General features: G+C 35.4%; 1 protein-coding gene across 1 annotated transcript; it reads left to right on the forward strand.

The window, feature by feature from the left end:
• Positions 1–43,389: 43,389 nt before the first annotated feature.
• Positions 43,390–47,064, forward strand: LOC131048599 (protein HOTHEAD). Its single transcript, XM_057982619.2, has 4 exons — positions 43,390–43,562; positions 43,994–44,644; positions 45,846–46,671; positions 46,755–47,064. The coding sequence occupies exons 1-4, from the start codon at positions 43,472–43,474 to the stop codon at positions 46,804–46,806; spliced, it is 1,620 nt and encodes a 539-aa protein (XP_057838602.2). The 5' UTR covers positions 43,390–43,471; the 3' UTR covers positions 46,807–47,064.
• Positions 47,065–72,089: the final 25,025 nt, after the last annotated feature.

Here is a 72,089-nt window from a genome sequence, read left to right on the forward strand (position 1 = left end):
TCCTTGCAAGATATTCATTTAAAACTTCAGTCAGGGAAACCTATGAAATACTTTCTTTTTTTTCTTTATTTGCTTTTGTTGTGTGTTCATTTTTCTCATAGTAATCATGATATTGAAAATTTGGGCTTGCTGAAGCAATTGAATGTTTGAAAGGTGACATAGGAATACCAGAGGCTCTAGTGGTTTTAACTAATGCTTGACTAGGATTACCAACAACAATTCCTGATACTGTTCCATTCCCACTAACACTTTCATTTGTAGTTTTCATAATCTTTTTAGGTGTGTGATCTAAAGCTGCAAATGATTGTTTTGTAGTGTCGGTGACACTTGATATAGGATTCTGAATAGTATTAGTATCTACCACTAGTGGCCTCTTGCGAGAGATATTTTGTTGTAGCCCTTGTCCAACAACTAGACAACTAGTATAAGTAGTACTAGTAGTACCCATGCCAACCGCACCAATCAGCACAACACTTGGCTGAACAATAATGGGAATACTATCCCCAGATTCCCCACCTATGGCAATGGCACTTGATTCACCGCCAATGGGAATACCATGATGTGGTGCTGGTTGTGGATTTGAACCTAAAACAAATGTAGGTGGACCGTGAGGGTAATGAGTATTACCTATCTATGATGAATCTGAAGAATCAAGTCCAATGACTTGTTTAACAGGAGCTTTTGATTTTGACCCTGATGGAAGTTATACCTAAAGTGGATACCAAATGCCCTCTTCTCTGGAACCTAGACCACCACCTTCAAAACCCATTTTTTCCACAATGCTTGCCCCTTTTCTATATCTTTCTTTCAAGGACTCATTGACTGCACCTAATATTTTAGGGACTATAGTAGTTGTTGGAGTGGGCTCAACCTCATACTCATCATCATCTTCACTCATGTCATGTTATGTTGTGGGATGCTCCATATTCTACAATTTAGTAAACTCTCCATCCTCGTCGATCGTCTCAAATTCTGCACTGGTCTTTGGTTCACCGAGATTCTTCCTCATAGTCCAAAAATCATTTATTTTGGTTTGAGTCCTAAAACTCTCTTTACATTCTTGTAGAATTGATTTGGGAATAGATTTCTTAGATGGATTAGCATATTTTAGGTAGAAATTGTAGGACCTCCTATTTTGGATGCTCTTTCCCTCCTTTGTTGTCCTTTTTGTGTGCAATGCTATAATTTGTAATGAAATTTCTTTTGTTGAAATGTTAGTGTCAGCTGCAATTTTCTCCATCTCTTTTTTAACCTCATCGTAGGAGTCCATGTTTCTAAGATTTTACTTTCATGTTGACATAACACTGAAGAGTTCCCATTTTTCTTAAGCCTTGCTTGAACTACACTGAGTGGATCATACTACCGGAGACCCTCATCAACAAAGTTAAAACCTGTCAAAAAATCATGTACCACATTGAATGATTTTCTCTCAAACGTGAACCCTCCATATGAGAAAGGCAAGGAAGGAAATATGCTCTTCTTTTGCTGACCATGAAAGTGCCTATTTGTGCTCTCCAATTGTCTTACATACTCCAATGCAAATACCCTCTTTGTCACATGTATTGGAAGTTTGTATGGTTTTACTGCCAATCCATAAAACCTTAACACGGTGAATTCTTCCATGAAGACCCAGTCAGCCAATTCTATTTAACTTCCGAGTTGAATGCAATCTCGACAAGACATAGACAACCTAGACATTGGAGTGCTTGTAATTTCATTATACATTGGTGCCAAAAAGAAGTCTACAAAATGTTTGTAGTTCTTTCTATTATCATGCATCCTTATCTTTGGTGTCCATTCATATATTGGACACTCGGTTCTCTTCCCAGTCTTCTCATCAATCTTATAGTTCACAACACAATACTGATACCACTCTATATTAGAGATTTGATAAATGAATCTCTGCGACTTGGATTGAGACTCTCATAATTTTGTGCCAGCTTTCCAAGGTCAATTTGGACGTTTGAGTTTTGGGCTTCAAATCCTAGGTTCAACAAATGAGCAAATTCTCCCTCATTTATAGATAGAATTTCCTCTTTTGTATTTTGATTGACAATTTTTTTTTAGTTTCCTCATAATTTTTGGTGTAGACCATGACAAAATCAGGGCAAGGGAATACTTCAGGTAACACCATGCTTCCCAAACCAGCATCCCACGATGCGATTTTATATGTTCTTTGTTGTAACATTGGGTTGAAAATAGTAAATTTTGCCGTGCATGCATCTTCCACCTTACTAGACAATGCATATCTAATATCTATGATACACTTTTCACCATGGATAGCAGGGTCATACATATCATGGTATTCATTAGTGTATCCTAGTGTTTTAACCAATTCAGTTAGGTAAATTTTGTTTTTCTCTTGGCTTCCTATTGAACTACTGCTTCCCATTTTCCCCATTGTTGTTATTGTTAATAATTCAAAATAATGCTAGATAAAACCCTGAAAATGCTAACCCTCAAATTGGACCATGAGATTAAAAAAAGAAAAAAGGCGGGATGTAGGTGTTGTAGATTTTACCCGGAATTTATATTTCACTAGATTGGCGCAAAGAGTCTCTGTTGCAACTTGCATTCCTTAATCTAGTAGTTGTTTCTGAATCTCCCTTGATTTACAGGTTTGTCCATGAAATAAAATACGATAATGATTTACGAGTCTCTTATTTTGAAAGCTCTGAAAAGTACAAAAGTAATACCTAAAGGGCAAAATATCGAGAATCATGTTGTAATTATATTAATTATTATTAAAAACTATTCCATGCCGAAGGACAAAAAATTCATTACGTCAGTATAAATTCCGAGGACATTAAATGTAAAACATTCAATTCCGGGTGAAGTTCTCACAAATGTGTTCACTTCCCACATTCGGACTGAAACCCACCCTAAGTCATTGATCTTAACTCATCCAATAGACGATGGCAAAATATCTAGAATCATGTTGTAATTTTTTTAATTATTATTAATAAATATTCCATGCTAAAGGATAAAACATTCATTACTTCAGTATAAATTTTGAGGACATTAGACTTAATTATATTTAATTAAATTTAAAACGTTTCAATTCCGGGCGAAGTTCTCACAAATGTGTTCACTTCCCACATTCGAGCTGAAATCCACCCTAAGCCGTTGATCTTTGCTCATCCAATGGATGATAGTGCCTGTTGTCAGATGTCATGGGTCCCATGACTTCTGCCATTTTTCTGGCACGCCACCATACTCGTGTCTCTTTTCGGGTCTGTTTTTTAAGTCTATTTAATCATTTTAAAATTCCGCCCGAAAAAGAGCTTTAAAGACTTAATTATATTTAATTAAATTTAAAATGTTCAATTCTAGGCGAAGTTCTCACAAATGTGTTCACTCCCCACATTTGGGCCGAAATCCACCCTAAGCCATTGATCTTTGCTCATCCAACGGACGATTGTACCTGTTGTTAGACATCGTGGGTCCCATGACTTCTGCCATTTTTCTGGCACGTCACCATACTCGTGTCACTTTTCGAGTCTATTTTTTAAGTCTATTTAATCATTTTAAAATTCTACCTGAAAAAGAGCTTTATAGACTTAATTATATTTAATTAAATTTAAAATGTTAAATTCCAGATTAAGTTCTCACAAATGTGTTCACTTCCCACATTTGGGCCGAAATCCACCCTAAGCTATTGATCTTTGCTCATCCAACGGATGATGGTACTTGTTGTCAGATGTCATGGGTCCCATGACTTCTGCCATTTTTTTGGCACGTCACCATACTCATGTCACTTCTCGGGTCTATTTTTTAAGTCTATTTAATCATTTTAAAATTTCGCCCGAAAAAGAGCTTTATAGACTTAATTATATATAATTAAATTTCAAATGTTAAATTCTGGGCGAAGTTCTCACAAATGTGTTCACTTCCCACATTTGGGCAGAAATCCACCCTAAGTCGTTGATCTTTTCTCATCCAACGGACGATGGTACCTGTTGTCAGATGTCGTAGGTCACATGACTTCTGCCATTTTTCTGGCACGTCACCATATTCGTGTCACTTTTCGGGTCTGTTTTTTAAGTCTATTTAATCATTTTAAAATTCTGCCCAAAAAAGAGCTTTATAGACTTAATTATATTTAATTAAATTTAAAATGTTAAATTCTGAGCGAAGTTCTCACAAATGTGTTCACTTCCCACATTTGGGTTGAAATCCACCCTAAGTCATTGATCTTTTCTCATCCAACGGACGATGGTACCTATTGTCAGATGTCGTGGTTCCCATGAATTCTGCCATTTTTCTGGCAGATCACCATACTCGTGTCACTTTTCGGGTCTATTTTTTAAGTCTATTTAATCATTTTAAAATTCCACTCGAAAAAAGAGCTTTATAGACTTAATTATCTTTAATTAAATTTCAAATGTTAAATTCTGGGTAAAGTTCTCACAAATGTGTTCACTTCCCACATTTGGACCGAAATTCACCCTAAGCCGTTGATCTTTGCTCATCCAACGGACGATGGTACCTGTTGAGTGTTGTCAGATGTTGTTGGTACCATAATAAGAGACATTTAAATTTTAAAGATGTGCAATAGTTTGAGATAACTATTAAATCTAATGTTAATATTATTTGTAAAATATGAAATTGAAAAATATTATAAAACATGAAACTTAGTTTCTAGAATAAAACAAATAACTAAATAAAAATATAAATTTTGATATACAATTTGAAAGGTAAAAGTTTAATATAAAAAAAACATTCAATATTAAATCTAAAATATTAATTTAAAGTTTAACAAAATTCTTTAAAAATATGTTTACGATATATAATTTTAAAAAATAGTTTAAAAATATATATAAAAGTTCAACATAAATTTAGTGTATTAATTTAAAGTTTAAAAAAACTCATTAAAAAAATGTTTACGGTATATCATTTTAAAAAATAGTTTAAAAATATATATAAAAGTTCAACATAAATTAAGTGTAATATAAATTTTAATTTAATAAATAAATACAGACTAAAAATATATATAAAAGTTCAACATAAATTTAGTTTAATATAGATTTTAATTTAATATAATTAAAATAAGTAAGTTTAATATAATTAAAATAAATAAATTAAATATAATTAAATTTAGTTTAATATAAGTAAGTTGGAAATTTAGTTCAAATATTAACTATATATTTATAAAATTATAATCAACCATAATCAATATACAAATAATTAATGGAACGAACTAATTTTTTTTTTATATATATAAAATATAGAGGAAGAAGCATTACATAAAAAAGATCATAGTATTAAATTTATTTCCATTGTTTAACAAATAATTGAAATAACGTAGCTCATATACAAAAAGCATTTGAAAAACTTTAATTAATAAAAATGAAATAGAATTATAGAAAGCATTTTTATATCAATAAGACTCTAACAGGCAAACTGAAACAAACTGGAATTTGAAAAATTATCATTAATATTTATGCTTTGGAAATTTACAATTTTTACGTCTAAGACTTGAGTCCCTAAAAAACGTAAAATCCAAAATGAGTGAGCCACTAAGCCTGTTAGGGTTCGAGGACACAGGAAAAAAAAACTAGTAGGGGTCCAGAGGGGTGGGGCTAGGGCACAGGTAGTGGAATTGTTTACAATTTTGCCCTAAGAATCTGGCCCTCCTTCCATGTATAATTGTTCAGACAACATAAGCTGAGAGAATTCTTCAAGCCACATGTAGTTTGGAAAGTCATTCAGGAGCAACCATTTTTGAAGGAAGTCCCTACCAATCTGTGCCCATTTCCTGTGACTCGTCAACTACTCCGCATTCAGGTTTAGGAGAAATGGTTGCTTGGCCACTGGCACTGTTTGGTCAGGGAGGAGAAGCTTGGATAATTCACTCGCCCAAGGGATCCCCACCCCTACTTCTGCAAGTACGACAAGATTAATGTCATCTCCAAGGAAGTCTTCCTTAAAAACCTTCCTCAACAGCATCAACATATCCACCTTGTCTCCTCCGAGGTCCAAAAGAGACACTAAAAAATGGGATGTAATGTCTATGTTAACACGGTACCTATTTTCATTTCGCAGAAAATCTCTGCCCAACACCATCTGCATAGGCTCATTGGTGAACGATCCAACCTCCTTGAAGACTGATTGGAGGGTTGGGTCTCTAACGGAGCCTAGAAAGGCCATCTAGTCCTCTACAGAAATGCTTCTCAAGCAGATGGGAGTGTCCATCTTGAGAAAATAGATTAACAAATTAAACAATCAAAGCCTATAAACCTAAACTAGAGGAATAACTTAAATACCGTGAGCTCCGATGATTTATCTACCAAATGGAAAAGGCTAATTGAAGATGAAAGAAGCAGAGATTGTATATAAATAGTTGAAGCTCTTGATTGTAATAATTACTTCTTTAACCATATTAATTGCTATTAAAAAATTTAAATCTGTCGTATCTCTGCAAATTTTTACCATAAATGCACTATTGTGCAAAAATGGAAACAACTATAAACCAGTACCAAATTGGCAAGTATCACATTGGAAGTCGTGGGGACAAAGTGGATTGCAATTAGTGAAAAGATATATATTAAATGAATTAAATTATTGATCGTGATTCGTGATATTTGATACATGTTTAGTGAATCCAATTCCATTCTGGGCACTTTGTAGTGAGCTATGTTCTCTTCAGAAAATTGGGCTGAAATAAAACTCCAGCCATTGATCTACAATCATCGAACGGTTTAAAATCATTGATAGATTTTAGGTATGTGTCACCCTTCACATGTTAAAGAGCCGCACTTATTGATACATCATGCAGAGTCCAGACTCAATGTATTATGTGATGTGATGTGATGTATTGATGTGATGTGATGTGCCTTGTCTATTAATGGCAATGAATTCATGACATCGCTAATAAATTATATATTTTTTCATAAATAACAAAATATTCACCAAAAGAAATTAAATAATTTTCAAGCGGTGGATAAAAATCGCCAATATATTTAAATAGTTTTTCCCTTAGAGTAAAATTTTTCGCTCATACAATTATATATTTGTTCCTTTTAACAAAAATTATTCGCGTCCCACAATAAATATTTTCCCCATAGAACAAGGTATTATTTGCTAGAAATTTATTTAGTTTTTGTACCCTAGAAGAAAATCGCCAATACAAAATAATTTTTTTCCCCATTTTAAAAAAAATTTCACCATCAATATGAAAATTTCCCCTCGAAAATAATGTCTGATTCGCCAGGATTTTACATAGTTTCTCGAGGGGTGGTTTCTTAAATTTATCCTTGGTGATGACCAACCTTTTCCAATTCAATTATGGACTTCAATATGGGATTACAGATTCGTTAGGTCAAATTATGTTTATTTTGAAGAGTACTTTGGGAAGAGATCGTATAGATTTTATGATCACCTATGCAATTATGCATTCACAAATGAGATCAAAAAACTCCTTGGGCATGTAGATTTTGGAGGACTTGAGGAAATCAAACACAATTGGGGTGATTGGTATTGTTTTTTAGATGTAACAATGATTAGAGTTTGTGGTTTTGAGGAGTCTCCACTGCTGTTACCCAAAACTGTGCCGAATAGGATAGCTTATTTGGAGATCATTAGTCGGATGGGAATTTCCTGTCACACACATTTGGGCTCACATGACAAACAAGATTTCATTCTAGGGACTATATGCATTAGTGAATTCACCATCACCAAAAAAGGACATGAGATTATATGGGATAAATTAGCTCATTACAACTTGAAACTAGGTACACCGAGAAAGGGGTTTAACCCCAAAGGCTATATTAACTATGCAAGGAGAAAACAAAAGCTTGGCAAATATGTACATGTTCCACTTGTGAGGGATAATATCAAAGGAAGTTGGATGAGAAGGAGGCCGAAATGGCCATTGATAATCATAATAGAGAGATAGAACCAAAAATGAGAGAGGTACAAAGGATTAACGTAGTTCCTTTGAGCAATAAAGAATCATCAAGTGAAGATGAAGCCTCATTTGAGAAGCTCTCTAAGATGATGATTGAAGAGCTAGTGTCTCCTATTAGGGATCAAGAGGAAGAAGTGTCGACTGAACAATATCTAAGATAACTATCTTGCAGGGATTTTATGTCTGATAATAGTTTTGTGAAGTCTTTTGAATTCAATTCTTTTTTATATAAGATGAAAGGTAAAGAAGATAGAGAGAGTGTTGGAGAAGTAAATTCCATCAATGAAGATCAGTTATAGGTTACCCTAAAAGGAGAAGTTGAAAATCAGATAAGCCAAATGACCCCTGAAAGAGGGATGAAGCTACTTGTGGGTGCAAGTGTGCTCATCTTTCCTGAATGGGATCTAAATTTAGCTTTAGTATTTGATAGTTTCCTTCATTATATTGATGCCAAACCTAATTTGTCTCTGGAAGGTGTAACCCACATATATATGGGTTTTGTATATAATCTTGATGAACACTCCATTCTGATTTGGTCTCTCTAACCCCCACACAAGAAACCAATGATAATTGATAGTCAGAACACATTTGGGCATATCATGACATTAAATTCGGTGAGATAGATCCTGTAGTTACAACCGATTTGGGTGTAAATTTTGCTAAGATAAACAAAGCTTAGATTCAATTGCTTCTAAAAGAAAAGGAATCTTGTAAGATGGAAAACATCATATTGGTCAAGGAAATTGATCATGTAAAAGAGTTATTAAAGCAAAAGGAACTTGAAATTTTTTTGACACAAAGTGAAAGCTCACAACCTAAGAATAAGGCCAACAAATTCAAAGAAGGAAACCTCCAACTTTAGGCCCAATTGAAAAGTGTCAAGACTGATACATTATACGTATTTGTTCAAAAGAGATTTACTAAATGGATTGTGTGGATGTATAAGTATTGGGAGATGTATTCAAATAATTAGTCAGTCATCATGGAACATGAAAGGTTAGAAAAATGACTTCAAGATAAGCTTGAGGAGATCCAAGGCAAAGATGACCCTGATGATGTAAAAAAACTATGAAGAGCTAATCACATCCCATGAGGAGTATTTGAAAATGCTAAACTCTGAAAGTGTTGACTTCATAGGTGATGAAGCAAATGTTATCCCACCCCTGCTCAATGAGGATGGAGATCAAAAGGAAAAGTTAGAATAGATTTGAGAGTGTCAATTGGTATTTAGAGATGCTATGAAAGCGGCCAAGGCTAGAAATACTAACACAGTGGTGGATTGCATAGAGGACATGGTGTTGATGGAGGTCGAGGTGAGGGATATAGTGCATGATTCTGATACTCACTTCAGTGAGGAGTACATGGAGCACATGATAATAGCATGCACATTGCCTGATTAGTTGATAAATAGTTCCACTTTAAGTTAAATCTATAGTTAATTTCCAAAAGAATTTTTAAAATGGCATGACCCTATGCTATGTTATAAACATTTGATGTAATCATTTGAAAAGGGGGGATCATCAAGGGTTTTTATTTTCAAGCAATTTTAAAAGACTTGTTTTAAAAGAAATATTGAAACCAGTTCTCTTATTTGTAAATTGTGTTGTGGATTCTTTAATTTCCAAGTCTGTTCACTGTTATAATTATATGTGGTTGATAATTACTACTCTAAGTCACCATGTGAAGAAATTGTGTGTTGTTACATAGTTGGAGCATCAAGATACATCTGATAATCATTTTTCCTATTGTGTCTTATCTAATTGGTCTTTCACAAGGAAAGCTAAATTCATTCAAAATAATTGTGAAGAATATCATACAATTATACAACATTGAAGGTTGGGTAGTTGACAGATCCATCCAAGGGAGGGTTTAAAAATTGTCTCTCAATGTTATACGCAGGGTTTGCAAGTGAATGACTCTATTGTCCAAAAGAAACAAGGCATTGGTCATCAAAACCATTAATTCAAAAACAAACAATCAATCTCATTTTATTTCAAGTTACAGTAGGAGATATAAGTAGAACTTAGGAGTAAGAATAGTTCGAGGATCAAATTGGAAGTAAAATAGGAATCAAATAGAAGCAATCAGTTGAAGAAAATAATCAAGAGAGTAAGGGAAAATTGACAATTGAAATCAATGAGATAGTTCATCCCAAAGATATATTCCACTCTAAGCTAAACATTAGGAGTAGAAGATACAATGTGCAATCTACTATAAAAAGAACCAATTTGGATAAATTGGTTGGTGAGTAGGTACACCCACCTAGGTTTCGCAAAGCCTGAAGTGAGGGATTTAGCAACCTTTAAAGGTTCACTCTAGTAGTTTGCCAAATCAATTGGAGGATTTGAGCATTGAGTAAGGTATACTCATAGAATTTTCGAATCTACTGATTTAAGAACCAATAGATTGGAGACTCTACTAGGGAGATAAGTAAGCTATCAATGGGAATAATAAAAAAGATTTGAGTCTATTGCAAAAAGGACTCTACTGGGGAGAACTCATAAGAAAATAAAAAATTCCTCTTGAAGAGAGGTGGAAAATCTAATATAAAACAAGCACACTTATATGTACGGTAGAAGGTCTTTCAGATAAGGACATCCTATCAAACAATTTAATTTCAATCGAAAAAGAAATAAAACTAATGAAAAGAGGAATAATTCACTAAATAATCAAATGGGGCCTAGAAATGCATTCCTTGATGAATGATACAATCATTATAATATTGAAAATAAATCTACTCCAAATCCACCCTTCAACACACAAGAAAATCTGTTTTCAACTGGTAGAGGAGGGAAAGACATGGATCTAAGTGCTGTGGATAAAGCATGTAAACAAAGGCATAAAGTTTATCCACAAGGAAAATTTAATACTCTTCTTGGCTTCTCTCCTAGAACCTCTACTTCACATTCAAGAGATGCTTGAAAGAGTTCTACAAGTTTAGGAAACCAAAGTGAATTGCCAGGATGGTTGGAGGGTTTAGTAAAATATTAGAAATATGGAGGAATTGATTATGTTTTACATTGATGTTTGTCATTGATGTCAATACTAGCTTATTTGGTTGTCTATCGGGTTCGAGTAGAATGGTTGATTTGTGATGTTATTCAAGAGATCAATCTCCAGTATATTCTGATTGGTGGAATTGGTTTGGTTTTACTGACAGAGCTTCATTGAAGAGCTTTTGATGGATTCAATAAGTGTTGTTGGTGTAGTTTCTAGAAGGTTCTTGAGATGTTGATGTTTATCATGTTCGTGTTCCAGTTGATCGGTGGTGGTGCATTCATCTTATGGCGACCTATTTTAGGTCCACTCCTATTTTGTCCTAGGTTATGGACCGGTTTGTGTAAAATGTTGGTGGATTATCCCAATGTGTTACTGGTTGGATTTATTGTTTGGTTAATGTTATTACGGTCTTAGGCTGATTTGGGTTATCATTGGTTTGCGGGTTTATGTAATGGATTTATTGTATTTGTAAACACTTAAAAATAATTATTTTAATTATTTTTAATGCCTCACATAATTAATTAATTAATTATGTTAATTCAAATTCTCCTCAATATTAATTAAATATAATTAATATTGTCACTATAGCATGTGATTGATTTATTAAATCAATCCCTTTCTTTATTCTTCTAAAAAAATCAAATCCTCACAAATCTTCCTCTTAGCTAATTGATTTCAATTAATTAGTAAACCTACATGATTCCTACAAATCATCTTCTTAATTCATCATTAACCTAATAAATTCTTCTAGAAACTCCCTAAACTCACTTAACATTATTCTTCTAATTTTTAATCCCTCCACTCATTCTCTCTCCTAGTCAAATTATCCTAATCCCACCTAACATTTCCTCTAATCCCCCTCTTAATGAATCATTAATGGCTAATCGTCATGATTAGCCACAAAGTCAACTCCTTGCTTTTAAATAATCTTTTCCTAGGTGAATGTAAGATTTTCGAAATCTCACATTCCTCCAGGTATCCCCTCTCTCAAGGAATTTTTAATTCCTTTTTATTCCTCCAATCCCCATAATATCCTTTTTGGGAGAATTTTTTAATTCCTCCAATACACCTTGTGGAGTGTGGAGATACAAAATGCCTTTAAGGCACATTTCTTGGTCTCCACACCCTCTCTTGGAGCTTGTGTGAGCTCACAAGTAAATCTTAGCCCTTCATCTCAAATCCATCCTAGCCATCCATTTTTCTCTCCTCTTCCTATAAATAAAAGGGCTCCATCCCTTCATTTGAACATCTCAAAATCCAGTAAGCTTATGCTACCCTTTTGAGCTCAGGAAATCATCTTGGTAGCTTCATCATTTTCATCCTTATCATCCTCATGAAATCCATTTCATGTTGTGCACATCATTGGAGAGCCATCCACATCCAGCAATCAAAGGAGCACATCAAGTGGAGCATTATCAAGGGGCGTCTTCACTTCATCAAGCTCAATTTGAAGGAGAAGGTAAAATAGCAAGGTAAAATGGTCTTTTCATGCTATTTTAGCATTTTGTAGGTTTATTTTGTTATATTTTGATCATTTAACCTTCTAATCTATTTTCGCCTCTTCATTTTGGCACACCCGGTGGGACCCATGTCCCTAAGAACTAATATTTTTTTTTGTGAGTTGTGAGATGCAAGTTCCAGAATAGCGCGACTGCAAACAAAAAAAAAAAGAAAAATTATCTTTTTTGCAAGTTCCAGAATAGTGGCTCTGCCTTTCTGCGTGACAGCTCCTCCTTATTCTTTTACTTTTCTGTTTCTGTTTCTGTTTCAGCACGACGGCTTTGTTATCTGTTCTATTTATTTATAATCTGTGTGAAAGTAGGAGAGTATGCTCTTGTCTATATAGACAATCAGAAATCCAGACCTTTGGCACTTTTCTATTCTGTTTAGCGCGACTGTATGCTCTGACCACAAGAAAGTGTGAAAATAGGGGAGTATGCTCTTGTCTGTCTAGACAATCAGAAATCCATATTTTTGGTACTTTTCTATCTGTTTAGTGCGATGGTCTACTCTGTTAATATGTTTGAAATTTGTTAGATGCTAATAGTAGTCTGCATTTTCTTTTCATTTCGTGTTATCTGCTCTGTTTAATCATAATTTGTCTAACCACAAGAAAGTGTGAAAGTAGGAGAGTATGCTCTTGTCTATCTAGACAATCAGAAATCCAGAGCTTTGGCATTTTTTTTATTCTGTTTAGTGAGGCTGTCTGCTCTGTTAAATCTAGGGTTTCTGTTTGCTCTGTTAAATCCAGGGTTTCTGTTTGCTTTGTTAAATCTAGGGTTTTTGTTTGCTCTGTTAAATCTAATGTTTCTATTTGCTTTGTTAAATCTAGGGTTTCTGTTTGCTCTGCTAAATTTAGGGTTAAATCTAGGGTTTCTGTTTGCTCTATTATATCTTCTTTATCTTGACTCCATTTTCCTCCAAACTTCACCAGATTCTCCGCATTGCCATTTTCCACATTTTCTTCTTTGGGGGCCTTATCCCAAAAATCCACTTTTTGAAGCCTAAATCCCATATTTCTCTATTTTTAGGGTTTGTCATAACTTCTTCCCCTTTTATCCAATCACCTCCAAATTTTTCCCATATTATCCATCTCCAACTTTTGCTTCTTTGTCCCTCTTTGACAAATTTTCCCATTCCTTCATCTCTCCTCTGAAATCCCCATTTTTTGCTCGCTTTTCCTTTGGAAAGTGGCAAAAAACCTAGTCAAACCCCATTTACCCATCAAAGTCTCCTTCAAATCCACATTTGTCATTAGTAAAAAAAATTTAATTTATGTTTTTCTACTTATTCCCAAAAAATAAAAAAAATTTAATATTTTGTTGTTTTTTGCAGGACGCTTGTTGAAGACTCCATTTTTCCAACTACTAATCAAATTGTTTTGGAGGACGCTTGTTGAAGACTCCATTTTTTTCAAACTACTAATCAAGTTGTTTTGCAGGATGCTTGTTGAAGACTCCATTTTTCAAAACTACTAATCAAGTTGTTTTGCAGGTTGCCTAGTTGATTCAACCAAATCTTGTGCATTTATTTAAACTAGGCACCTAGATATTAATTAAAATGGAATGAACCATTGTCTTATGTGTCTTTAAGAAAAGTGTAAAGGTAGGAAAGTATGCTCTCATCTTACTAGACGATCAGAAATCCAGACCCTCCAAACTTTTCTTGTTTGATTGTGTGTTTACCTCTAGTGGGCCTGCCCTCCCAACTTGCTCTTTGAGAAGGTAGAGGGGAACGACCCAAGTGAGTACACCCAGACCTGGGGTTCCCAACTCAGTATAATAAATAGGCCATTTACTATGAAAGGGTTAATGGTTGGGGCTATATGAGATTTCACTCTCACATTGGGTGCTTAGTAGGATCCTAGAGATCTCAATCACATGCTTGCATGACTACTAAGTTCTTGGTGCTTCGCTGGGCTATAGGCCTCAATTGCGCTTGCGTAACTTCGAAGGGTAGCTCCTAATGAGAAGACTTACTAAACACCTTGTTCATAGTGGCCAAAAACCTTCTAGTCATTGGTGCAGGAGGTCGGATCTCTGAAGCGGCCCATATTCTTATGACCCTTAGTAGAGACACAAAGTTCGCCATGAGGAGTTTTCATGGGAATTGATGCTTGGCTACCCCGAGAAGTGAGTGCTGTGGAGGGGAGCTAGTGGGGTCAAGCATCTGAGTGTCCGCTCTAGGTAAGCATAGATGGGAAACTAATTGGGATTCAATGACTATTGTTCTTGCCAGCCCTAAGAATGTTGTATATGAGCATGAGTGTCTTTGAGATAATATGCATTTGATCATTGTGTTTTCTTTTTTTGATACATACTTGCCAAGAGAAGACTAAAAACACATCGCTATCCCCAAACACTTTGCAAAAACACTTGTCAAGACACAAACAATTGTCCAAGTCATTACCCACACCAATTCCAAAAAAATTGCGTCAAAGCTCTGTCCATCCCATATTTCATAAGCCTAAGAGAGAAGCTAAGAGTCTGTCCTCTCCATCAACATTCAAGTTTGTCCTTTGAAACACAAACTATCATCCAAATTAGGGTGGTCTCATCCCTTCATACAACTTGCCATTTGAATCGATCCTTCATGTTCATACCAAAGACAACCTAGTCATCAAGTTTCTTCTAAAACCATACCTCCTCCATCAATCATCCTTAAATTTTCTAAGTCCTTTCATCACAAATTTCTTAAGTCCTTTCAACACAAATATCATGTATGGTCGCAACTTGATCCCAAAAGAAAAAGATGGTTGAACAACAATATGGCATGCCAGACATTGATGTCCTATATGAAGATCCTATGCAAGATCATACACAAAGTGGGCAACCTAGCAATCAATATCAAAGCCAAAATCCTGACATGGTTAGCCAAGATGAACTTTGTCTGGAAGTGCAAACTTTCCTAGCAGATTCTTACAACCAAGAGATGATGGACAAGTTTATTAAACACAATCCTATTGCACTTCTGAAAGCTCTTCTTGAAAATGGAGCTCAACTTCCGCTTGAGTTTAATAGATCTGCTCTCGCCCAACAACCACAAGGAGACCTTGCTCCCACACAAAGTGTTGCACCTACTATTCAAACTCAATCAATTGTAGCCCCATCAATCATCCAAGCTCAATCAATGCCACCTGCGGTACCTCCCACTGTGGTCTCCATCCCACCTTCTTCCTCCTTACCATCTATACCACTATCAAATCCGATCTCATCTATTCTCCAACAAACTTCTATACCACCTCCTTCTATTCAATCACATATTTCTATTCCACAAACTTTCCTTCCTCCCAACAATGTCGCAAATTTTATCTGAGCTGTATTCAATCCCGTCACAACCGTTTGCAGACCACAACCAACTATCACACAAACTCCAACGACATCGGTCATCACATCCCACATTCCCACCTCCTCATCATATCAATATATTGGTGGTGGTGCACCTTCTTTGGCTCATCCAATGCTTGGGAAAAATACAATTCATCATTATCGAAGCCAACAACAAGACCTCATCAAGGAAATTCAAGACATGAAAAATATCATCAAGGATATGAAACAAAGGACTAATAAAAGAAAAACTTACTTGTTCGAAGAGTTTTTCCCTTGTCCTTACGATCTGTCTATATCAGTTGCACCATATCCCCTAGGATTTGAGATTCCTAAATTCACCAAGTATGAAGGCAAAGGAGACCCTCGCGATCATGTTCGAGAATTCCACATCTTATGCCAAGAAGTCTCCTATAGTGACCTTTATCTTCGCAGACTCTTTCCCAAGAGTCTCACGGGAGACGCCCTGGCATGGTTCTCATATCTACCATGAGGTTCCATTGTCTCTTTTCTAGACTTGGCAGAAAAAATTGTGGCCCACTATGCATACAACATGGGTAATGATGTTTCTATGATGGACCTATGTAATAAAAAACAAAGGCCCGGAGAAACCTTCACCAATTTCCTACAAAGATGGCGACATCTTATCAAGAAATTCCAATGGGACATGCAAGAACAACATCAAATTGAACTATTTCAAAAGAACTTGGTGCCTGAACTTTCAAGACCCTTAATATCCCAATGTATCAAATCCTTCCAAAAATTGACCAAAAAGGGCCTTGCCCTCAAACATGTCTTGTTGGAGGAAGGAACCTTGAAACATTACTAGAAGTCGACACAAAGTTCTTCCTCTTATCATAATGACAAGCCAAAATTTTGGTCTAAAATAAAAAATGTGGTCAATGATGGTGTAACTAATGCAAAGCGGGTCCAAACCGTGGCCACTCCCCCAAAATCCACCACCAATAATCATCAATTCAATAATTGAGACAATCCAAATCAATCCAAAAAACCTCACAACAATGTCTCAATCCAGGGACGACCACCCTGATTGAATAACAAGACTCCAAGAGATTTCACTCCTCTGGCTGAGCCTATTGAAGTGGTGTTTCAAAAACTTGTCCAAGCAGGTGTAGTGGTTTTTCCAATCACTCGCCCATTTGACCCCAATCAACCTAAACCAAGATGGTATAATGAAAATGAGTATTGTGAATACCATCGTATCAAGGGACATGATACATGAAACTGTATGAAACTGAAGATCTACATACAAGATCTCATTGATAGAGGTGAGATTGAAGTAGAAAATGCAAAACCTGGTAATAATAATGACAAACTCAAAATGTACCAGGAGCCCTTCTCGAATCATGATAAAGGAAAAGGCTCATCATCTAAAGCAATGGGTTATGACTACGCTAATCACATAACCGGTTTTGATTTTTTAGTAGGTCGCATTGAACCTGCAGACAATCATGTCAATGTCATAACCATCCAAGGAGTCAATTCTCCTTCTTACCAAAGCAAACAAAATCCTGCTAGGATAGTCATTCAAGGTGCCACGCCTTCCATCTCCCATTTATAGAATGACTGCAATGCAACTACATGCCGAGGAAGAGTCACCATCCAAGGAGTCTCTCCCCCACCAAACCCCCCAGCCATGTCTTCCAACCGCCGATATGACCTCCTTGATCAACTTGGGAAGACACCTACATAGATCTCCATTTTAGAACTTCTCAAGACTTCCCCAATCCATAAAGAACTTTTGGAACAAGCCCTTCTCCAATCACGCGTTCTGGACAACATCAACACCACCCAATTCCAAGCTCTCATTGGAAACCTTGCTGGCCAACAACACATTGTATTTAACTCCAAAGATGCTCCCATAGATGAAGACCATAACAAACCTTTGCACATCGAAGCTCTCATCCACAAGCACAAGGTCAAATGTATCCTGATAGATGGTGGATCTGAGCTTAATCTATGTACATACAAATTAATTAAACAATTGGGACTTTCTGAGGACCTAATAGACACATCAGGAAGGATCACAATAAAGGCATATGTTGATGCAAAAAGAATTTCAAAGGGCATGATCACCTTACCTCTTCAAGTGGGCCCCATTACAATTGAAACCCCTTGCCAAGTACTAGATCTTGATCTCCCCTACAACATTCTCCTTAGGAGGCCATGGATTCATTCCTTGTAGGTCGTACCCTCCACCTATCACCAATGCATCAAATTCCCCTATAATGGAAGAGTGATCACTATCATAGGTGATCCCCAACCTTTTCAATATTGCAAACTATTAGAGGGGAAGCATCTGTATCATTTCCCACTAAATAGACCCTCGCCAATGCCTCCATCTGAAACATCAAATGTTGCCTCCACATCATCCCAACCAAATAATCAAATCAAGATCTTGGACAATGGTTGTGGAGAATACAAATTGGAGGATGTCTTATTGATAGGCAACCTCCCTCTCTCTCCTAAGTCATTTGGCAAACCAAAAGAGCTCAAAAAGGACCCGAAACCAGTCATGCAATGCCAAAACACCACCTTCCAACAATGGGGCCCACTTGATAATGAGAGCCTCGAAGCATATATCTCTTCATGGTTGTACAGAGAAGAGGATGAAGATCCAGCAAGAATATCCAAAAAAATGTACCCAAAAGCATCTGCCATAGTTGAAAAAATGGGTTACAAAGGACACAGTCTGGGACCAGAGGAGAAAGGAAGAAAAACACACATAAATCCTATCTCCTACAAATACAACAGAGGCTTGGGGTACACCCTAGTGCCTAAGATTACTATCACTGGTGCCCCTTCTAGTCCTTCTTCAGATATCGAAAGCACTGACGAAGAGGAATTCCACAAAATGCCTTATGAATATGAGAAAGATATCTTCTTGGATGCTTACATCAATACCATCACCCCCGTAACCCTTCCCACTTCACATAAGCTACATCTTGTCCATCTTGAACTCATTGACTGGCTCCAATGAGACAAACCCACTCTAGATATCTGCGCCGACGATAATGCTCTCATTGCTCTCTTGATGGTGCCAAACCTGGAAGATTGTAACAGAATCGAGGGTATTACACTACATGAAAAGGGATACTTTGGTAGTCAGGTCAATTCCCTTAGCCACAAAAAAGATAATAAAAGGAAAAGACATGATTCCCTAGGTGAAAACCTCCCTAAGGCACCTTTGGATGAGCAAAAATTAAAAACAAAGGGCGTATCCGAAAGTGAAAACCTGGAAAATGCACTTAACGATGAGGGATTTGACCTCCCTACCATTGGTTATCTTCCATAGGACAAATCAAATTTGTTGATAGAAGAAACAGACATCATCAACATGGGCACCGAAGTCATTCCGAAAAATGTGCTCATTGCCAAATCCCTCACAAAAATAGAGAAATAAGACTTCATCAACTTCCTTACAGAGGTAAAAATCAATTTTACATGGTCCTATTCCGATATGCCAGGGTTGGATCCTGCCTTGGTGGTTCACAATCTCACCATCTGCCCAGATGCAAAAATTGTAAAACAAAAATTGCGCAAAATGCACCCACATATTGCACTCCTGGTCAAGGCGGAACTCCAAAAGATGTTAGATGCAGAATTTATCAAACCAATAGATTATGCTGAATGGGTCTCCAACATTATACCTGTCGAAAAACCTGCTAGGGGCAGATCCGCATCTGCACAGATTTCCGAGATCTAAATATAGCTTTTCCTAAAGATGATTTCCCACTCCCAAACATAGATATGATTGTGGACCTTACAATAGGACATGAGATGCTATCGCTTATGGATGGATTCTCTGGATACAACCAAATTAGGATTACAAACGAGGATCAACATAAAACTGCATTCACAACACCATGGGGGACTTTCTGTTATCGGGTCATGCCTTTTGGTCTCAAAAATGTTGGAGCTACATATCAATGTGCAATGACAACAATTTTTCATTACCTCTTACACAAAATTATGGAGGACTATGTCGATGATCTGCTAGGAAAATATAAGACAAGACAAGAACACATTCCCATTCTAAAGCAGATCTTTGAAAGATTATAAAAATACAAACTACGGCTGAATCCAAGAAAGTGTGTGTTTGGAGTCACATTGGGAAAAATATTAGGATTCATTGTTTCCTGTAGAGGCATCGAGGTCGATCCTGCAAAAGTAAAAGCTATCATGGAAATGCCTCCACCAAAAACTCTCAGACAACTGTGCAGTCTCTAGGGAAAACTCCAATCTGTCAAGTGTTTCATTTCACAACTACAAGATAAGTGCCATCCATTTGCACACCTCCTGCACAAGGATACAAAATTCAAATGGGTCTGCTTATGCCAAAAGGCCTTTGAGAAACTAAAAGAATATCTAGCATCACTTTTGGTATTGATGCCTCCTGCTCCTGGAAAACCCCTTATTTTGTATATATGCGCTACTACAGTGGCATTGGGGGCATTATTGGCACAAACAAATGATCAAGGGAAAGAACATGCCGTTTACTACATCAGTCATACACTGGTAGGGTATGAAATCAACTATACCCCCATTGAAAAAGCATGCTTGGCATTGGTGTTTAACACACAAAAACTCTGACATTATATGCTAAACAACAAAACAAAACTAATTGCTAAAACTGATCCACTTAAATATCTCTTGTCCAAAGCTGCTCTCACTGGCAGAATGGCTAAATGGGTCATTCTCTTAAGTGAGTTTGACATTGAATATGTGGATAGAAAAGAAATCAAGGGACAGGTCATTGCAGATCAGTTGGCTGAAGCTCCACTTCCAGGTGACCATCCTCTTCTCACAAAATTACTAGATGAGTTCATTATGACTATTACTACATCCTCCACATGGCAATTGTATTTTGATGGCTCCTACACTCAAAATGGATCGGGGGCAGGAATATTATTGGTCACACCTCAAGGAGATGGCATCCCAAAATCATACAAGATAGCCTTTGCATGTTCCAATAACATAGCAGAATACGAGGCCCTCATCACAGGTTTACACTTGGCTATCCACTGGAAAATAAAGGAATTACAAGTCTATGGCGATTCCCAACTCGTCATAAAACAAGTCAATGATGAATACCAGACAAAAGATGATAAAATTTTTCCCTACCATACCATGGTTGAAGATCTTAAGAAACATTTCATGGCAATCAAGTTTGATCAAATCCCACGAACAAACAATAGGACTGCAGATGCAATGGCCACCATTGGCTCCCTCCTTCAAATGCCAACACACAGTCAGAAGTGGGAGTTCTTGGTCGAGCAACTATTTATACTGGCATATGACCTACCAGAGTCTGAAATGATGTGTGTTCTCATTGGTCCCGAGTCCCCTTGGTACCAAGAAGCCTTCACTTTCCTCAAAGACAACACCATTCCCTCACACCTCACAAAAACCCAACAACAAACCTTCATCCGCCGATGTGCCCGTTACACCATCCTTGTAGACACCTTGTTCAGAAGGCATTTTGATGGTTCCCTCCTAAGGTGTTTAGATAAACAAGAAGCAGAATGGGCATTATGCAAAGTACATGAGGGTATCTATGGGGCACACTCAAGTGGACTCACATTGGCTAAAAAAATTTTGAGAACAGGATACTATTGGCCTAAAATGGAAGAAGATGCATACAACTATGTGAATAAATGCATCCCTTGCTAGCAGCATGGCGACAAGATTCATACACCATCACAAGAATTGCAGCCATCCATTACACCATGGCCCTTCTCATAGTGGGGGCTCGATCTCATTGGGAAAATCCACCCTTCATCTTCCAACGGACATAAATTCATTATCACCGCCACCGAATACTTCACCAAGTGGGTAGAGGCTATCCCTCTTACTCTCACCACTAGCGAACAAATATCCAAATTCATCCTAAACTACCTAATCTGTCGGTATGGCATCCCAAAAGTTATCATCATAGATAATGGTAAACAATTTAAAAACCAGGATGTCAAAGAACTCTGCCAAAAATTCAACATCCAACACCGCTTCTCCACTCCATATTACCCCCAAGGCAATGGCCAAGTTGAGGCTTCTAATAAAACCCTAATAAAAATCCTCAAAAAGACAGTCAATGAAGTAGGCCGTGATTGGCACCTCCAAATCCATCCTACATCGTGAGCCTACCACACCTCCATCTGCACCCCCATAGGTGCCACTCCTTATTCCCTAGTATTTGGTTCTGAAGCCATCCTTCCCCTTGAGATAAAGATTCCCTCTCTAAGGGTATCACTGCAAAACATCCTATCAAAGGAAGAATACAGAATTGCCCGCTTACAAGAGCTAGAATTGTTAGATGAAAGGCACCTCAAGGCCTTGAATCATCTCCGGTTATATCAAAACTGTCTGTGCATGAGTTATCATAAAAAAGTCAGAACCCAAGAATTCCAAGTTGGTGATCTTGTCCTCATGGAGAATTAGAAAAATCTACAAGAAAGTTCGAGCCTAATTAGCTTGGACCATATGTAATCACAGCGAAATATGGATCAGGAGCTTATTAGTTGGCTACTCCTGAAGGTGATCCTTTGGATGATCCAATGAATATCATGCACCTCAAAAGATTTTATGCTTAGTCCTCAGAAAGTCTTAAATTGTCAAAAAATTAAAAAATCAAGAAAAAAATTAAAAAATTAGAAAAAGAAAGAAAAGCAATTTGTCCATTAGTGAAAACCACTTGGTGGCGCTATAGATAAGTACCTTGGTGAAAACCTCTATGCAGGCACCAAGGTAAATAACCGGATCCACTATCTATCATGTCGATACTACAAAGCATCCACAATCCAGCCCACCCATGCGCAACATTCCTTCTTTTCTACCTCCTAATAAAACATGTGTATGATGATGAGTCTTCACCTGAGTCATGAACAAGGAATGTCCCATTGAAACTGAGCTTTTATGCCTTTGTGTAAGCTTTAAGAAGTCTTGAGAAACAGTCCCAAGTCCACAGTTCACTCTCCAAAACTATTAAATCGCTTGCCTAATCCAAAAGCCCACTTTTCCCTAAGGATGACTTCTTCCCTCGCCTGGCAACCTAATCCTCCATCCTAGTTCTACTCTTGGCAAGAGGTATCATTTGGTCACAAGGAAGAGACTTGTTAGATTTTGTTAGATCTTTTCATATAGACTTGCATCTTTTTCCCTACGACTACCACTATTTACGACTACCTGGATTCTTTCATAGCCAGGTATGTTATGATAGGCGCATACTGGGGCATATTTCATAGTATGGAATGTTTTGGATGCTTCTTGTATAAACCGGCAACCTAGTACTAGTGTTTACCAACACTTACCTTCTCGTGTACAAGAGGTATCGGTGTGTTTGAGGGTTTCCTTGCACGAACCCACAACTTTGTATTAGTGTTTCTTAACACTTGCATTGTTGTGTGCAAGGAATTCCCATTTGTCTATAGAGTTAGTCCACGCCCTGGGTTTCTCATGGAATCTTGATTTCTATAATCAGTGGTGCAAGTCACTTAGGGCAACATCAAACTAGGTTGGCTCTCCACATTTGTTGTGCACAACTCAATAATCCCATGGAGTCCTCAATTGCCCCCATTTTCCTTCGCGGTCTCGCATCTCTTATTCTTCTTTCCAAATACCTCATGACTACTTCATATATCTTCCTCATTTATCCCTTCCACCCTAATTTTTCTTCCTCTATTTTTCCTCACATAATCAACTCGGATTTCGATTAATGTCTTATACAGGATGTATCCTTCCTAAAACCAGATGCTCTAATCATGTCTTATATAGGATGAATCCTTCCTGAAACCAGACGTTGTGATCGATCATGTCTTATACAGGATGAATCCTTCCTGAAACCAGACGTTGGGATCGATCATGTCTTATACAGGATGTATCCTTCCTAAAACTAGATGCTTCGATCATGTTTGTCTTATACAAGATGAATCCTTCTTGAAACCAGATGTTGTGATCGATCATGTCTTATACAGGATGAATCCTTCCTAAAACTAGATGCTTTGATCATGTTTGTCTTATATAGGATGAATCCTTCATGAAACCATACGCTTTGATCATGTTTGTCTTATACAGGATGAATCCTTCCTGAAACCAGATGCTTTGATCATGTTTGTCTTATACAAGATTGTAATGCCCCTACCCTAGTCGGACTTGTAAAACCCGTTTGACCTTGGTTGACTTCCTATGTGGCATTCTTGAATGGTAGGTTAACCGTGGTGCAATGTGTAGTTTAGATAATATAAATAATCGTGCATACCTATTATTGTGCTCTTGCGTCGATTCTTGTGTAAATGTAATTGTTTCCTAACTCTTGTGATAAATCTTGAGCTAACACCCTCATTTAATATGTATATGTATATGTATGCTTGCATGGATTCATGGGTGCAGGAGATTGCAGGTACAACACCGCCTAGGGCGAGGTTCATCTCCTTTGGGATTCGCAGGGTTGAGTATACCTCCTCCATCCTCAGAATTCGGATTTGGGGGTCATAAAACTCTTGTCTTGCCTTAGCCATGGTCAGGTGAGCATCGTGTGTGGTTTGTGGGGCTTTCTTTTCGTTGGGTTGCATGTCGTGTGATTTGGTGGACTTCTTCGATTTGTGTGCCATGCGCGGGGTAAGTGGAGTTTTTAATCCTAAGTATTTTATTCAATTTAATGAGTAGATGTACGCATTTGTAATTTAGAAATTTAAAATAGGTAGTTTCTTTTATATGATTAATCGTTAATTTAAAGAGATCGCTTTAATTATAATTGTAGCAAGCTTAAAGCATTTAAATTGAAATAATGTGTTCGTTTACGCATTAAAAGTTGAGAAATTAGAATAAATAAAATTCTTTCATTAGATTAGTCATTTATTAAAAAGGTCGTGTTATTATGTTGTAGCGAGTTAATTTAATAGTTAATTTTAAAAAAAATAACGAAATTCAATTAGTTATGCGTCTTTTTTGAAAGGAAAGATTTAAAGTCATTAGGAAATAGAAATAAGTTTATCACTTTCGCATTTTGGAATAAAAAGGGTAAATTTTATTATTTATAAGAAATTATTATTTTCTTTACTTGTAAAGTTGATATAGTATAAAGGATTGATTTTTGGAAATTTAAATTAATTTAAATACCTTACCCCTGTTAAATAGTTCAAAATATAAATGTTGGCTAAAGTAATATGGAGAAATTAAAATTAGAATTAAATAAGAAATAGAGGCATTTTAATTTTAATTAGAATAAAACGAGTTAGATTTATTGAGTAGTGGAAAATAATGATTTCCATTTTCATGTTTCTTTTATTTTCAAAAAAAAAAATATAAATGCTTAAATTTCAAAATTGAAAATTAGGTCAAAAAAAGAGGTTTCTCATTTTTAACCTAGTTTTTGAAATATTTTTGGGGGGTTCCTTCCTTGGGTCATCTTTTTGGGAAAAAAAAATGGAGATGGGAAAATTTTGGAAAAATGGAGATTTTCTTTGAGTTGCAAGTGGAGCTCTTCATCAAAACTCTTCCCGGAAATGCGTTTGGAGGTAGGATCCCAATCTACCCTTTTATTTATTGTTGAATCAAAAAAAAAATTTGGTGATGGAATGTTCTCCATGAAATGCTGGAAAAAGAAATGATAATGCCCATGAATGTCTTTAAGATTTAGCTTCAGTTTTTGAATAGGTTGGTTGTTCTTGGATTCAAGGTTTGTCATGGTTTCTTGGACATTTTGAAAGGAGAAAATCTTCCCCATTCTTGGTTTAAACATTCTAGAAAAAAAAAAAAAGGACAAAAAATGGCTGTGCCTGTCATAAATGGATTAATGGAGGATTTATGCGAGTTTAGTTATTTCATTTTGTGATTTAAAAAAAAAAAAATGCTTGGGTCGAAACTGAACTGTATCAAAAAAAAATATATACAAAAAAGAATGAACAAAAAAAAAAAGGGAAAATAAAAAAATTTGGGGTTTCGGGGGGGGGGGAGCCGAAGCTCAACTCGCCCCTCCCCGCACGCCGCCGTAGTTTCCATTCAGTGCCCACACATAGTGGGGGCTGGAGGGGACTACGTCTCCCATGGAGGCCGTAGCTCCTCTCGGCACCACTGTGTGGGGAGCCGAAGGGCCTGCGACCCCCACAGCGGCCGCAGTAACCCCCGACTCCACTATGTGTGGAGGCCGAGGGGCTGCGCCCATCATGGTGGCTGCAGTTCCCTCCGGCTAGGGCACGGCTAGGGTTTGGCCGCCCTCTATTTTTTTTTAAGTGTTTTTTTTAATTATTTATTATTACTTAGTATTTTAAGTAAAGTTAAAACTTGATTTTGGGGGTGTCCATTGCGTGCAAAAAAAAAGGATATGCTTATTAATATAAGTTTATTTTAAGTAATATTTTGTAGTATAAAAATGAGTTGGGATTTTTATTTTAGTAAATAATGTTTAAAAAAAAAAGGGGATAAATGTATATATTAAAATATATGCTAATATAGATAACATCTATTTAGCATATATTATTAATTATATATATAGATTTTTTGGGCTTTAATAAAGCAATGACTTTCATTGTATTTTTAAATCGAATGATAATTAATTATATGATAATGAGTAAATCAAATGGAGGTAATGGTCTTTTAATTTTAAATGTATGCAATAAAAGCTTGATTTGCTCAGAAATGATTTTTCCATTTCTTCATTCACTCTTAATGTAATTTGTCCTTTATAGTAAAAGGGTAATTTTTGTGTTGTTGGAGAAGGGGCTAGATTATTGTTGTAAACCAACTCGTCATTAGTGTTTCTCTAAGGATTAATTAATCTGTTTAGATGCTTAAGTCAACTTGAGAAAATGTTGTAATTACCCGTTAAGGCTAGAGCACGACCTATTATTTTGGTAATCGAAGCATCTGTTATAGTAGCACGTCTTGCTAGGTTTGTTTTGGACTCTGTCATCTGTTTACTTGTGTTGGTCATAGCCGGATTACGTCCCTAGTTAGAGTGTCATCAGTCATTAGAACCTGTATTTGCTTTGAAGTGTTTAGTTGGATCCGCTTTAGAAGGGATCATTATGTAAATTCCGACCGAGGTGTCTTTTGTATATTGGTTGTGTTCGCCTAAGAGGCAAAGATGTAAAAGACATGTAAATTATGTACTCCTAACGATATAATACCAAAGGGGTCTTGTAGTTGAGCAGACCCAGAGATGTAGCCCTTTAGGGGTGAACTCCGAGATCATATCTGTGTTATGCGATGTTTTAGCTTCCTTTGTTTCATGCTTTAAGTTATCATGTATGGTTGTTATCTTGTAAAGTGTACGATGGGAAATTAATGAATTTAAATCTAAGTGCATAAAATTATTCATCTTGACAAATGTAGTAATCAGGTTCACAAAAGATTGTAATTAAGATTATGGAAAAGTATTTTGATAATGTTAATTAAAAGTAGTAATAGTGGAAAGAATCTTGCTGGGTTACATCATTGGATTAACTTGTTATTAAGCATGTAAATTGAACGAATGTGAATGGAAAACAAAGTTAGAATTAATGTTATAATTCCTAGATTGAAATCTAAAGGATGAACATCATATAGGTATTTACCCCTTTATCTTAGTAAATGAGTATTGCCATGTTAATTGAATTTCACTATATTGGATGAATTTATTTAGTTATTTATGTTGTAATCTTATCAAATAATCCCTACCAAATTAACTTGATAATTGGGTGAACTCAACTATTTATCCATCATTATAACCCTAATAAAAGAATCTCTTTATGATTGCTAAAATTGAACTAAATGGGAAGTATTTGTATAGTTGTTTATATCTTAATCTTAGTAAATGTATCTTTTCATATTAACTTCATTTAACTAAAAGGAGTGAGATGCAATAAGATAGTTATATTCTAATCCTAATGGAAGAACGTCACTATGAACTTATATTTTAATCCTGTAATGATGAATATCTTCTTGCTAACTATATCTTAATTTAAAGGATGAACTCATGTGTTCCTAATACCTTTTCACCTTAATGAAATTAGTCTATTTATTTGCATTATTAAAACTTCAATGAATGAACTCTATGGTTACTCACATTTTATCCTCCATAAAAGAACTATGACTCATTAGTTGGTTAAGCTTGAATTTCAAATGAAGGGTCCTCACTTTATTAATGGAAGTTTAATCCTTAATGAACGAATCTCAACTTATTAACCATACTTTTAATATTTAAGAAAGATATCAAATGTGGGTGATTATCTTAAAACCAAATAAATGAACTTCGTATATTAAACGCATTGAACCTTAAGGAAGGCCTCTTAAATTAATTAGGTGTTAATGTGCATTGAGTAAATAACCTCACAACGGCCTCCTAACCACCCAAAGTAAATGAATGCTTTCTAAAATTCTAAGACATCAAATAATTGAACATATATATAACCATGTCGGATGCATTATCTCGTAATTAAGTTATCCAGCTTAATTGGATTGATTGACGCAAGTTGAGTTAGGTGTAAGGTTATGTAATCGCGTTGGGAAACTCCTTAGGATCATTTAGCCTTCCGCTGTGCTATCTAAGTTTTTGTTAACTCTAGTTTATATTGAGGTTGTGACTTATCAGTAATACTCTTAACTATTATAACAAAAAAAAAATATTTACACTCTATTTGAGTGTTTTTAACTTAAACCCTTAGGGGTTTCCTGGTGGGGCATTACAAAGATGAATCTTTCTTGAAACCAGACGCTTTGATCATGTTTGTCTTATACAAGATGAATCCTTCCTGAAACCAGACTGAATCTAGATCTTATCAATCGAATCGAATCAAATCTATCGGGAAATCAATCTCACAAAACTCCAAAGATCAATTACCTCAATTGATTTCCTGAGGGGGCATCACCATACCGCAATCTATCAATCAAGAGCTGGGGCATCCTATCAAACCAATATCAACATCAAAACAAGATTATTCTTTGAATCAACGCGTCATCACACCTCGCTTCAAAGAGGGGCAAAATGTAAACACTTAAAAATAATTATTTTAATTATTTTTAATGCCTCACATAATTAATTAATTAATTATGTTAATTCAAATTCTCCTCAATATTAATTAAATATAATTAATATTGTCACTATAGCATGTGATTGATTTATTTAATAAATCAATCCCTTTCTTTATTCTTCTAAAAAAATCAAATCCTCACAAATCTTCCTCTTAGCTAATTAATTTCAATTAATTAGTTAACCTACATGATTCCTACAAATCATCTTCTTAATTCATCATTAACCTAATAAATTCTTCTCGAAACTCCCTAAACTCACTTAACATTATTCTTCTAATTTTTTAATCCCTCCACTCATTCTCTCTCCTAGTTAAATTATCTTAATGCCACCTAACATTTCCTCTAATCCCCCTCTTAATGAATCGTTAATGGCTAATCGTCATGATTAGCCACAAAGTCAACTCCTTGCTTTTAAATAATCTTTTCCTAGGTGAATGTAAGATTTTTAAAATCCCACATTCCTTTAGGTATTCCTTCTCTCAAGGAATTTTTAATTCCTTTTTATTCCTCCAATCCCCACAATATCCTTTTTGGGAGAATTTTTTAATTCCTCCAATGCACCTTGTGGAGTGTGGATAAACGAAATGCCTTTAAGGCATATTTCTTGGTCTCCACACCCTCTCTTGGAGCTTGTGTGGCTCACAAGTAAATCTTAGCCCTTCATCTCGAATCCATCCTAGGCATCCATTTTTCTCTCCTCTTCCTATAAATAAAAGGGCTCCATCCCTTCATTTGAACATCTCAAAATCCAGTAAGCTTATGCTGCCCTTTTGAGCCCAGGAAATCATCTTGGCAGCTTCATCATTTTCATCCTTATCATCCTCCTGAAATCCATTTCATGTTGTGCATATCATTGGAGAGCCATCCACATCCAACAATCAAAGGAGAACATCAAGTGGAGCATTATCAAGGGGTGCCTTCACTTCATCAAGCTCAGTATGAAGGAGAAGGTAAAATAGCAAGGTAAAATGGTCTTTTCATGCTATTTTAGCATTTTGCAGGTTTATTTTGTTATATTTTGATCATTTAACCTTCTAATCTATTTTCCCCTCTTCAGTATTATGTTTTAGGTGGCCAACCTAATTTTTTAGGTCCAGGGTTTATATAAATATGATGTAAGATCTCTTTGTAGATCATCGAATGGTCATGGTTATGGGATTATCTGTGTGCAAACAAAGTTGTAATCATAACCAGAGGTTTTGGTTGATCATAGGTCATCAAATTGGGTTTGTGTAAGAGGTTTAAGACCTTTGGCATTGAGCTTATTCAAAACTATACTCAGGCATAGGAGGTGCTATTCTTGCAGTTCAAACTTCTTTTCAAATTGTAGTTCAAAGATTTATTGTAGTCATTGAGGCTCCTTTTATGATGAGCAGTGCGCTCTAGGAAGTGTGCTTTCCTGCATGTGCAGGCTCCTTATATGTAATATTTATTCATTTGATCAGTGTATTGTGGCTCACCAATCCCACCATGGTTTTTCCTCTTTTAGGTTTTCCACATATAAATCTATGTTGTTATGGTGTTCATCTTTGTGGTTGCATTATTACTTGTTGTTATTTACTTTTATGCATATCGGTTACTAAGTTGTTGTGCTAATAAGGTTAAAATTAATCATACCATTAGAACACTGATTCACTCGCCTCTCTCAGTGTTCTTGGATTCCAACAATTTCTAACTAAGGCATTCGCTTTAGGGGAAGGTAAATTGATGACAAATCTTGCATTGCCCGTGGTAGTGGTTTGAAAGCCTATTTCAGACATTGGAGAAGTCAGTTTGAAGGATAACCAGCAAAGATTTGTTGGATCTTGGATCTGGTTTGGTTTACCGGTAAGACACCTTATGAGTTATGGTTTTGTCATACACCTACAGTTAAGTACTTCAAAATCTTTGGTAGTAAATGCTATATCAAAACATATGATCCCATTGGAAAGTTTGATCCTAGATGTGATGAAGGGATATTTCTTTGTTATTCAAATGAAAGAAAAGCATATAGATGTTATAACAAAAGATTACAAAAAATTGTGTAGTGCTAATGTCAAGGTGGATGAGTAGTGGAAATTATCATAATTGATCTAGTAGTGCCTGCACCAGAACAAAATGTTGAACTAGTTACCCCGATAGTATCAGAAAATTCAACTGTAACTAAAGATCAGAGAAGAGGAACAAAAAGTCAGAAGACTCCCACATATGAAAGGTTGAATCATTCAGAAAATCAGATCATTGGAGACAAGAGCAAAGGAGTAAAGACAAGAAAAAGGTTGGTAGCTGAAGAGGTATGCTTAATTTCTCAAATTGAACTGGCATCACTTGTTGAGGCATATAAGAATGAATGTTGGATGAAAGCTATGGAAGAGGAATTGGATCAGATAGAAAAGAACAACACACGGACTTTCATTCCTCGACCTAAAATAAGAATGTTATTGGAACTAAATGGGTTTTTAGGAATAAATTGAATGAATATGGATAAGTTGTGAGGAACAAGGCTAGATTGGTTTGTAAAGGATATTCTCAAAAGGAAGGAATTGATTATGATGAAATTTTTTGCTCTGGTAGAAAGGGTTTTCAGATATTTGCAAGGAACAACTAAGTATGGTTTATGGTATCCTAAAGATGATGACTTTACACTATGTGCATATACAGATGAATATTGGGTTGGAGATATAGATGACTCAAAAAGTACATCTAGTGGAGCTTTCTTTCTTGGAAAAAAACTTATTTCATGGATAAACAAGAAACAATCATGTACTTCTTTATCTACTGCTGAAGTTGAGTATGTTGTTGCTGCTACTAACTGTACACAAATTTTATGGATAAAGAAAATGTTGAAATACATAAGGATAGACTGTGATGAACCAATAGTTATTCACTATGATAACTCTACTGCTATTGACATATTAAAGAATCCGGTATTTCATTCAAAGACAAAGCACATATCAATCAAGTATAACTTTTTGAAGGAAAAGGTAGAAGAAAATGAAGTCAGATTGGTTTATGTGAATACTAAAGAGCAAATTGCAGACATCTTCACTAAGTCTTTTCCTAGGGAATCATTTGAGTACTTTAGTGACAGATTTGGGGTCTCTACCCCTTTAGTAGGGACTTAAGTGATGTTGATTAACATCAGTCTGATATGAATTAATAGAACTATTATTCATTCTGGATTGATGAGATGGTGCTACTACTCAGGGGGAGTAGTTAGTTGTGTGGTTTAGAGGATCTATGGTTTTTCTTTGATGTTTATGTCAGATTTGTGGCATTGATGACAAAGGGGGAGAGATATTCATGTGAGAAAGAGAGATAAATAAATATATCAGTCACAGGGGGAGTTTGGTCTATGGATGGTTAATTGGTTCAGAGCTTCACTAATATATCATTTGTGGGAGATTGTTGGATGTCTTCCATTGGGGAAGACTTGTTTGGCATTTCTTAGCACTTTGATGTTTTCACATATAGTGTTGTCATCAATGCCAAAGGGGGAGATTGTTGGCAATATGAAGGAATTGATTATGTGTTGCATTCATGTTTGTCATTGATGTCAACACTAGCTTATTTGGTTGTCTACCAGGTTCCGGTAGAATGGTTGGTTTGTGATGTTGATCAGGAGATCAATCTCCGATATGTTCTGAATGGTGGAATTGGTTTGGTTTGGTCATTTAGATGTGTGTCACATTCAATTGGCTCAAGATTTCATGCTCTAGAAGCTATCATATGTTCTAGTAAGCCTTTTGGTTACTGGTAAGGGTTTTATCGGTAGAGCTTCATTGAAAATATTTTAATAGATTCGATAAGTGGTGTTGGTGTGGCTTCTAGAAGGTTCTCAGGATGTTGATGCTTATCATGTTCGCATTCCAGTTGATTGGTGGTGTTGCATTTGACTTATGGTGACCTGTTTTAGGTTTGGTGCTATTTTGTCCTAAGTTATGGACCGGTTTGTGTAATGTGTTGGTGGATGATCCCGATGCATTACCGGTTGGATTTGTTGTTTCGGTCTTAGGCCAACTTGGGTTATCATTGGTTTGCGGGTTTATGTAATGGATTGATTGTATTATCTTTTAGGTGGCTGACCTAATTTCTTATGTCCAGGGTTTGTATAAATATAATGTAAGATCTCTTTCTAGATCATCGGATGGTCATTGTTATGGAATTATCTATGTGTGAATAAAGTTGTAATTATATGCAGAGGTTTTGATTGATCATAGGTGATCGAATTGGGTTTGTGTAAGAGGTTCTAGACCTTCGGCATTGAGCTTAACCGAAACTATACTAAAGCATAGGAGATGCTATTCTTGTAGTTCAATCTTCTTTCTAGATTGTAGTTTGATGATTTATTGTAGTCAGTGAGGCTCCTTTTGTGATGAGTAGTGAACTCTAGGCAATGTGCCTTCCTGCATGTGCAGACTCCTTTATGTAATATTTATTCATTTGATAAGTGGATAGATATTGTGGGTCACCAATCCCGCTATGGTTTTTCCTCTTTGAGGTTTTCCACGTATAAATTTATGGTGTTATGGTTTTAATCTTTGTGGTTGCATTATTACTTGTTGTTATTTGATTTTATGCATACTGATTACTAAGTTGTTGTGATAATAAGGTTAAAATTAATCATACCAGTAGAACACTGATTCACCCCCCCTCTCAGTGTTCTTGGATTCCAATAGTAAAACAGTTTATGGATACAACAGTTGAAATGAAGAATCAGAGAATGACACAAGAAGCCTTGGATGCTTGTGCCAAGTTAGGCACAATACTTGATGAAAATGATTTGACTCATGACTTACAAAGATATAACAAAGATGGTGTAAGAGCAAGTCAAACCCAAAGGCCCCCCAAGGAGGAGATTTTGTACCAAGAGCAAATGGTGGATGACAAAATTTCAAAACATATGGAAACCCGTTATATCAAGGATATAACCAAAACCATGGACCAGGTAATTCTTCCCATAACCAAAACCCTCCTCAATGTAATCCATACAATCAAACCCCTCCTCAATACAATTTGTACAATCAAACCTGCCCTAAACAACAATATAATCCATACAATCAGTTTTCCCAACATTAACAATTTCAACCATATTACAACCAAGCACCTCCTTTCACCTATCCCCATGGTAACAGAAACCAAGGCCAATATTATGGAAGTCAATTTCAAACACATCTAGGGCATAATGCTTTAGGTGGATTTATGAATAGTGACTAGTACAAGCAGTTTGATTTTTCAGGAGTCATAGCTTACCCAGACCCTATCTCAAATGACTCGAGAAGTGTTATTCCAAAATTCATAGGGAACGATGCCATAAAAGGGGAAAAGCATTGTAATGCATTTGATACTGTGGTAGAGGATTTTGGATTTCCACCTGAAGATGTTAAAATGAGATTATTTATGTAGACACTAACTGAGGATGTAAAAGATTGGCATAGAACATTACCAAATGCTTCAATCAGTAGCCTAGGAAAATTCAAAAGACTCCTTTTGGAGAAATACAAATATCAAAATAGCCCTGAATTTACCTTACATGAAATTATGATAATACAAAAGGGACATAATGAGTCAATAGTTGAATTTAACAAAAGCTTCAATAAGGTGCTAAACGAAATTCCATGGCACATGAAGCCAACGAATGAAGTAAGTGTCCTCCACTATATAAATGCATTTGGCAACAAGACTAACTATGAGATCAGATCCAAGAATCCATCTACCGTACAAGATGATCAAAAGATGGCTATTAGTATAGATAATAATAGAAAGGATGTTGGTAGGATCAGAAAAAAGGATGATGCAAGACTGTATAATCCAAAAATTCCTCAACAAAACAAGGAAGAAAACAAGTTTTATAAGGTGTTGAATGCCTTGAAAGATCTATCTTTGAAAGTAGGTAAAAATGATAGACCACAATTCTACAAACATGATAGACCAAAACTTCATGATATGCCATACAACACAAATTGGAAGGATGAGAAACTAGAATTTCCAAAACATAATTCTAATAGGGATATACCTAATCCTCTTAGTAAAGGAAATCACATGATAGAGGAGAGTCCTTAGTGCAATGTATGAAATCTACCACACTATCTACTGCAATATGTTGTGGCTCAAAGTTTGCAACATGAAGAAGCAACATATGATCAATATGACCTTGAGCAATCGCTGAACACATTATCAATTCAACCTTTTGGTGGGGTGGATGATTATGAATGTGATGTAAATAATAGAAGATATAATCAACAATGTTGCATGGAACAAGTATTTTCAAACCATGAGGAAGAGGAATTCTCAAGGCTAAGAAAGCCTCTAGAAAATTAACGGAGGGCATTGACTATTGCAGTTGTGGCTCAGGAAAGAAGCAATTACAATATAAGAAATAGAGTTGTGAATCTAGATCAGGGCAAACCTGCAAGTCTATTCGTAAGATAGAAAGATTTAAAAACTAAGTCATTAGCCACAACAGTAACCAAGACACAAGATGGAGACATGGCCAAAACAAAAGTATTTAACACTAAATTGGTCAAGTCATTAAGGAATGAAAATATTGAGAAGGAAGAATCAATAAAACCTACGTCAACTTCAAACACCTCATCTTTTGACATCACTATGCTGGTAATTTGGAGGAATTGATTATGTGTTTCATTAATGTTTTTTATTGATGTCAGTAGACACCTAAAATTGTCCTGTCTAATTAAATAAATATTTTTATTTATTTAATTATTTAAGCCTAATTCTTCTATTATTTAAATAAATCTTCATTTATTTAATTAATTCATTTATCCTTTTCTAGCCCTCTTTTCCTCATTTAAATAAATACTTTTATTTATTTAAATTATCCCTTTTCCTAAATTAAATAAATATTTTATTTATTTAATTGATCCAATTTCCTCTATTAATTAAATAAATCTTTATTTATTTAATTAGTTCATTAGCCTTTTCTACCTATGACACATGTCATTCATCTCTTAATTCCTACACTACCTACCCTCTCATTATTTTCTTATTTCTTCTACCTACCCTTTAATCCTAGCCAACTATCTATCTTTTACACCTCTTAATCTTATCCCTCCATTTATTACAATGTCTTCTATATAAGAGGATGCTTCTCTCATTATCAACCTCCCAAGCATTTTTATCAATCTTATGCAATCAAGCCTTTTTGCAATCAAGCTATCAACCACATTTTTGTTCTTTGTTGAGCTCTTTTGCACACATAAAATTTGAGAGAAAATATATCAAGCAAGATCAATGGAGATAGAAAGAATGGAGATTCAAACCCTAGTGGACATGTGATGGTATAATCTTTGTGATTTTGTTGATTTGCATTTTCTTAGGTAATCTTCATATGTTATGGTGGATCTTTCTTGTTGTTAGGCTAGGGTTTTGTGGTTGAATCTATTTTAGTCTTTCAATATTGTTATTTCCATTTTTACCATAAACAATGTCAACACTAGCAGTTTTGGTTGTCTATCGGGTTCCGGTAGAGTGGTTGGACTTTGATATTGATCTGGAAATCATCTCCGGTATGATTCAGTTTGTGATATTGGTTTGGATTGGTTATTCATGTGTTCCTGATGCATATCACACTCAGTTGGTTTTGGATATGGTGATTTGGAAGCTATCATATGTTCTAGTAAGCCTTTTGGATACCAGTAAGGACTTTACTGGTAGTGCTTCGTTGAAGATATTTTGATGAATCTAATAAGTGGTGTTGGTGTGGCTTCTAGAAGGTTGTCAGGATGCTGATGGTTATAGTCTTCATGTTCCATTTATCTGGTGGTGTTTCATTTGGCTTATAGCAACCTATTTTAGGTTTGTTCTTATTCTGCTAGGTTATGGACCAATTTATGTAACATGTTGGTGGATGCTCTCGATACGTTACCAATTGGATTTATTGATTAGATAATATTATTTTGGTCTCAAGATGACTTGGATTATCATTGGTTTATGGGTTTATGTAATGGATTTATTGTATCATCTTTTAGAGGGCCGACCTAATTGTTTAGGTCCCAGGTTGGTACAAATATGATTTAAGATCTATTTGTAGATTGTGGTATGGGATTATGGTTATGGGATTATTTGAGTGTGAATAAATTTGTAATCATATGTAGAGGATTTGGTCGATCATAGGTGATCGAATTGGGTTTGTGTAAGAGATTTTATACCTTTAGTATTGAGCTTAACTGGAACTGTACTTAGGCATAGGAGATGTTATTCTTGCAGTTCATTCTTATTTCTAGATTGTAGTCTGGATTTATTTTGTAGTCAGTGAGGCTCCTTTGTGATGAGCAGCGTGCTCTAGGTTTTTTCCTTCATGTGCACGCCCCTTATTGTAATCACATAATTACTACAGAAGTATTATCTGACTGTGGGTAGGCTTCCCATCATGGTTTTTCCCTTTACCAGATTTTCCACATACAAATCTTGGTGTTATGTGTTGTGGATGCATGGTATTTGGTTTATGGTTTATGTTTGTGCTTAATTTATATATCTTTTATTCCGATATTTGGTTTATGCATCCCGATAAAATGTTTTGTGTGCTTAAAGTTTCATAATTTATTAACAACTGATTCACCACCCCCCCTCACTCTCAGTTGTTCACTGGTTATCCTTACACACTAATGCATTATTACAAATGAAAGTTTTAGTCCCCTTGTTGGAGATAATGAAATTCCTTTAATACAGAGAGAAGACCATGAAGATGACAACTATTGTTCCCAAATATTCACATAAGGAACAGAACCGTCAAGGTCAAACAAAGAAGAAGGAAGAAGAAGTTGCACCTGTGGTTCATAAATAGACCCCTTTTATATGACTTTGATGATTAACAATATGTTAGTAAAAAAATGTATGCTAGATTCAGGAGTTACTATGAATATTATGCCTTTTGAAGCGATGAAAGAGTTAGGAATGTGGGTGGATACTACCTATGGAAAATTTTATGTTATGGACAATATGTCTATCCCAGTGGTGGGTATCATGAAAGATGTGGAGTTTAAGATTTCTTCTTTCCATGGGGCCTCATATAAGATAGATATAATAGTGATAGATGTTCCCCCTAACTATGGGATGCTATTGTCTAGACAATGGTCAAGCTTGGTAGGAGGCCATTTTCAATTAAACTTGTCATATGCTACTATATCAGTGAATGGGAAAGAAGTGAGAGTGGAGAGGGAAACAAGATCCTCCTACATTATTAACGATAAGACCCTAATCAAATAACTTGTTTCTACCATTCAAAAATGCAAAATTTCACAGTCCTATTGACAAAACTTGAGATGAAAAATATAGACTACATTAGCATTAGTTCCCATGGGAGTGTGAATCAAATATGGTAGATGTATTTGATGGAGCTTACAACAAGGAGGGAAATGGACCAGGGATTGTCTTTATTTCACCAAAGGGGAAAACATTCAAATAGTCATTTATTCTATTATTTGAATGCACCAATAATACATCAGAATATGAGGCCCTCTTGTTGAGATTAAACCTAGCATCTAGATATGGGATAAAGCTCCTAAGTGTATATGGAGATTCAGAATTAATTATTTCACAAATCAGGTCCAAGTATACCACTAAGAATGCTAGACTAAGGAGATATAGGAATGAAGTTTGGGATACTATTGAATGCTTTGATTCCTTTTTGATAGAAGGGGTTGATAGATCCCAAAATCACATGGAAGATTTTTTAGCAAATGTGGCTATCAAACAAGATGATATAACATGTGATGGTGTATCTAAAGTTGAAGTTAAGCCTAGACCTTTTTTCCCAAACAACATATGCAATGTCCAAGTTTTGTAAGATGATAACACTGTACTAAAGTTCCTACATTGTATAGACAAGTATGAATCTCAAGAGATCGACTTCAATGCTTATGTGGAGGAGACTGATGGAAAAGAGACTATATTCAAGAAGGAAGTTGTCCAGCTGAAAATGAACAAGATCCCTAAAGGTTTGGTCACCTTGGAGAGGATTTTTGACAAAGATGACATAATAGAAACAAAGGCAACACCAATTAAATATGGTGATGTTGAAAAGGTGAATCTTGGAACAGAAAATTCACCAAAAAATGTGCTCATTGGAAAGAGGCTTACACCAAAGATAAGAAAAAAATTGATAGCGCTATTGAGGAAATATAGGCATGTGTTTTCTTGGTCATATCATGATTTTTAAGCATATAGAGATGATCTATTTCAGCATGGGGCCCCACTAAAGCTTGATGAAAAACCATTCAAACAAAAACAGAGACCCATCAATCCTACCTTATTGCCTAAAATGCATGAAGAGATAATAAAAATGAAAGAAGAATGGATAATCAAGCCAATTAGATATTCAACATGGGTTTCAAATCTTGTGCCAGTACTGAAGAAGAATGGTGATATGAGACTGTGTGTTGATTTGAGAAATCTGAACATATCATCCCTACAAGATAATTACCCATTGCCAAACATGGACACTCTATTACAAAAAGTGACAGGATGTGAGTTATCCATGATGGATGACTTTTCTGGCTACAACCAAGTAAACATTAAAGAATATGAGAAATTTAAGACCGCATTTACCACACCATGGGGGAGTTACGTGTATATAAGGATGCCTTTCAGTCTAACAAATGCAGGGGCCACCTTCCAAAAAACCATGGATGTAGCATTTTCAGGGTTAATCAATGTGATCATGATAGTGTATCAGGATGATTTCACTACATACTCAAAGAGAGCTGAAGATCTTTTTGACCACCTTGAAAAAATAGTTTTAAAGGCTTTGGAGTACGGTATATCCTTGAATCCCAACAAGTGTCATTTTGGTGTCACGAAAGGGAAGCTATTGGGAGACATAGTATCCAAGGAAGGGGTGAAGATTGACAAGGAGAGAGTTGCCACCATTGATAAAATTACCATTCCTAAAACAGTTAAATCCATACAGTCATTCTTTAGACAAATAAAATTTGTGAGGAGGTTTACCTCTAATTTTGCAGAGATTGTGAAACCTATATCCAATATGTTAAAGAAGGGTGCAAAATTAGATTGGAACAACAAAGCTAGGGATGCATTTGTGGGTATTAAGAAGGAAATTAAGGAAGCTTATATGTTAAAGTCTCCTGATTTCTCCAAGCCATTCCAAATATTCTCTTTTGCTTCTTCTCACACCATGGTGTTGTCATGTTGCAAAAGAATGATGAAGGTCATGAGCGGCCTATTGCATTCTTTAGAAAAGCTTTGCAAGAAGCTGAATTGAAATATGACATCAATGAAAAAAAAGCCCATGTATTGATTAAAGTAGTGAAAACTTTTAGACCATATCTAGTAGGGGCATAAGTTGTGGCATATGTTCATAATGCAACAATTAAGGATATATTCAGACAATCAGAGGTAACTGGTAGGAGATGCAAATGGATAGATAAAGTACAAGAATTTACTATAAACATCCAGATAAAAAAACTAGTAAGGGGACAGGGATTAGCCAAGGTGATGGTTGAATCCAATTTAGAAGTTGCCCAAGTTAATAATGTTATCCTAGAAGATGTTGTCATGAGTATAGAGCATGTTTCTTGGTATTCAAATATTCTTTACTATTTGAAACATAATATGCAGTGTCCTGAAGGTTTAGATGAAAATAAAAAAAGATCACTCAAGTTACAAACAACCAAGTATGTATTAATAAGAGGGGACTTGTATTAGAGAAATATGGATGGCATGTTGTTAGTTTTCCTAGATCAACATCAATCTCAGAAGGCGTTCAAAGGTATGCATGATAGTGTATGTGGAGGATATTTTTTAGTTAAAAGTACTGCCCAAAAGATCCTCAAAGATGATTATTATTGGCCTAGTGTTTTTAGAGATGCATTTACATATGTAAGGAAATGTGAAGCATGTCAAAAATTCTCAGGGTAGTTGAAATTCAAGGAGCCCTACCATTAAGACCAATGCAGGTTAAAGAACCTATTCAACAATGAGGGATTGATTTCATAGGAGAGATCAGAGATAAGTCAAGTGGAGGCCATAGATGGATCTTAGTTGTCGTTGATTACTTTACTAAATGGGTAGAAGCTATCCCTACTAGGCATGCAACAAGTAAGGTGGTAATCAAATTATTTATGAATAATATATTAACTAGATTTAGTGTCCCCTCTAGACTTATAACAGATAATGGTATGTGTTTTAAATATGTTGAGTTTGATGAATTTTCTGAGGAGTATGGCAATACAGTATCATATGCTTCACCATATTATCGCCAAGGAAATGGTCAAGCATATTCGAGAAATTAGAACATTCTAAAAATTATAAGAAGGATACTTGATGACAACAAAAGGGCTTGGGATTGTAAATTGAGCTTAGGTCTATGGGTAGATAGGATTACAACTAAAAAATCCACAGGAAAATCCTCATTTGAGTTGGTGTATGGAAAGAGAGCTATACTTCCATTGGAGAATTTTCTACCATCCTACGAGTTTGTGAGTGAGGAGGAAATGTTGGACCCAATGGAGGAGAGGCCATTATAATTGGTAGAATTAGATAAAATAAGGTGGGAAGCACAGATGCATAATCTTAAAGTCCAAGCTCAGATGAAATATCTTCATGATAAAAAATCAAATGATAGGAAGTTCAATGAAGGAGAATGGGTTCTTATGTGGAATGCCAAGCAACAAGATAAAGGAAAACATGGGAAATTTGAGGCCTTATGGATTGGACCATATGTCATTACAGGCAAGGGAGGCCAAGATTTGTACTATTGACAAAGCATGTCAAGAGAGCAACAAGAATTGCCAGTGCATGGATAATTCTTGAAGCACTTATTTTCTTAAGAAAACGAGATATTTTCCATGCACAGTAGATTAGGATCCATTTCACCATTCCATTTGTACATACCCCAAACTAACATCTTGTTGTCCAATAAATGTGTGTGCCCCCTACTATTTGGTTTGCTTCTCCCAGAGATCATTATGAATTCTTGCAGGTATTTGTTAAATGCCTCATCCTCGAATAGAGCCACTATTGTAACCTCAAAATTTCATACACAAAATAGTTCCTAATGCCCCTGGCTTGTTAGTCATCACCAATATTTTGTATTTGAAATCGCAAAATATTGATGCTACAAAAGTTTTCTTTTACCTAGCATAAAGTCCACACACCACCTTCATTATACCTTGATCCCATATTAGAAATGCCTAGCAGACTCGAGAAAAACCATTGAAATAACCTCTGTTGAGTAACATTTCATATACCTGTCGGGATAACTAACCCCATCTAATAAATCATAATTGTACACTGATATCGGGATAACATTACCGAATAGGAGGTCAAAACTATGTATCAGTTTAGCTAACAAAGGCGAAGTAGAAATTTTGTGTGATATTGATAGAATAACTATCCCAATATTACTATCGATATAGCTCAGTTGAAAAGAAGACTGGGGATGTCTATTGGAGTAACTGTCAAAGATGAAACAACAAAAATTTATACAATCTCGATAGACTAAACTATTCTCATATATGCATTCCATCGGAATTACATACAAATTTGGGACAAGTCTAAAATGTTACCTAGATAATACAAGTTAACATGATAAAGGGAAATAAAATAAAACTTATCGGTGAGTATTATTCAAGCTTATCGCTATAACTAATGAAGTCAAAATAACGAGTTAATAGTGTTAGGGCAATGGAAGTCTCTTTGATGGCAAGTGAATGAAATGATATCGGGAGGTTATCTCGTTCCCATATTTATAACTAGAATATCAAAATCGGGATAACTTGTGGTGATAAGTGGAATTAAAGGTGAGGTTTTCATCAGAGTAACTAATGAAGTCAAAGATACAGTTTTTAGAGACACCGATGGTTAAAGTAATGCCAATAGGCATTATCCGAAAGGTGTTCGACACAGTTAACCCAAAACTAAGAATCAAACTAGGGATGGCTCATCAGCATAGCCTCTTCCAAAGTGACATGAAGAAAAACTAGTTATAACATACATCAGAACATTACTGTATTTATTTGTAGTGGCAACTATAGAAGTGGCACCGAGTTTAGAGACATTAAGTATAAACAAAACAAAGTATGAAATTCCTTTCGAAGTAAATTAAACAAAATTCTAAAAGTGGGCTAAAATTGCATTGACTGGAAACAAAGAAAGGAGTCCCTGTTAAAGAAAATTAAACATAATTTCAGACACGTGATTGACTTCTGAATTTTCCAACTATGTTTAATTTTCTTTTGACAAAAATCCCCATGCGTTGTTTATATGGAGCATGGTGTTGAAACTAATTTGTATTCAATAATCGTAGTAGACCAAATTTAATTGGCCCTGAAAAAGATTTGAATACAAAGCTCTCAAAAAGATTTGAAAACGACGCGCTCAAATATAGCATAGCTGACGTTTTATGACGAATACGGTTGGTTGTGATTTAGACAGAGATATTATTGCCAATATAATAATTTTCTTTACCATTATTTCCAAGCGTGACGACGATGTTATACCAATCGGAAATTGGCCGATAGCAATATTTCCATCACTTCCGAAGTTGTCGAATTTTCAGCCTCGTGCCCAAGAATTCAACATCTTTCGGTGATCATCTATGACTTGGGTTCCATAACATTTCAAGAAAAATTGACAGTTTGCAGCCTTGTGATTATCTAGACTTTAAGGATCAACAGATATGAAGCTATTTAAGAGTAGTTAGATTGGTTTCAATTTCAAGTCTCTCCCCGAGAAGTAAGATTGAGTAGTGAGTATGGAGATTCTATTATTTGTGATTTCATGCCTGCTAATTTTCACAAATTATCAGCAGCTCTACTGTTCAGCGGTTGAAGCACAGAATTTGGGTGACTACATTTTTTCAATCTTTCCTGCTCTTTCTTTTTTTTTTTCCAAAGGTTGAGTTTAAATGATTAAAATATTGGGTTTTCATTATGAAGATCCAAGTTCAATTTTCTATAAAAATATTAGAAATGGAATTCTATTTTCTATAAAAATATCAGAAATGGAATTCTATGTTGGCATTATTGATCAATGTGATAGTTTGTAAATAAAAGTAGATTTTAAGTAACGAATCCTATACTTCTGTAAGTGATTTCTAATATGTTTGCTCATATAGAGTTTATACGAGTCTCAATTCTTGATACAAAAGATATTTGTAATCAATATACAACTCAAAAACTCCTAAGCTTCATAATAGAAATGTAGGTTAAAAATTGAATCATTTACGTTTAGCATATAATACTGATGTGGGACGTTTTATGTTTGTTGTTTCCAGAATATCCATATCCGTTTATGACAGCAGATGCTGCAAAGGCAGCTGCAAGAACATATGATTACATTGTGGTTGGAGGAGGTACAGCGGGTTGTCCTCTGGCAGCAACACTGTCACAGCACTATTCAGTTTTGCTATTGGAGAGAGGAGACTCCCCCTATGGAAATCCCGACATTGAAGCCGTAAAAGGCCTTTTAAAGATTATTGGGGATCCCGCTAAATACCCATTTGTCGCTGAGGGATTTCTCTCAGAAGAGGGAGTGCAGTTGATAAGGGGAAGAGTTCTGGGAGGTGGAACAGCCATTAATGGTGGCTTTTACAGCAGGGCAAGCGCGGAATTCATTCGAAAGATGGAGTGGGATGAGAAACTTGTTAACGAGTCCTATGAATGGGTAGAGGAGGTTGTTGCCTTCAAACCAGACAAGCTTTCTCGTTGGAATTCTGCTTTCCGTAATGCACTTTTGGAAGCTGGAGTGCTTCCTTATCATGGGTATACTGTGGATCATTTTGAAGGCACCAAGATTAGCGCTTCAACTTTTGACAACAATGGAAGGAGACACACAGCTGCAGATCTTCTGCGATATGCGAATCCAGATAACATTGTAGTTCTTCTCAATGCCACAGCCAGCAAAATCCTATTCGATTCCTCATCAGGTACACTTAAAAATTTTCATTTTCATGTTTTGGGTGTTTCCAAATGAAATCTGTTTGTGGAAAGATATTTTTCTCCTTGCCGATAATTGGTTTTTAGTATTTAAATTTTTTAACATATTGTGGTTGACATTCCAGCTTTTAACTCTGATATTCTTTGGTTATTTTAAATTTTCCAATTAAAATAAATAAATTCTATTATCTTCTTTAAATCTATCATAGTTTTAAAAACTGTCTCTTGTAAAAGTTTTGATTCGACTTACTAAATAAAATTTTATTTGTATGTTATGCTATCTACTCGATCTATTTAAGTTGTGTCAATATATGAATATTTAATTCCAGTTAGTTCCTTATATGTTAGTACTTGCAATTGACTAAAGTTTAAGATTCATTTCAATTAGTTGCTTATAGGTTAGTATTTTTTCACTAAGAGGACTTAAATAGTCAAGGAATTTAAGTCTTTTTTTAAAATCTGGTAGACATGATATCTTGTTAAAATGAATGTTTGGGATAAGGGAGAATCTTTCAATTATACTATTTGACTTTTATGAAAGAATACAAGGATATAAAAGAGTGTGTAAGATTAAAGGTACTTACATAACTGAACAATCTAAGATTCATTATCAGACAATTTCTAGTTATTTTGATTTCTTAAATATCATGTCTTGTTAGATTGATTGCTATGGAGAAGTTAAAAATTGTTAGTTTCATATATTGCAAGAATATAAGGATGCAAATGTGCTATAATAATATTGAATACTATGACAATTTCTATCTATTTATTTATCTATCTATATGAATGTAAGATTCATTTTAGAAAGTTGGTAATTATTTTGAACTCATTAGTATTATGTTTTGTTAAGTCGATTGTTTAGAAGAAACTAAAATCCTTCTATTTAATACATTTGATTTTCATATACGACTATAGGTAAAAAATGTTCTATTATAATATTTTTATGGTAATTTATATGTGTACCATAAAAATAAAATTAATAAGAATAGTAGATTTGCTTTGATATGATATTCCGAACATGATTATTTTATTTATTTATTTTCAATTATGAAGTAAAAGATCTTAATTATTTCTATAAAAAGTATGCATGAAATGTTATGTAATTATGAGACTAACATATATTAATTGATTTGATTGTATATTATTTCAATTTATAATATTTTAATATTGTTACATGTGGTTATGCAATAGGAAAATTACACGCTATTGGTGTGGAGTTTGTGAGTACCATTGATGGCCTTCTTCATCAAGTATTCACCAATCACTTATCACCTTGGAGTGAGGTAATTTTGTCAACAGGAAGCATAGGTAGTCCTCAACTTCTCATGCTAAGTGGAGTTGGCCCCTCAGAACAACTTCAAGAATTGAATATCACTGTATATTTAGATTTGAACTTAGTGGGGAAAGAAATGCAAGATGCACCACGGATAACAACCCTTATCAAGTCCCCTGAACCACTTGACATTGCTCAACCACAAATAGTTGGTATATTAGAGAATTCACAAGTCTACATTGAGTCTTTTAGCTTTTTTCAACAAGAAAGTGCCACTGAATATCAGTATCTAGCTTGTATTTTGACCAAGTTGGCTTTACCCCTATCTAGGGGTGATCTTAGACTTAGAAGTAAAAACCCACAAGATATCCCCTTTGTAAGATATAACTACCTCTCTCATGCTTTTGAAGTAGAGGGTTGTATTCATACTGTTAAGATGTTGTCAAATCTTGTCAAGACACATTCTATTCAAGAATTTACATTTGGAGGCAATGGTAACTCCAAAATCCTTCAATTCGTAGGGCCGGAATTACCTCAAAATCTACTAGACAATAAAGAATTGGAAAAGTTTTGTAGGGATACAGCAGAATCATTTTGGCATTTCAATGGAGGATGTGAATTTGGTTCTGTGATAGACAAAAACTTTCATGTGAAAGGCATTGATAGCCTAATGGTTGTGGACAATTCAATCTTCAAGGATAGCCCTGGGACATATCCACAAGCAACTCTCATGATGCTTGGAAGGTAAATTTTTTTTGTTGTAGTTTGTATTATTTTTTAATATTTATAATATTGTTATTGAAAAAATTTCTATGCAACATGTGTAGATATGTGGGAGCTCATATTCTTCAAAAGCGTACACACATCTGTGAATCTTAGACCATTTCCATGTTTTAAAAGATAATGTCATCACAAAGATGGAGCAAGATCATTTTTATTATGAAAAATGTATTGGTTCTTAGCTAGTATCATACTGGGTACATATCATCTCTATGATTCCCACCTCTATAGGGAGACTACTCATCAATATTTTGATCATTTTGATATGACACTAGGACCTTATGTTGATGATATTGTTATTTTATGTGATTGGACTCTGATTTGGCACTTGGTTAGACAGTAATAATATGCATTCTCATGAATGATAATAGTGTTATTTTATGGATGATATAAATTACCTATTTTGATGAGAGACTTGTTATGATTAATGTGATCTAGTTATTATTATGTCATACTATGCATATATGGGTATGATTATGACCACATGTGGATAATTGTGAATTTATGTTTTATGCCAACATTATTTTCTAACGAAGTTAATTATGGATGATAGTGTATGATAAAATGGGATAAATATGACCATAAGATTTTTATTTGTATTATCAAATTGATTTGATTATATGATTTAGCATGTTGGGATAATATTTGTACCAACAAATTGGACCCAAACCAAGTGAGAAGCAATACCCTGAAGTAGTCTTGTGATCCTAAGAATCACCGGCCCAATCTAAATTTGTGTATCCCACCAAGTCAATATCCATGCCTACTACATACTGGATTCCATAATTGTGAGAAACCTAAATATAGTAGAGGAACCACTTAGCTTCTTTCCAATGCAACTCATGTATCTCCTCCATGAATCAAGAGACCATGCCCACAACATATGAAATGTTAGGTCTCGTATGAGTCAAGAAGATAAGACTCCAAACAAGGTGTCGATATAAAGTGCCATCAGTAAAAGATAAAGAGAACGCAGCTTCAAGTTTTACCCCTAACAACAATGGAGTTAGTGCAGGCTTATAGTCAGTCATGCAAAATATAGAGAGAATATCAAGTGCATATTTAGATTGTCTAAGGAGGATACTTGAAGATGGTTGAGTGGTCTTAATCCCTAAGAAGTAATACAAAATACTTGTCTGACATTATAAATCTATCATGTATATTAGTTTTTTCTACCTTGATGGTGGTTGAGTGACTCCCTGCGATCAACAAGTCATCAATATAGAGACCAAAAATGTGAGATTGTCATCCTACTACAAAATGTATATGTTCAGATAAAAGTGGCATCAATTGAAATTAAGTGTCAAACAAAATGAGCCCATCTTAGCATACCAAGCTTGAGGGGCCAATTTTAAGAGCATATAGAGACTTTCAAAGTCAACACACAAGTGACGAATTTTGAATGAACACCTATGGATGCTCCATGTAGATTTCCTCCTGAAGGTGACCGTAAAGAAAGGCACTCATCACATCTATATGATGAAATTCCAAATGATGTATTGTAAATATATCAAGGATAAGTCAAATGGAATTCATCTTAGTAACTAGTGCAAAATTATTAGAGTAGTCAATCCTAGGAACCTGGGAGAATCTATTTTCTACCAAGCAAGCCTTATATTTATGAACTGACCCATTTGCTAAAAATTTTGTTTGATAGACCCACTTTTATCAAACAAATTTCCTTCCCTTAGGAAGAGGGACTAAATCCCATGTGTGATTCCTTTCCAAGGAATTAAGATCATCTTGCACTGCAGCATCCCACACAGGAATACTCGAAGCTTCTAAAAAATACTATGGATTGAAAGTTGAAATAATGAAGAGATGTGGAGCCTACTAAAGTTGTGTTTGTGTTATTTTAGTATGTAATGCATCACCAAGCTAATCACTTGTTGACTCAAATGTTTGTCAAGCCCAAAGAGGAAATGACACTGGATAGTCTGGGGGAGAATCATCAACCTCTTAATAATTACAAGGAGATGAATGCGAATCCTCATCATCATTGTTCAATATGAACTAGAGGAAAAAGATTCCTCATCAAAAGTAGGGGGATTAATATGCTCTAAATAATTATCATCATGATGTAATGTCTCTAATGTCATGGTTCATAGAGAAGTAGTATGAGAAGAATTAGAAGATATCTCCTCAAAATGAACAATTCTCTTAATGAACAACTTGTGAGTGGAGTGATGGAGAAGTCTAGATACCCTTTGACATCATCTAGATACCCAAAACAATATTTAAGACTTTCTCTATGGATCCATAGCCTTGTGTTTCTCTGTTGGAATGTGGACCTATGCAAGATACCCAAACACTCTAAAGTGCTTAACTATGGGTTTTTGACTAGTTGGAGGTTGAAAGGGAGTTACCCTATTCATAGATTTATGAAGAACTCAATTACGGATGTAACATACATAGTTGATAGCCTCTACCCAGTATTGAGGTGCCAATGACTTGGAGAGAATTATACAATTGGCCATCTCCTTTAAGGACTTGTTCTTGCATTATGTTACACTACTCTTCTAAGGACCATACGAAACTGTGTATTGAATGTTGATACCTTGTGAAGCACAAAAGTGTTCAAACTAATTATTAACATATTCTCCCCCATTATATGTATGTCTAATATAGATGAACTTCCCAAATTTTTTCTCTACAAAATATTATAAATCTAGAAAATTCTCAAAGACCTCAAACTTTTGTTTGAGAAAGTAAACCCATGTTTATCTAGAAAAGTCATAAATAAATGTCAAGGCATATCTAGCCCTATTGGAAGATGATTTTGGAAATGGCCCTACCAAGTTACTATGTACCAACTCTAATAGTTGTGTAGCTCTCCATGCTTTTCCTTTATCATTTTCTCTTTATGATGCTTATCAATAATGCATCATAGGAAAAATCAATTAGAAAATTGAATAGAAGGAAACTTTGAAACCATGTCCTATTGATTGATCTATTGCAAGTAACAATAGTTCAAGTATCCAAATCATTAATGCCACAAATAAATTGAACCTCATCTACATGAGTGAGTAGGATAGTCAAAGGAGAGTTCAGAATAAAATGAGAAAAATGGTCTAATTTCGATTGATGCTCTACTTTTTCCATAGCAACAATAGACCCATTATGCATTTCACTAATTACCACTATATTTGGTGTAAACTCAAATTGCTTTCCATAAATAGTATGAGTGTTAATAAATAGATAAAAGATTAGTCGATAAAGATGGAACACAAAGAAAATCCTCAAATGTTCATTTGTCCACATCAAAAGACTCCCTTCCATGCACTTCAATAGGAGTACATCATCACCCATTAGTATGTTAGGCATAGAATGTGGCTTTAAGGAGGTGAAATCATCTTATGAAGAAGCCATTTGGTTCAAAGAACTCGAGTCAATGATCTAAGAACTTGGTTATGAAGCAACAACAAGTGGGGCCATACCTTCTCCTTTCCCTTACTTATGTCCTCAAAAGATCATTACCCTTTTATAATAGTGGCTATGGTATTTGTTTCATAATGGAAGGAAATCTCTTGTTGATTCTTATCTTTTAGCTATGGTTTATGTATTTGGTATTATGTTGGAATGTATGGTTATGTTATAATCAGAGATCACTAAGAGGGAGGGTGAATATGTGATCTACCGGAAGTTAAAACCACAAACTTATTCTTTATCCACCAATTAACAATGCACAACAGATAAGAACATAAACATGCAAAAATAAAAATACAAATCCACAACACCAGAATTTTTACGTGGAAACCTAGAAAGGGAAAAACCATGGTGGGACTGGAACCCCCAATTTTCATATACTATGGCCAAGAGTACATAAATATTACATAGGTGGGAAATGCACTTGCATTCAGGCTCACTACCTAGAGCTCACCGCTTAATTACAATTGCCCGGAAGGCCACAACCTTCAGGGAAGTCTCACTGACTTACACTTTTATTACAATAGGAAAGTACAATGAAATGAACTATTAGAGAGCATTTGACAATGCAAAATGAGTTTCGGTTAGGTTTTGAATATTTGACTGTCTCTGCTCTACTGAATACTCATGTTTTGGTCTCAATAAACTACTAGTTGATCTGAAACAACAGTGCGCACATGAAACTGTGCTCAATCATACCAAAACAGATCACCATACATATAATACACTAAAAATCAACTGCCTCAACAATCTTCTATAGCAGTCTTACCACAAAAACAATCTCCTTCAAGTCGGCTTCAATCATGAACAAACCGTAGCACCAGACTAAAATTTTATGACCACACGCTTCCTAAAGGTCTTCCAAATCATCAAGATCACAAAAATAGTCACCAAAAACACTGTAATCATCGAAGATAATTCTGGATCAAACACATTATTGAAATACCCTACTTTGCCCTGTTTTGTCGGTTAACTGTCTACCAGTTACCTCCATCTTCCGGATAAGCTGGATCCTGCCAATTGGATTGAATCACCATGAAAACCTGACATCAATGACAACCCTAAATAAATAATCAACCACTAGAAGTCTCATGAAATCACCAAATGAGTGTCAATTGCCAACAATCTCCCCCTTTGGTATTGATGGAAACACCTATGAAAAATGGCTAAGTGTTGAAACCTGTACAAGAGAATGAAAGAATAAAATAATTCAAGAATTCCAAGGCTCCCCCTTAGATCAACAATCCACGAATCTGCAATACACAGGACTGTACACTCGATACATATAATCGGTCTGTACATTGTATATTTTTCACCTCATCTCTCCCCCTTTAACAACAATGCCAAAGATAGGGTGTGCATCAAAATTTCCTGTACATACATATATACACTCATTGGAGGATTAAATCTATACATTCTTTAATATATCTACATATCCCATCTTTAGGAACCCAAGATATGTGTTCCATCTCGCTCACAACTTCTCCAAAATTGAAATAAAACCATTCAAAACATAGGCATGAAACTCTATAGCTGCGATCTCAGTAGGAGTATCATGAGATATATTTTGAATGAAGTTCATTTTATGATATACTAAGGTGTCCAATTAGGGACTAATTAAGCTCCAAAGTTCACCTGTTCACCTGATCATCCTCTCCTTATCCTTCTCAAAATTCCTAATTTGCTCAGTGATATTCAAAATTTGTCCCTCAATACTATCCGTTAATTTGGCTGTGGCATCATAGGCCTGAGAGATCTGAGCTAACTTCCCTTTATAATTAGACAAGACTTATAAATTTTACCTCCTTCAACTAAGGCCTCATCAACCTGTTGGCAATTTGGAGGAATTGATTATGTGTTGCATTGATGTTTTGTCATTGATGTCAACACTAGTTGCCTTCATTTTTTACCGGTATCTGGTTGGTCCCGGTAGGATGATTTGGTATACTCAGGTATACTTTGTCTTATGGAATTGGCTTGGATATTCTATTCATGCTACTAAGATATATGTTCAGTCATTTGGTATTGATTTGGTGATCGAATGCTATCTTATATGCTCGTAAGCCTGGTTTATTGATCCGGTGAGGGTTTTATTGGCAGAGCTTTGTTGAAGATCTTTTGATACTATGAATAAGTGGTGTTGGTGCGGCTTCTAGTAGGGATTCAGGATGTTGATGGTGATCATGTTTGAGCCTTGACTAATTGGGATCATTTCTTTACCGTGTGTGGACCTAAACTAGGTTTGGTACTATCTAGGTTATGGACTGGTTTAATGTTAGATGTTGTTGGGACTTCTCAATGTGTTTCCAGGATGACTTATGGGTTGGATGATATTTTTTTGGCCTCAGGCCGACATGTTTTATAATTATGTAATAGGTTTTATTGTCTGGGTGACTGACCGAATTGTTTAAGGTTGAGGGTTTGTATATATATGTGTATGATCTCATTGTAGATCATGGTATGCAAGCAAATAATGTAATAATCATTCATGCAAAGGATTTGGTCTATCATAGGTGATAGAGTTGGGTTTATGAAAGAGCTTTAAGACCTCTGATATTAAGCTTAACTGGAACTGTATTCAGGCATAGGAGATGCTATTATTGTAGTTCATTCTTCCTTCTAGATTATAGTCTGGATTTCTATGTAGTCGGTGAGACTCCTTTTGTAATGAGCAGTGTGCTCTAGGCTGTTGGCCTTCCTACAAGTGTAGGCCCCTCAATTTGTAATCACATACTTACTGTAGAATTATTATCTGATTGTGGGTAGGATTCCCACTGTGGGTTTTCCCTTTACCGGGTTTTCCACATACAAATCTTGGTATCATGTGGATGGTAACTATTCTCTAATTGTTGGTTGTGCTTAATTGGTGTATCTTCTATTTTGGTAATTGGTTTATGTATTCTGGTATTGATTTTATGTGTTTTGGTAATCTAGTGACAACTAATTCAACCCCCCCTCTCAGTTGTCCTCCTATTATTTGAACTGTCTAACACAACCAGTTTTAACTCTTTATCTAATTGTGCCTTATCATTATTGATCATTTACAAAAATGTTTGAATTTTAGCATCCTTAAACTTTTCCATAGCTTGCCAGGTTGATACTTTAGACAAAGTATCAAATTTGGTGGATATATGATCAATTAAATTGTGAAGGTTACTGGATGAACTGATGCTTGTATCAAGTTGTAGATCCGGTACCACCTGTTTCAAAACTTTAATAGATTTTTCAATGAGTTTATTCTCTTCTGAATTTGATTGGGCTAACTCTTGACTGGCTTGCACTTGAACAAAAGCAACAACTATCATTCTCTCAGCTGGAGACATTTGAGTGAAGGGTTTATCAAAATTGATATTGAATTATGGAAAACTCCCTAGGATTTGGGTTTTGGCAGTGTCAATTGGCATAAGTGTCAGAGTCTTTAATCCCTTACCCTTGTCTTTGTCTGGATCACCCTATTTCACCTCTTCTTTCTTTTCACCCTCAACAAGTCCAGATTTAACTTCCTTAGGTGTCACTTGTGCACTATTGTCACCACTTGGTGCACCATCTTCTGCCTCTGTTGGTTTGTCATTTTCTTTTGCAGGCTCAACCTTATCAGAATCCAAAACTTGTTGTTCACCAATGTCTTCAATATCCTCTTTTGTATTTACATTGTTTGTTAGAGGATCTTCTGATTGAGTGGCATTATTTTGAGTAGAAATATATACAAGCCAGTTTTTAGTGAGAAATTGTTTCCAAATTTCATCGATTTCTCTCCTTATTTCTTCAACTCTGTCAACCATCAAACTATTGACTCTATTCTTACTTTTGAATTCCTTCTTATTTTCTAAAAAATTTATCTGTCAATTTCTTCTATTGTGATACTGGTGCATGGATTAACCAGTTCACTCTCCTTTATTTCCCTATCCATTTGGTTAGCAAATTTTCTCCTAGCATTAATTAGGATATACAAATCTTTGGGAAGATATTTCTATAACTCAATCAATGCTTTGTTAAATACATCCATATACAAAATTACTGCTTCCTCAATCTACCTCTAATCTTTATAATCCATATTTACAAAGTATACAAAGATGTTCTTTAAATTTCCATCTTTAATAATTGCATCTATTAATTCCTAAGTAGATAGAGGATGAATGATAAGATACTCTGTTTTGGAAGATTTCATCTTATCGGATTTTATGGCCTCATCCAAATCAGACTTTGTCTTCTTTCCTTTCTTGGGTTGGTCTGCCAGTTCAGGTTCAAATTTTGCCTTTTTCTTCTTTTGCACGTCCTTCTCACCACCGGATTGGGGTTTTCAGATCACCCTAGCAAATTCACCTTTCTTCCGTGCCTTGTGAAATTTTGAATCAGATTCTATCTCTGATTGCACTAGAGTTATCGCCACATAAATTCAACATGGATCTTGCTCAACACATAGCTAACCTACTCCTTCTCATCAAAAGTTGGAAAGTTCACAAATTGGGTGAAACCCTTTTTCTTCAACTGTGAAAATTTCAGCTTAGGATTTCCGATATCATCCATGATTCTATTAGTGTATAGGTCCAAGATGTCTTCTGGGTAGATTTCCTCAATTTCACACTGAATATAAGCTATCATAGACATGTAGAACTCCATGAGGAATGAAGGAAAATGCTCCAACCGGGTCGTCCTCCATGGACTTGTAAGGGTGTTTCTTGAATACAAAATGGGTCCTATCCTTAACCTCAACCACAAGTGGAGTAGCAATGGAGGATGCAGATTCCATTTTAAAAATCTCAAAAAATGAGACTCAGAAAGATGCCCTTCGAAAAATACCTTAACCAAGTTTTGGATGCTCTAGATTGCTTCACTAGATTGCTTAAATCTCTTTGATCACCTTGCTCTTCAACTCGAAAACACTATTCGCAAAGTGAAAAATGATTCTCCCATTTGCCCTTTTAACTTTGCTAACCCTAATTTCACATTGAAATAAAAGCACCTCAAATATTCAATCAGATGCCCTGTTCTGCTACGAGATGGCAAAATTAATCATCTGAGTTCCGGATATCAACTTCCATATGTAATCTATTGATCACATATGTCATCAAAGGGGCACTACAAGATTCGCATTGGTTTGCCTCCCCGTAAGGCCAAAAGCCCTAGTTACCGGATGAAGATCTGACACCGAATTCAGGTACAAATCCATTATCTACCTTAGATTCATACTTCTTCACCCACATCTTCTTATGCTGATCTTTGATCTCTTAAACCTTTGCCTTTCCATTTTCATCTGATTTGTTCTTGTCAACCAGAGCACTATTTTTGCTTCTGCATAATTTTGCAATGTGACTGGTTTTCTTGCATACTCTGCAAACAACATTATTCTTCATTGGTTGTAAGTTTATCTAGTTTTGTCTTGTCCTCCACTGATTATAGATATGTCCAAACATTCCATAGGCATAGCATCTTTTCTTCTAAAAGTTATTTATTACTGCTCTACACATATCTGACTTGTGTCCAATATTATTGCATATGAAACACTGACCGGTAAAGGTAGAAACATTGTTCATATTGTCCATCATATTTTATTATTCATCATTCCATTATTCATCCTACTTCTGCATTGACCATATGACCAATTTTGCTGCAAGTAAAACATCTACCATTAAATTTAGGAGCATTAGGTTGTCTTACCAGGGTATTCTTGCTTTTCTTCTGATCAGGTTTAGTGTTGCCTTGTCTAGATCTAGAGGATTCACCTTTCTCATATCCAAGACCTCACATATCCTTCCCATGTCTTTGAATTTCCAACATCTCATCAAGTCTTGCTAAACTAGCTTTGAATTTGTCTTTGTATTCATTGGTAGTAGCAAGTTCATCCCTCAAGGTAACAACCTATCTTTCAAGCTCTTGACCATTATTCCTTGAGTGTGTTAACTCAAGCTTCAACTAATCATTCTCATAGGTATGCCCGAAGCATTCATCAATGCATTCCTTTAATGATTGTTCCAGATTATCCTCATTCTTCTTTCGGGCATCAGTCTCCTTAGTCAGTCTCATCACAATGGATTGCATCTCAATATTCAAAGCAACATTCTCTCTCTCAAGCTTATCAAATTCATCAGTGTTGTCCTGGTATTCCATGATCTGATCTTCTTTCTCCTTCAATTTGTCCATTAATTCCTTCCTCTTTTCTCTGCAGATACTCTTTTGATCCTTTAGTTTACTGATGAATTCATCAGCAGCATTCAGATTCTTCTTCAAGGTACAAATTTCACTTCTAGCAGCATCAAGACCCTCTAGTGCCATATTGAGTTGTCTCTGGGAACCAGAATCCATTGAATCAATCTCCCCGATCTTCCTCAAGTGGTTAAGCTTCCTCAGAGGAACTAGGCTCTCATGCCAATTGTTAGAATCAAAGATCACTAAGAGGGGGGGTGAATCAGTGATCACTGGGAAGTGAAAACCACCAACTTATTCTTTATCCACTGGTTAAAAATGCATAACAGATAATAACATAAACATTCAAGAAATATAAACACAAATCCACAACACCGGAATTTTTACGTGGAAACCCGGAAAGGGAAAAACCACGGTGGGTATGGAACCCATAATATTCATATACTATGGCCAGGAGTACATAAATATTACATAGATGAGAAATTCACTTGCATTCAAGTTCACTTCCTAGAGCTCACTGCTCAATTACAATTGGCCGGAAGGCTACAACCTTCAGGGAAGTCTCACTGACTTATAGTTTGATTACAATAGGAAAGTACAATGAAATGAACTCTTAGAGAGATTTTATAACAATGCAAACTGTGTTCTGATTAGGTTATGAATCTCTGACTGTCTCTACTCTATTGAATACTCTATTCTGGTCTTAGTCAACTACTGGTTGATCTGAAAGCATAGCGTGCATGTGAAACTGCACTCAATTACACCAAAATGGATCACCATACACATAACACACCAAAAATCAACTGCCACAATGATCTTATATATCCGGTCTTACCACAAAAATAATCTCCTTCAAGTCGGCTTCAATAAGTGTATTGTGTAGATCAAGTCGACTTCAATCATGAATAAACTGTAGCATCGAAATAAAATATTATGACCACACGCTTCCTAAAGGTCTTCCAAATCATCAAGATCACAATAATAATCACCAAAAACACCATAATCATCAAAGATTATTCTAGATCAACACATTATTGAAATACCTTGTTTTGCCCTATTTTGTTGGTTAACTGTCTATTGATTACCTCCATCTTCTGGATAAGCTGGATCACACCTATCGGATCAAATCACTATGAAGAGTTACCATCAATGAAAACCCTAAACAAATAATCAGCCACCGAAAGTCTCCTAAAATCACTAAATGGGTGTCAATTGCCAACATGTTATTCTTATTGAAGGATATGAACTACATATATTATAGATGATGTTAGTAGTGAAATAATTATGGTGTAGTATATGGTGTAAATGATGGGATTAGGACCATTTGGGGTTGGTTTTTTTTTTAAATGAATCTAAGGGGGAATGAATGGTAATTGGATTATAATTGAATGTGTTCATGATAGCTTAATTAAATGGATATTTTTTATGTTATAGGAAGGAGAAAATATTAAGAATGAATGCGATGGTATTCTATGATTTTGTTTGTATACATATTAAGTAATGGCATTGAGATACACTAGGGAAAGTTAGATAATGAGATACTATTTATTTTCACTTGCGTATTATATTTGTATGATCATTCTTAATGTAGATTATATGCATGGTTAGTAAATGTTAAAGTAGGTGTAAATAGTTACATTAACTTATATGTATTGTATTGGTTTAATGTTTAATTTTTTTTTTATCTCTATTTGTTAGTTAGATGGTTAATTTCTCTAGGGTATTTTGGTGGGCATTACATCTAGTATTAGAGTCCGTATTCGTACACTGGGTATTGGAGTTTCATGTTGAGCCCATTATGCGTAGTAGCACTATAGCTCAAGTTAGCCATGTGGTTATCCTTACTAGTTGTTTTATTTGCATTAGTTTCCCTAGATTTCATATTATAATTGTTTTGCATCTTGGTTAGACAAGAGGCCTCCTAGAGATAGAGGTCATGGGCATGGTGGTCCTATGGGTACTTGATAAAACCATCATCTCGAGGTTTCTAAAGATGTTGATCAGTAGGAAAAATATCATGATCAATAGTGTGGTGATGCAATTTTGTAGTTGATTAATATGCTTCAGGAGATTCTTGGTCATTTGGGACCAAGAAAGGAGAAGAATCAACAAGAGTCTCACCATTCTAGATGTATGGATAGAGTTCAGTATCAGGAGCAAGGGAGAGAATGTTCGCGTTCACCTCAAAGGACAGTTGATGCAATTCCAGATCAGGATGCAATTGTAGCATGTCACGTGAGAGATCTTCTTAGGTATCGATCCCACTTTTGATGGATCTAGCAGTGGTATGGAGGAAGTGACTTGGCTCTTGGATATGGGTAGAGTTGTTGAGACCATAGGTGAGATAGGTCGTATTTCCTTCTCAATATTGTTTGATTCTGATGCTTTAGGTTCATCCATTTCTCCATCTTTAGTAGAATGATATGGGCTTGTGGTGGTAGAGAAAATTGATAAGTGGTAGGTTGAGTTAGCTACGGGGTCCAAGGTGGTAGTGGGCTCCCTTATGCTTGGTTGTTTCTTGGATATGGGAGTATGTTCCACCATAGTGGATCTTCATGTTCTTCCTTTGGGGTCCTATGGTGTTGTGTTAGGGATGGATTGTCTTGAGTCACATAAGACTATGATTGATTATCACGGTAAGATGGTACAATGTCCTAATGATAGTGTTAAGAATGTAGAGGTAATAGGCATGCAACAACCTATTTCTCTTCGCATGATTTTCGCAATGCAACTGAAGTGTTGTGTGTTCCAGGGTTGTCAGTTATTTTTAATGAGGGTGAATGAGTTGGATGAGGGAGAGAGTACTGATGATCTCTTTCTTCATCATCCTATTCTTCAAGAGTATGCAAATGTGTTCCCTAGTGAGATTCTAGGTATGCAACTTAAGTGTGACATTGATTTTTTGATAGACTTAGTTCCTAGAGTAGAGCCTATATTTAAGGCTCCTTATCAAATGGCTACTTAGGAATTGAGTGAGTTGCAGTTGCATTGGAGGATTTTCTAGCTAAGGGATTCATTTTTTCTAGTGTTTCCCCATGGGGTGCACCTATGTTATTTGTCAAGAAGAAGGATGAATCTCTTCACCTGTGTATAGATTACCAGTAGTTGAATAAGGTGACACCAAATAATCCATATCATTTGCCTAGGATTGATGACCTCTTTGATAAAATTAAAGATTCTAAGGCCTTCTCTAAGATAGACCTTAAGCTAGGGTATCACCAGTTGTCGATTCAGAAGGAGGATATTCATTGTACAACTTTCCATACTTGATATGGCCATTATGAGTTTATAGTGGTATCTTTTGGGATTACTAATGCCTCTATTTTAATGACCTTGATAAATGGTGTATTTAGGACCTATCTTGACAAGTTTGTACATGTGTTCATTGATGATATATTCATGTATCTGAGGACTATAGATGAGCATGAGAAGCATCTGAGGTAGGTATTGCAATGTCTTTGTGAGCATTAGTTGTATGCCAATATGGCAAAGTCTGAGTTCTTCTAGTTCAAGGTTAAGTATCTTGGCCATGTTATTTAGGTGAGTGTATCACAATGGATCCCTCGAAGATTGAGGCAATCGTAGATTGGCTAGCACCCACTAATGTGGGTGATGTTCATAGTTTTATTATCGTTGTTTTTTTTTAGGTATTTTTGAAGATTTCTCATCCTATCACTTATCTTAAAAGAAAAGGGAATAAGTTTGGTTGGTCAGATAAGTGTGAGGCATCTTTTTAAATCCTTAAGGAGCGTTTGACTAGTGCACCTATTCTAGTAGTGTCAGATCCAACAAGAGAATTCATGGTGTCCAGGGATGCTTCTTTGGAGGGGTTGGAAGCAATTCTTATGCAGGATGGTCAAGTCATTGCTTATGAGTCATGTAAACTCAAGGATCATGAGTTGAACTATCCCACTTATGATTTAGAGTTAGCAATTGTTGTGCATGCTTTCATGATATGGAGGAATTTTCTTCTTGGGCATTGGTTTGAGTTGCATAGTGATCATAAAATTTTGTAGTATATCTTCACTCAGCTGAACTTGAATGCTAAGCAGTGACAGTGGATGTAGTTCCTTTTTGAGTATGATTTGTAGGTGAACTATATTTAGGGAAAAGAAAATATGGTGGTAGATGCATTGAGTCATAGGAGGCATGAGGTTTCAGTGATGAATCAAGATACATTTGAGGAGTCATATTCTTAGTGTGATTCCTTTGGATGCTTGGTACTAGGAGATTAGTGCAGAGATTGCTTCAGGGAGAGATATTGACATGATATTTTCAGGCTATTCATTAGAGTTAGATGGTCTTCTTCACCATTTGGGACATATTTATATTCCACCTTCAGATGGACTTCGTGTTTTGATTTTGTCAAAGGTGCATTGTACACCTTACTCGGCTCATCTAGGTGTCAAGAAAATGCACATAGATCTATGATAATTGTACCATTATACATGTATGAGATGTGGTATAGCATATTTTGTGTCTCAATATTTGGAGTGTCAACATGTGAAGGTAGAGCATCAGCATCTCGAGAGTTTGTTGAAGTTGAACCAAATTCTAATTGGAAGTGGGATATCATATCGATGGATTCAATTGTTGGGTTGCCTATGTCTTCTCGTCATCATGATGCCATCATGGTCACTATTGATAGGTTGACAAAGGTGGCACACTTCTCTCTGATTTAATCTTCCTACATAGTAGCGATAGTGGCTCATATTTTTATGGAGGATATAGTGAGATTGCATGGCATTCCTCATTAGATTATATTAGATCATGATTTAGTGTTCACTTCAGCATTGTGGACTTATCTTCAGTAGGATTTGGGAGCCCATTTGAACTTCAGTTTAGTTTATCATCTAGAGATAAATAGGTAGACTAAGAGAGTTAATTAGGTGTTAGATGATATGCTTTGGATGTATGTCATGGATCAATAGTCTTGATGGGAGGACTACCTACATTTGGTGAAGTTTGTCTATAATAATGGTTACCATAGGCCAATTGGCATGTCTCCTTTTTAGGCTTTGTATGGGTGACCGTGTTGTACGCCTTTGAGTTGGGAGCATTTTGAGGATAGAGTTCTCTTGGGATCAAATATGTTGGTGGATATGGAGTAGTAGGTGACTCGTATTAAAGAGAATTTGGTAGCAGCATAGGATAGGTAGAAGAAATATGCAGATGCTCATCTTGTGGATCGACAGTTTTTAGTGGGTGACAAGGTAATTTTGAGGGTTCATCCATGAAAGAGTCATATCCATTATGGAAAAGGCTCTAAGTTGGCATCTCATTTTGTTGGAACATTTGAGGTTTTGGAGATGATTGGTTTTGTGGCTTATCTTGCCTTGCCTTGCCACCTAGCTTGTCCCGCATCCTAGAAGAAATATGCAGATGCTCATCTTGTGGATCGACAGTTTTTAGTGGGTGACAAGGTAATTTTGAGGGTTCATCCATGAAAGAGTCATATCCATTATGGAAAAGGCTCTAAGTTGGCATCTCATTTTGTTGGAACATTTGAGGTTTTGGAGATGATTGGTTTTGTGGCTTATCTTGCCTTGCCTTGCCACCTAGCTTGTCCCACATCCATGATGTGTTTCATGTTTTAGTTTTGAGGCCATATTTTCTCGATGCAACCCATGTTCTGGATTGGAATGCCTTGCAGGTAGAGGATGGGAAACTTTCTTTAGATCCCATGCACATTCTTTAGCATTGGGGCCTGACCCTCAGGGGTTGCAACATAGAGCAAGTAAGGGTCCAATGGGACCCAAATGATGATTCTTTGGTGACTTGAGAGGATGCAACATGGATGAGAGAGATTTACTTCTATTTGTTCTCAATATTCTAGGAGCAATCTTAGGAGAAGGGAGGAAGGATGTAGTGTCCCTCCCTGATTCATCTTTCTTTTGTGTATTGATAGACTTATTTAGACTCTCTTGTGATGTTTTATTGATACTTATGGATTGATTTATATTCCATATTTTTCTAGATGATGCTAGATGTTTTATATTGGCATTTGATACATTATATGGATGATGGTATATCTTGAATTATTATGATGGATGGACTTACATTTGATGATTTATATGCACTTATTATTCATGAAGGGATTATATTTCTTATGATGATATGATGGTATCTTGTTGGTACTAACCTGATTTCATGATCATGTTGGATAAGATGATGATATGACTATTGTGATCATATTACTACTGCATTTGTGATAGAGATGATGTCATACCACTCGTATGAGCATTATATGATTTTGTGATTCTCTTCACTTGTCTAATTATTTATGATATATGCAATGCATATGTTGTCTTGTGGATTCAGGTGGATGCAAGTTTGGACATACTAGACATTGACTTCACCTAGTCTCATATATCTGAGTATTTCTTTATCCCAATAGAAATTTGATCACATGTAACATGAGTTCCTTCTACACACTCTAGGCTTAAGTTGATGCCCTTGTTAGTTAGTGTCATGGCTCGATTTCATGGCTTAGCAACATGTGGTATGTTGTTCAACCCTATGTTGGGTTGCCTTGTGGAGCTATGATTATTTATTAAATTAATAATTAATTGATTCATATAGTTTATTAAGTATTAAAATTAAATTAATGGATGGCATTAATATTTGGTATTAATGTGTGATTAATATTGTTGGGGGATTTATTATTTATTAATATTTATTTTATGGATTTATATTTAATTGATGATCTTATATTATTGAGTTTTGTGGTTTATTATTTAATTGGGAGTTTATAGTATTACCCATATGGTTTATTTAATTATTGGGATATTCTTATTATTTAATTCCCTTTTTACCCATTTGGCTTAATAAATTATTATTTACTCTACCTACCCTATTTTATGATTGGTTGTGAGAATTTGGAGATTTAAGTAATATTATTTTATATTTTTCTACCTAGAATTTGGATATGGTTGGTAGGAAATATTATCTTTCTAGATTTTGATTGGCCAAGAGATTTCATAGTTTAGGTTTAATTTTTATGAATTTAGTTTTTTGAGTTTTTGCTGGGGTTGGCTTGTTGGAGAAATTTTGCATTGGTCTGAGGATTCAGAGTTTGAGAGCTTACCTTTGGATTGTAGATTAAATTTTCTTTTCACTGAATTTCTTTGTCCATAACTTCAATATTCCAAGTTGGAGGTTTTATCCTTCTCTATGTTTTTATTTCGAAAGATTGTCTACAACAACGGGAAAATTGATATTTTCTGAAAGATTATTTATTTAGTTTTATAATTATAATAATATTTGGGGACTATTGTGTTTCTATGGATTTTATTTACAAGTTTGTTGTCAAGAATGGTTTTATTTCATTCTCCCTGTGCATTGCCATGATACGATTGTGATTGTTTTTGGTAGCCCATAGTATTTTATTTTGCTTGTGCCTTGGGTGTATCTTGGTAGTGATTATTAGCTGGATTAAAGAATCTTATTTCCTTGTTCTATGACCCATGGAGGTACATATGTTTTGTTGATAAGTCTTGGTCAAACATTTATTTATATGTTTGCAAGTCCCTCGAATTTATACTTCGTATTGTGCCCTTTCTAGGTTGGTTTGATGTTATTGTTGTGATCTTATTGTATTTTGGATTGGATTGTAATTTCTAAGTCCATTTTCTAAGTCTTGAACCTCATATGCACTAATCCAAATATTGAATGTGTTGAACTAACATATGTGCTAAAGAAATTTGTATATTTGTTGTCCATTTTGGCATAAGCACTACGTTGTTTAGCATATGCACTAAACTATTTGGTCTATGTTCTAGTCTGAAGACCATATGCACCATTTCATTTGTCATATGCATTGCAAGTTACTATGAATGCGTTGAACTATCGTTTGAAAGCACTGTAATTTTGGGTGTGTATGTTGTTTTAGTTTGTATATGCACTACACTACCCTGATTTTTGTTTATGGTCAATTTTAACCTTTTGTGTCATTTTTTTGAGTCAGTATCTTGTACCATAGGTTGTGTTTTGGATTCCCTGAGAGTTCCTGAGTTGATTACTTGATTAGAGATTCTATTTGTATTATTTTATGGCTCCAGCAAGATGGTTTTTTCTTTGATGTGGAGGAATGCATTACTATGGCTCCAACAAGATGATTTGTGCCTTGGTATAGAGGATTGTATTGATTATGGTTGAGCAAGTGGGATTATTCCTTGTTATTAATTATTAATTATTTTATGAGGCTCTTGGTTTATTATATGATTTGTCTTTGTGGCATTTTGGTTATTATGTTAAAATTTGTATATGTTTATGTGGATGTTGTTATGTGGTTATGGATGAGCGTCCTTGTTATTCTTATGTATTGTGTTTACCCTAAGGTCATGGAATATGGTTAGGGAGTGGGCTTTTATGTGATGATTGGGGTCATGATAGAATAGGCTTCTAAGAGGTTCCTTGTAAGGATTCTTGGAGTCTAGACCACGAGGAACACGTTGGAAGTTTCCTTATGTAAATAAGTGATAACATTGATAATTTATTAGATGGGTTGGGTAGTTTGGATTCATCTAATAAAGATAGTAATATGGTTTTGGTGCCCTGCCTCATATCCCTTGAGTGGAGGCTTGAGATGAGCTTGGGAAGAACATGGAGATAGTAAACCAAACCCCCATGATTCTCTCATAGGTTGAGATGGTTCCACATGGATATCAGGGGTGATGGATGTAGTTCGTATGGTTTTCCTTTCTATGTGAGGATAGTATGTGATGACATTCTTCCCTACATGTGTCCTTGTACCTTATGCCATATTTTATTGGAGTGTCTCTAGGAGTTCTATTATTTTTATTTAGCCTCATATTATGATTTGGATTATAGTTTATGTGGTTGCCTTTCAGTTATGGATATTGTTGTGTTTATAGCCTTTGGTTGTTAGGAGTCATCCTAGGTCTAGAGTGTGTATGGGACCTTGTGTGATTCTCTGTAGCATGGTGGGAGGTTCCTTATTGGTTCCACATGGTTGGGTGGTCTGTGTATAAAAAGCTGACCTATATCTGTATCTGAATACACAACACTTCAATTAATTCATTAGATGCATGGTTAGTAAATCAATAATCAATGAATAATAAAACCATTACAAAGAGACCTATTGCCTTCTAGTAGATGTGAGTTTTAGTCTTTCTCTCAAATTTATTTATGCAACACCAATGACTAGATGACACCTAAATTGAGGATTTAATCTATATGAGCACAAAATTGAGCTAAATGGATGCAAGATTAAGCTAGATGAGTGAATATTGAGCTAGATGAATTAAAGAAATCGTGATTAAACTACTATGAAATAAACTAAGATGTAATATTCTCAATGCACAAAATCTCAATGATCCTAGAGCAAAAACATCATAATAACAATAAATCTCCAGGGTAATCTGAATGAGAGATGAGAGCTTGAATTTATAGAAAATCCAGAGAGAGACCAACAATCAAGATCGATTAATGATGAGCGACAGAGATTCTCCAAGAGGAAGCACAATCCAGGTGAATTGATGTCATTGGCTATTTTTCTCAGCTTTAAAGGAAATTGAACTAGATTTAAGATAAAATCAGAAAAAATTGATTTATTTCATATTTTTATTCAATTTTGATATTTACTTGATTTAATTGATTTAATTTCTTTTTTGAGATTTTTCAATTTAGTTCCTTTTTTATTTCTTTTTCCAAATTTAATTCTTTATTCAAATTAATTCCTTTTTAATGATTTAATGGAAAATTGATTTATTAATTAAATATGCTAGGATATTTAATTAAATAAATAGGATAATTGATTAAAATAATTTACTTGGAATGATTAATTAATTAAATAAATATTTGATTAATATAGAGTGATTTATTTTCCATGTGACATTGATGATTTAGAAATTAATTAATTAAGTGTTCATGATTGATTTAATTACCTTTTCTTAGGACCATGGTGATGTAGCCGAGATTAGGGGCCCATGGTTTAGGTGATCTTTTTTAGGGTATTAGATTTGCCCCTCTTTGAATTGATGTGCGAGCAACACAATGATTCAAAGAATAGTTGATTTCGAAGAGATATCAATTTTGACCTTGATGAATCACAAATCAATGAAGAGCGAGATGTTCAGCTTGATTTGAAGTGATGAAGTTGAACAAATTAGAGTGATACCGATCTTGACCTTGAGGGCTATCCCACATCAATGGTTCCCACTTTTGCCAACGAAGAAAATTGGCGGAGGCGGGGAATTTTTTTTTTTTTTTGGGGGGGGGGGGGTCGAACTAAGTAGGGGTGATCAAGAGAACCCCCCCCCCCCCCCCCCCCCCAGGTTTCGATCGAACCCATTAAAAATAAATATTTTAATGGGTTCAATCAAACCTTGAATTAAATTATTTTTTTAAAAACTTCTATACAAACCGAAAATGACAATTTAACTGTCATTTTCAAGTTTGTAGTTTTATGTGTCTAGAGGGGGTTAGAGTGAACCCGACATCAGCACCACATCATCGTGCCCTGTCAGTGGTAGCCAACGCGTCTCACCTTTCAACTTTTGACCCACATTATTTCAGGTGCACAAAATAACCTTTTTTTTTTGTTTAATAATGTTTTCTTTTATTAAATTTATTTAAAAATTAATAAATAATATGTTTGTTAATTTATTTTTTTAATTAAATAATTGTATATTTATTGTTTTTCATCATTTTAGAAAAACATTTAAAAAATTAATGTTTTCATTTAACATCAATTTGTTTTTAAAATTAAATAACTGTATATGTAATTTGTTTTCAACTTTTAAAAAAATGTTATGAAAAACTTACAAATCTAAGGTAGTAAATTAAAACTTAGAAAAACTTTAAGAAAAACATTACCAAAATAAAAAATTAGAAAAATGTTACAAATCTAAATATAATAAATCAAAACATTAGAAAAATTAATAAATTTAAATTTAAAAAAACATTATAAAACTTAGATAACAAATTTAAACAAATTAGACAAAATAAATCGTCTACATGACCCCTTTTCACATCCTATTACACACAACATGACCCTTTATGACCCCTTAAGACCACATATGCCCCTGATGACACTATACATCCCCTTAGGACCATAGAGGATCACATAGTGGACCCTAAGGGGTCATATGTGGTCCTAAGGGGTCATGCATGTGTTCTAACACATGCGTGACCCCTTAGGACTGCATGTAATCCCTTATAAAATCCTAGTATGTATGACATACCCCTTAGTCCATCACATAGTGTCCTAAGGGGTAATATGTGGTCCTAAGGGGTTACGCATGTGTTAACAAATGTGTGACCCCTTAGGACCACATATGGCCCTTTATAACATCCTAGTGTGTACGACATACCCCTTAGGATCACATAGTGTCCTAAGGGGTCATATCTAGTCCTAATGGGTCACACATGTTTTCTAACACATGTGTGACCCCTTAGAACCTCATATGGCCCCTTATTAAATCTTAGTATGAATGGCATACCCCTTAGTCCATCACATAGTGTCCTAAGGGGCCATATGTGGTCCTAAGGGGTCATATGTGGTCCTAAGGGGTCACACATGTGTGACCCATTAGGACCACATATGACCCCTTATAACATCATATTGTATACAACATGTACCCCCTAGTATCACATAGTGTCCTAGAAGGGGTCATATGTGGTCATAAGGGGTCATGCGTGTGTGTTCTAGCACTGTACATGTGTTACCCCTTAGGACCACATATGACCCCTTATAAAATCCTAGTATCTACGACATACAATCCCTTTAGATCACATGTATAGTGTCCTAAGGGGTCACGCATGTGTTATAACACATGTTGACCCCTTAGGACCACATATGACCCCTTATAACATCCTAGTGTACATACGACATTCCCCTTAGGATCACATAGTGTCCTAAGGGGTCATATGTGGTCCTAAGAGGTCACACATGTGTTCTAACACATGCTTGACCCCTTAGGACCACATATGACCCCTTATAACATCCTAGTGTACATACAACATTCCCCTTAGGATCATATAGTGTCCTAAGGGGTCATATATGGTCCTAAGAGGTCACGTGTGTGTTCTAACACATGCGTGATCCCTTAGTTACACATATGACCCCTTATAAAATCCTAGTGTGTATGACATATCAGTCCCTTAAGATCACATACATTAGCGTCCTAAGGGGTCAAGAATATGTGCTTGTAAGGGGTCATGCATGTGCTCTAACACATGTGTGACCCCTTAGAATCGCATATGACACAGGTTATAAAATCCTAGTGTGAATGACATACCCCTTAGTCCATCACATAGTGTCCTAGAAGGGACCATATGTGGTCATAAGGGGTAATGCATGTGTGTTCTAACATTGCACATGTGTGACCCCTTAGGACCACATATGACCCGTTATAACATCCTAGTGTCTACGACATACGATCCCTTAAGATCACATGTACACTATCCTAAGGGGCTGAATATGTGGTCCTAAGGGGTCACGTATGAAATTAATGTTATCTCTCTCTTTGTCATGAAAATGATCTCCTTCTCTCTCTCTTGAATTAATGTTTTAATAATTTAAAATGTATGTATGCGATCTATATAGATAAATTTATCTCTGTTTTAATTTAGTAAAGTTGTATGTATATATCTTTAATGATCTCTCTCTCTCTCTCTCAATTAATGTTAGATCTCTTTCTAGATGTTATGATTTAAATGATCTCCCTCTCTCTCTCATTAATTTTTTAATAATTTAAAATGTACGTATGCGATCTATATAGATAAATTTATATATGTTTTAATTTAGTACATGATGTATATATATCTTTAATGGTCTCTCTCTCTCTCTATCATGAAAATGATCTTCCTCTCTCTCATTAATGCTTTAATAATTTAAAATGCACATGTATATATATATATATTAAATGCAAGAACTTCACATGTGTACATTTTAATTTTTAATGAGCTCAAGATTAACGATCTCTCTCTCTCTCTAGAATTTAACTAATTTTAATGTTTTAAATTGAATGCACTTCATGTGTGTGTTCTTACGTATTTATTTTAACTTTATGACCTACCTAGATAGATGGCATCCCAGGATCCAGTCCATGATTAGGATCCACCTACATAGGCTCCTATTTAGGAGCCACATGATGATATAGATCCTCCACACTAGGATCCCTCATTCCCTGATATTGCTACCATTTTCCACTATAGTGACCATGAGCTACAAAGGTTGAGGGTCATATTAGATGACCCATGGACTTATGGCGTGTACAAGAGTACATGCAAATCCATTTTTTTAGTTTGCGGACATTGAGGGACTGCTTAGTTTCTCACACCTCATTTTCACTTGAGGTTATATATGATATTTATAGATAGTTGAGGAGTGAGGTGAGGGGTCCTGATTCTTTTGCTGATGTGATGAGAGCGGTCTCAAAGGAGACCATCAAGGAGAGATGTTTTCCACAGTATCAAGAGAGGACTAAGGTTAGAGGATATTAGGTCACGAGATGTATTGATCCACATGTTACATCGTTGATTTACCCATGCTTCTATTGGGATCTAAGAACACTGAGAGGGAGGAGATCAGTGTTCTACCAAAATGAACAGTTTTTAACTTTCTAGACCATGCATATATATATATATATATATATATACCGATAAACAAATAAACATATAAAAAGAAGCAAATAAACCATACACCTAAATGAACACCATAACACACAGAATTTATACGTGGAAAACCTCAATGAGGAAAAACCATGGTGGGATTTTTGACCCACAATATCAGTTCACTGGCCATATGAAAAGATATTACATATAATAGGGGTCTGCACTTGCAAGAAGGGACGCTGCCTAGAGCATACTGCTCATCACCAAAGAGCCTCACTGACTACAAGGTTTCTGCCAAAGTAAATTACTGAAAGTGAACTCAAGAATGCATCTTCTATGCCAAATAGAGTTTTGGTTCTGGTTCTGCTCTGTACTGGTTCATAAACTCTGAACTGCTACCGGTATCTCTTCTCCTCCAAGAATGATTTCCAAGATATCTACAGATCATTGCATGATATAGCATTCACATACAAAATGATCTCCATACATATATTTCGCATCATACAGTTCTGCTATATTCTCCTATATCCACATATTTGATCTATCACATCACTTGCTAAAATAACCTAGCAGACTGACCTATATACCTATTACAAATGATATGCCTTATGTCGGCTTACAATACATTTACAAAAATGTTGGCCTTGACAATAATAATTACAAAATGATTTAATTAAATCCTCCTTGATTTCGGCTTCCAAAGAAGTAATGATGTCGGTGCTGGTGTAGCCCTGAATGCTCCAAAGTCGATATCTACCGATATATGCTTTCTAGTGTCGGTTTATGACTTCCATCATATCTTGTTGCCATCAATGACAACAAAATGAATCCAATGAGTGCCAATTGCCAACAATCTCCCCCTTTGGCATTGATGGCAACACTCATGTGAAAAATGGATTCCCTACCAATATGCTCCCCTTGAGCTATATACTCCATCTGAAATGTGTTCCTTGATATTTTTCACATATGAACATACTCCCCCTTTGACATTAATGCCAAATATCGGTGAAAGAATTGAAAGAATAAAAGAATACTATTAGTTTGAATGGAGCTTAGTCATCTTCAAGATTTTCGGGTATGCCTTTTGCAATAACTGAAGATATGTATCCCAGCTGGATTTGAAAGTATCAAAAATAGATGCAAGTCCACTTAGTAAGTGGGAACGTGTTTCTTTCTCTTGGATATCTGCTACTGTGGGTTTAGCTATCATATCCATGCACTGTTTCTTGTGAACACCCAATGAATCTAGTCTAGGGCTTACCAATTCTCTTAGATTTCTTTCTCTTCTCATGATTTTATCTCTCCTCAAAAGAAAAAATTTGGTTCTCCAAGGACAAAATTTGTCCATCAAAAGAGTTAGCAATTTTAGCCATCTTATCATATAAGTCCTTCAATCTACTATCTACATTAGCTGTAAGACTTTCTATGTTACAATACACTCTGTAGATATTTTCACATTGCTTTAAACAAACCTCAATAGGGATAAGTTTGTCCTCAATTTTCTTCTTCCCTATTTCTATAAGTTGATCAAAAGCTGTTCTTTTCTCTACTGTGAAATTGTCCAAATCCTGTCGGTCTTCTATCTGCCTCAGAGATTGAAAATTGTTGGATATGTGCTCTGTTAGAGTCTTGAGCTTACGGGAAGGGCTTGCTCCATCTTCAATCTGACAGTCAAGTAATAATCTGTCACAACCCTCCTTTATCACTTTTGATTTGACACAATTTCTATCATATCTTTTTTGGTTAAGATATTCAATATGGTTGAATAAATATTATAAAAGGGTTAGATAATGGACCCACATACACACTTGGAGAATATAATTTAAAAGGCATTATTTAATTTTATTTTTTTCCCAATTATGGCACATGTTGTAGGAGAAATTAGAAGCTTCTAGAGGAATCTTCATTCTTTAATTCCCTTGCATGTAACTCCCCCACTAGGATATTAATCAATTTTGCATGGATCCAATATTGGAAAAAGAATCTCATTTTCAATTAATTCCTCTAGATAGTGGAGTTAAGGGGTTTTTCCTATATATTGTATGCAATTTTCAAAAGAAGGGAGTTGATTATTTTTACTTTTTTTGGAAGAAAAGTTTTCTCAAGTAGTTTTTTTTTGGTAGTCACATTTTTCATTTGGAGAATAGTTAAGTTGTTTTGAAGAAATTTTTCCAAGCTTGCAAGGAAGGATCAAGGAAGGCTAGATTGTAAGATTTGGAGAGGATTTGATA

This window comes from Cryptomeria japonica, chromosome 7, assembly GCF_030272615.1.
Source record: "Cryptomeria japonica chromosome 7, Sugi_1.0, whole genome shotgun sequence".
NCBI lineage: Eukaryota > Viridiplantae > Streptophyta > Pinopsida > Cupressales > Cupressaceae > Cryptomeria > Cryptomeria japonica.

What these genes read in the sequence shown, in the direction of transcription:
- LOC131048599 (XM_057982619.2), top strand. Translation starts at nt 43,472, where the DNA reads ATGGAGATTCTATTATTTGTGATTTCATGCCTGCTAATTTTCACAAAT. An exon ending in CCTATTCGATTCCTCATCAG is followed by an intron (nt 44,645 to 45,845) that starts GTACACTTAAAA and finishes GTTATGCAATAG; the next exon opens with GAAAATTACACGCTATTGGT. An exon ending in ACTCTCATGATGCTTGGAAG is followed by an intron (nt 46,672 to 46,754) that starts GTAAATTTTTTT and finishes CAACATGTGTAG; the next exon opens with ATATGTGGGAGCTCATATTC.